This window comes from Protopterus annectens, chromosome 13.part0 (genome assembly GCF_019279795.1).
Source record: "Protopterus annectens isolate FY-2018-M chromosome 13.part0, PAN1.0, whole genome shotgun sequence".
NCBI lineage: Eukaryota > Metazoa > Chordata > Ceratodontiformes > Protopteridae > Protopterus > Protopterus annectens.
In genome coordinates, this window is record NC_056747.1 from 1,188,446,189 (window position 1) to 1,188,518,277 (window position 72,089).

Here is a 72,089-nt window from a genome sequence, read left to right on the forward strand (position 1 = left end):
TATATATAGTTTAAAACTAACTAACATATAGGCAATCATGTGTACAGCCTATATATAAATCTATATACAGATGAAAACTATTAATATATACATTATTAAACACACTTAAATAATTAATGCATATGAATAACATTATTAAAATCAACATGAACTCTGCTTATCTAAAACATATGAAACTATGGTAAAATATGTATGTATATGCATTAAAAATGTATACATATGTACAAAATGTATATAAAAATGTACATAAATAGTTATGTACGCTAAATAACTATGCATAAAGACAAATGTATATATATATCTATCTACAAGAAACTGTACAGTCAGTACAAATCTAAATTCAACCTAGAACATGGTCTTGGGCTATAACAAATGTTATCTACGTGAAGCAAGATGTGACCTCAGGGAGACATATTTATTTAAACCTGGGGGGTGATGCCCCCTCAGCTTAAAAATCCAATACAATTCTTTTGTTTCTAAGAGGCTCATATAATCTCCGCCTCTACTACTCTGCTCTACAACTTGTAGCACCCTAAAAACAAAAGAGTGATTAGGATATGACAAGACATGTCTAGCCAATGCATTTAGTTCATTCTTATTTTTAATATCGTATTGATGGTTATAGATCCTGTTTTTTAGTTTTCTCTTGGTGAGTCCAACGTAGAAGGCAGGGCAGAGTTCACATGTTGCTAAATATATTAAACCTACTGTCTCACAGGTGGCCTCATACCTGGGGGCAAAAGAAAAATTAATAGTAGGATGTATAAACAACTGTTCCCTGGAGATATATTTACAGTAGTTACAACGATTGCATGGGTAGGTGCCATACCTAATGTGCTGTAATTGGCTTACTAACGATTCAGCAGGTAATCTATCACACAGAAGTCTTTTTAGACTTTTGTTGTTTTTGTATGTAAACAGTGGCCTTTTACCTACAAATTTTAAGGTTGGTGGATCTATAATCAAAATTTTCCAATTATTTAAAATAATATCTCTTATGTAAAGAAAGTCATTAGTATAGGTAGTTAAAAAATGCAACCTTTCAGATATTTCCTTAGAATACTTCTTGATGCAGGTACCTGCATGAACTCCAGTTTTAATTTCTCACCTCTATCTAACTTTCACCTCTTTCTAAAATCCTGTAAAAGTGTATCTATTCACAACTGCTTAAACATCTCACTGACAATAACTTGCTATCACCTGCCCAATACAGTTTTTGCCCTGCACACAGCACTACTACAGCCTTATTGTCCTTTACCAACGTTGTATACAGAGCTATTGACAATGGTCTACTAACTTCAGTCATACTACTAGATCTATCTAAAGCTTTCGATACAGCGTCCCACCCGAAACTACTATCACAACTTATATCCATTCACTGCTCCCCACATACTTTAACCTGGTTCCAAAACTACCTACACAACAGAAAACAATCCATTAGGTTGCAAGACAAACAATCTGATTACCTTATCAAAAATACAGGCGTCCCTCAAGGGCCTATTCTTGGGCCCTTGCTTTTTAATATATTTATTAATAATCTCCACAAGGCCTCCCATTAAAGTACACTCATTCAGTATGGAGATGATTCGAATATTATTACCTCTTCTAACAACTTCTCAGATATACTAGAGTTAACACAAAAAGCATTTGCATCAATAGAATCCTGGCTTAATGAAGCTCAATTGTGACTTAATCCCAAACTATTCACACCCAAACCTCTAACTGTAGACTTTAAAATAGTCTCTCAAAATAATACCGAAATCGAAATCGCAAAAACATCCAAACTTCTTGGCATTACAATTGATAACAAACTCTCATTCGAAAATCACATACTTAGCACAATCATAAAGACCCATTTTAAGCTAGGTAAACTGTATAGGCAGAAACTATATCTGGACATGTCCACCAAGTTAAAATTAGCAAACATTCTTCTTCTCCCTTCCCTCCTCTATGCTAGCCCCATTTTCACCAACCTACACTCACATCTCTTAAATAAGTTACAATCTTATTATTATAAAATAGCAAAATTTGTATCCAATATGCCAACTCGCACACACCACTACCTGGCCATTAAACCTCTAAATTGGTTTAAAATGCCCTCATTACCTACAATACAACCAGCTAACCCTTACCCATAAATTACTTTACAACCCAAATTACTGCCCTTCTCTTCAAACTATAATACAAATACATACCCAAACTCGGATTCTAAGGTCTTCAAATAAACAACTCCTGGCCGTTACCAAACCCAGGAGAAGAGCTGGTCAATGTCTATATTCCCATGCTGTTGCCAAATTATGGAATGCTCTCCCTCCATCTATCACCCAATTAGACTCTGTAAGAACATTCAAAACAGGTCTGAAAGACCACTTTCTAACATCCATATCTGCTCCCATAATCAGATAACTAAACCGCCATAAGCTTATTCCTAAGCCTACATTCTTCTTATTTTACTTTTATTAGCCTGGTAACGGTTAACTAATTTTGTTAACCGCTATGTTACTACTGTATCTTTTGTTCATGAGAGTGAATGTATTCTATTACTGTTTTCTATTATCAGTACTGTACATCTGTTTTCCTCTGCTTAACATTTATACTTTATGTTTTTATATTACTATTGTAATTGTTTTTGTGGAGCTTTTCTTCCCGGGTCTCCACTGAAAATGGGTCCTTGGCCCAGTGGACTTTCCCGGTCAACAAATGTCAATAAATAAATGATAAATAATTATCTTACTCCACCCTTTCTTGTTGAAGCATAATCATATCCATCGACTTTCTGTCTTTGCCTTTCTGCCCATGTACTACCTTCATCATCCCCAATTTGCTGCATTCTTATTCCTTCTCTTTCACTATTTCACTCCAGAGCTAGTTAAAATATTCTACATCATCATCATCATCATCATCTTTCGGCTTTTCCCATTAGGGGTCGCCACAGCGGATCATCTCTTTCCATTTCTTCCTATCCTCTGCATCTTCCTCTGTCACACCAACCGCCTGCAAGTCCTCTCTCACCACGTCCATAAACCTTATCTTAGGCCTTCCTCTTTTCCTCTTACCTGGCAGCTCCATCCTTAGCATCTTTTTCTCAATATACCCATCATCCCTCCTCAGCACATGTCCAAACCAACGCAATCTCGTCTCTCTTGCTTTGTCTCCAAACTGTCCAACATGAGCTGACTCTCTAATATACTGATTCCTAATCCTATCCATCCTAGTCACACCGAGTGCAAATCTTAACATCTTTAACTCTGCCACATCCAGCTCTGACTCCTGCCTTTTTGTCAATGCCACTGTCTCCAACCCATATAACATAGCTGGTCTCACTACCCTCTTGTAGACTTTCTCTTTCACTCTTACTGGTACCTGTCTGTCACAAATCACTCCTGACACTCTTCTCCACCCATTCCACCCTGCCTGTACTCTCTTCTTCACCTCTCTTCCACATTCACCATTACTCTGAACTATTGATCCCAAGTACTTAAACTCGTCCACCTTTACTAACTCTACTGCCTGCATCCTCACCATTCCTCTGCCCTCCCTCTCATTTACACACATATATTCTGTCCTAGCCCTGCTGACCTTCATTCCTCTGCTCTCTAGAGCATATCTCCACCTCTCCAGAGTCTCCTCAACCTGATTCCTACTCTCACTACAGATCACAATGTCATCTGCAAACATCATAGTCCACGGGGCCTCCTGTCTGATCTCATCTGTCAACCTGTCCATCACCACTGCAAATAAGAAAGGACTCAGAGCTGATCCTTCTACGATGTGCTGAAAACGTTATTATATCCTTAGTATATTTACTATTACATGATAATCTTTGTACCTTTGGTAAAGGCAATATGTCTTCTTGTTACATCCTTATATATCTGCATTATGTTTGTGATCCTAATGTAACCCACATTCTCCAATGTTTCAAACATTATTTACTTGAAACTTCTGTTCTTAATGTGATGTCTGCTTTGACAATTCCTGTATGGTGCTTTTCTCTGCTGAAAAGGGGTCCTGGCCCAGTCAAACTAAGCCGGTCACCAAATGTCAAAATAAATAAAAAAAATAGTAATTACTTCAAATCAGTGGTTACTAATGTATTATCCATATCATCTTACACATATGCACTTGTGTAAATTTTCACAAAAAACATTTTTTTCCTGAAACTACAGAGAACTAGCTGTAATAACATTTTAAAGGCAGTTTTCATGCTCAGTTTTTTTCTGCATGAATTTAATAGTGTTTTATTTTTAATTCTGAAATTATTTTGAAAAAAATGTAAGTAAAATGGAACTAATTAATTAGTTAATTAATGGACTGATTATCTGGGGACAAAGGGAGAAAGGGTAACCTAGTTGCAAAAGGTTAGGGAGAACAGTGGAAAATGCATTGGAAATCATGAGACAGAAGGTAGCAGGACTACTTGTGATGCATCAGATAGCATAAGAGATATTTTTCTGTCCATACATCAGGAGGATAGTTCAAAAGTATGAAACACTTTTAGTGGTTGTAGTTTTATTTTATAGTTACACTAATAAAGGGATGAATTAGTTTATTAAAACAGAGCTAATTGCTTTCTTCTCTTGAAGAAAAAGGTACCAGCACTAGTTTTTTAAGTTGCCACAGAAGGTTAAGACTGTGGATTGCAGTTCCACTGGTACAGGGTTTGATTTATTCAGTTTTCATTTGCCTACTGTGTGACCTTGAACAAGTCATTTAACCGGACATTCTTTTCAGATTACTTCTGAGAAGGAGGTCCAGTGAACCTACCCGGTCAACAAATGGGTGTATTAGAGCACAACAACATTTTGTTAGAATTCTTTTAATAAGAAATAGAGCAAATTCATATTTATATTTACCAGGCAGTTTTCACAATATACACAGTAGGTGCATATGATTTCCATGATATGTACAGTATATGTTTTTTACAATATGCACAGAATGTATATGTAATTTCTAGGACATGCAGAAGATGTGCATATGATTTTTATGATGTACACAGCATTGGTATCTGGTCAAATAGCTTTATAGCTGACAGTATTCAAACATCAGTTTGAAGGGTAAGGTGACGTTCATTGTAACTTGTTGGTTAAAATGTGTTATTGCTACCTCAGTAAACAAGTAGTTAATGGGTTATTAAATGAGAATCAGAATATTACAGATCAGACTTTAATGGCTAGGATATCATGGAATATGTAAAATAAAACAATACTAACAGGATGTTACATATTTTGCTTAAAAGACAACAAGGTACAAGAAGACATGGGATTGGATTCGATAAACCCTACACAGTTTGCTAAAACTGTGTGCACATTGTGCCATGACATGCACATGATAACACGCCAATTTGTATTCATTAAGCATCTCTACACGGTATTTAGAGTTGTTTAAACCTGGTAAACATTGTGGTATGCTAATTGCAGCATAAGCAGCTGAATTATATGCTAATTAACCAATCCAGGATTGAAGAGCTATTCAACAAGCTATAACGCAATCATATATACTAAGTGCAGGTTTTGGATTTGAATTCCAAAACCTATGGAGCACAACCACAGAGACTACTCTACACAGAAAGAATGTTCTGGGCTGCTGCTGCTTTTCTGCATGTGTATGTGCAACAGACCCAAATCTATGCTGCTGGTGCTGATAATAGACCTCAGCCAAGAAGGTGAAGGGTGTTTACATCCTGTTTAACTGTTCATGGTCTGCATAAGCTTTAAATAGTAGAACACTACTGGGGTGAATAGTGATACACTACAGGAACTCTGCAAACTCTGTTGTCCTCAACTGAGACAAGGGCAAACTGAAGTGAACCAATACCTGTGGAGACTAAGGTATGTGTAGATTTTAGAATATTAGCTGTAAGATCCTATCAGAGACCAACAGAGGACATGATGGGGATGTCACAAGCATCAGTATCCAGGATCCTATATCAATTCCTGAATGTTATGTTACAACATGCCACTGACTGCATACATTTTCCCCGTACCCCAGAGGACAGAGCTATAACTATGCATGATTTCTACCCTGTAGCTCACTTGCCTGAAGTCCTGGGTGCCATAGACAGCACACACAACTGAGATCAAAGAACCATCCAGGTAACAAGGAAGGGTGTACATAAACAGAAAGGGCTTCCACTCCATTAACTGCCAGGTCATGTGTAATGCTACGGGAATCATCCTTAATGTGTGTGCTGACAGCCCTGGCAGTTACCATGACTCCCATATCTGGCACAACTCTCTAGCTCTACCAGAGGTTTTCTAGGAGGGATATCCCACAAGGTCATTTATTTGGTGATGTAGGGTATGTACTTAAATAATGGCTGATGATGCCCATCAGAAATGGACACACACCCACTGAAGAATGCCATAATAAGGCACACTCTCAAACAAGAAATATCATACAGCATGTGTTTGGGCTCCTGAAGTCAGAGTTCTGGTGCCTAAATACATCAGGGGAGCCCTGTAGAACTATCTTAGCACTTTTGCTTAAATTTTCACTGTCTGTGCTGTCCTTCACAATATTATCCTGAGATAACAGCTTCAACAGGAACACCAGGGAGAAGGGGCACACATCCCACCACCCTAGCAAGGTCACCACAGCCACATGCAGGTGAGGACTCAAAGAGGGAACCACCAGCCACTGTGGAGTAGGTAGACATAGGCATGCACAATATGCCCTTGCCCTTGCTAAGAGGCAACAGACAGCACACATGATGATTACCTAAAGAGAACAACTTTCATCCTGTGCACATACATACAGTAACATTGATGCAAGGCACTGTTCTTAGCTATTACTTGCCCATGTAATGGCTGTGTACTGCTAGCATCACACAGAGTTAGCCCCGAATTAAAACACTTGTAACTGCAGGACTGTTAAGGTAAGTGTTGAACAAGGAACAGGAAAATAAATGGTTAACAACACAACTGAATGGCAGATCCTGGACACCGCTAATGTACTTAAGTAGAAGGTGTGTGTAAGTTTTACAGCAATGGCATCAATATGTGACAGGACTAACTTATGTTAGTAGATGTCTGCGCTTTATTAACGTATAGGCCTCATGCATCAAAGATGCACACAATACACAAACCTGTAGGAAAGCAGTACAATTTTTAAAAGAGCATCACAACCACATATATACTAAGAACTCATTCTTCTATGCACCCTGTCCATCAGAAAAAAGACTTATGCATTCCTGAATCCAAAAAATAGAAACAAGGAGATGGGACAGCTATCATCATTTGCACAGGGTGTTGTTTGGGGGGGGGGGGCATGAGACCAAGGCTGAGAAAAAAGGTAGTGAGTGTGTGTGAGTAAGAAAGACAAGCAGGCACGTAGAAACTGTGATAATCATTCAATGACTAATGAGAGAGAATGAGCTGTAAGCTTCACGAATGACCCATGAACCTGTTATGGCACATAACACACACTCTTACATAAGATATATCACACACCTAAAACATTTCAAAAAAGGGCTAAAACACTACCTACTAAATACATGGTCCTACCCCTGTCATGACCCTACCTAACCCCCTCATCCCCATCTTCCACTTAATTATATCTTCATTTCTTCTTAATGTACAACTCCTATAACTCTTTTTCTCTTTTGTACTGCTGTCATACCCCACTTTCAGTGCTGCAACAATCAATGTAAATATGTATATTTTATTTTTCTACTTTAGTAGCCACTCTTTAAATATCTTGTACATTAATACTTAACTGCCTTGTTATAACCACTGTGTACATATTTTAACTACCCTACATATTTTTGTCTATTTTTTGCTTTGTGTCTTTTAATAATGTATGTTTCTTGTAATTATAATTTTTTAATTTATATTATAATGGAGCTTTTTTCCTCAGGTCTCCACTGAAAATGAGCTTCTGGCTCAGTTGGACCAACCCAGTTAGCAAATGTCAAATAAATAAATAAATAAATAAATAAATAAATAAATAAGTTGTGTGTGTTTGTGTGTGTGTGTGTGTGTGTGTGTGTGTGTGTGTGTGTGTGTGTGTGTGTGTGTGTGTCTGTATGGGCACTTGAGGTAAAATGTGTGTGCGAGTATCTGTAAGAACGCAGCCAAGCTCTGTGCTAGCTGTATGCACTGGCATGTCGGACAAGTGTGAGTCATGTATGGTAGACTTAACAGTTCATTGTAGTCACCCCAACCATAAGAACTGGCTCTGCCAGGAGTTGCACTAGCACATCCATGCCCATGGTCAGATGTGCTGGTGCTACCTGAACATGATTAATGCCTGCTGGATGAGCTCCCCTCACGAGTAGACCCAAGACCATGACCCCATGGCATACCATGTCTGGGTGTAGACATCTCAACCACTGATGGATTAGTGGAAGTATTGCTGCTATGGAAGTTGATCAGGTATGGCCACATTGCTTAACAGCAGATGCTGCTGCTGGCCTATGTCCACTTGGATGCTGTCTCCCTTACAGCAGATGTTTCTTCACAGACACTGCCTGTTCCATCATGCCATTTATCTGATTCATTAACTCAGCCATACAGCAGAGGAAGTCACACACATCAGCTTGTGTCACATTTACAACCCTAAGCATGTCCTCAAAGGCCCTAGTGGAACATGCCTGTGCTTTCATGATGGCCGTAAACATAGATCGAAGGGTACCTAATGACACACTCGTATCAGGTGGAGAGTGGATAGTAGGCCTTCTACAAGTACCCCTAACAACCCTCCTGTGTAGTACCTTGCCCACACTTTGGATACAGCCAGCGTCAACGACACTGAAGCTGCAGTAACCATACTACCCTGATCAAGTGTCTCTCCCTCCACCTGTCCAATGTCTGAGGGTTCAGTGGAATAGGTATGCACAGGCATACTGACTGCGTCTGATAGAAATACAGGGAATGGCTGAATGTCAACCACAGTGTCAGACTCAACCTCTGCACCCCCAACTGTGCCTCTGTTTGGCTACCATCATCATTAGAGACTACCGATACTCTGACATCATGTGGTAAGACACCCCCAACTGTGCCTCTGTTTGGCTACCATCATCATTAGAGACTACCGATACTCTGACATCATGTGGTAAGAGTCCTGTCATTAGAGACTACCGATACTCTGACATCATGTGGTAAGAGCCCTGTCATTAGGGACTACCGATACTCTGACATCATGTGGTAAGAGTCCTGTCATTAGAGACTACCGATACTCTGACATCATGTGGTAAGAGTCCTGTCATTAGAGACTACCGATACTCTGACATCATGTGGTAAGAGTCCTGTCATTAGAGACTACCGATACTCTGACATCATGTGGTAAGAGTCCTGCACTTCCACTGTCAGGATCACCTGTAATAATGAGCAACAAACACACAAATGAAATGAATACTACACTAAATCTGAAAACAATTTATATGTTAACCAACTAACACGGGTCCCACTATTGCAAATGGTACAGCAGTACAGACACTCTTCGCACCCACCTTACACATGCAGATAGATGAATATATCTGACGAATTGTCAACAGTAAGGCAAAAAACATTTTTTGATTACCATGTGCAGATGACTCCACATTTTTTAGGTAGGATGATCCTGGAAGAAATGAAGCAAGGGAAGGACACAAATTAAAATCACAATGGAATAACACAGGGTGTGAATACACAACTGCCTGTATGTCTGGTAAGATTACTTTTAACTGAAACTTGGCTGACACATCCACTCACACCCCATGTGTAATCAACAACTGTTTCGTATACATCTATTAAGTTATCAATAGGTACAGTAAAAAAAGAATCCCCCCATGAGGTATTAGTCACATTTATATTTTAGTACAGAAACAAATCTAGAACTTGCCATGTGTAAGCTTACCTGTAAGCTGCTCCTGGGACACAGATGTCCTCCCAGACACATTAGCACTGACATCAAGCACTTATTGGTGTGCAGTTTCCAAAAAGCTGTTTAGATCTATGACAATGGACAGGAACTCTTCATTTGGTGTCAGTGGGGGCTCAGAAGCAGCTCCCCTGTAGCCAGCTGTTCATGGGCAACTGCAGATGCTCTCTTTCAGGCTGATGAAATCATGTCAGTGGCCCGGTGACACACCTGATCTTAAGTCCTTCTGCAACCCTCTACTCCATTGATATCATTCACTAACTGGTTCCAAATCCACATTCTGTCAGCCATATCCACACATCCTGTCTCAAGCAGAAAGGTGCCATGGTGCCTAAATTCTTGCACAATCACATCATTGTTTGAGTCAGTGAAAGGGGGTTTACATGGATTTGTACACTTGTGTACCATAATCCTATGTGAAATAAAACAAAGATGGATACAACACATAAATATCACCTAGCTAAAGTCTTGCTTATGTACACATTTGTCAACATTAATCACTGAAAATACATGTTTCAGTTATTAAAACTGAAGGTTATGTACTTGTCCCACCTCACCCTCACACACAAACAAATGTTTGTCCAAACCAAGGAATATCACTTTACTAATGTATTATGTTTCCCACTGAAATATCAGGATGCCTGCACATTTTCAAGAGAAAAGCATTTTAAACGCACTTTTGTTCTGGTAACACACAAATGGTAGGTGGTTCCCCCATCCCCCAAAAAACAAACAAATGAAGGTTTGTACAAAAAAAGGAATACCACAGAATTAAATTGCTGTATATGCTTTCAACACATTTATCAGTATGTGTACACATTTACAAAAGTAAAGTCAATTTATGATTGCCAGTCACCTCTCACTGTGCCCACCACTCCCCTGGAGGTGTCTCTGTGCCACCTCAGAAGCATGAAACCTGTGCCAGTGACATGCACATTACATTTCTCTGCAATAACATAAAATATTGTAAAATAATTTTAACAATGACACTTGTGATGAAAGTTAATGACCTGTCTATCTGAGGAATGTAAGTGCCTGCCAAAAATTCCTATGCCAACAGTGAACTATAAAAAGTGCAAACAGATAAAGGTTCTATTTTCTACTCTCTCTCTATACATACATATATATATATATATATATATATATATATATATATATATATATATATATATTGCTTTGTAACATGTTACAAAATCTAGAATGCACTTGTAAAATATAAGCACACCTTAACAAAATTAAAAGCCTTTTGTGCAGATAAATAAAAATAGCAATCTTATGTTTTGTCCAAATACACAAGTCTCCTCACCTCCAAGTTCCTTAGCTACATGGTTACATTTTTATAATGCAGATTCAGTCCTCTGAACACTATGAAGATGCAAATAAGGTGTGAACTCAATAAAACTGTTGAATACCAAATGTTTGACTTTGTGTAGCAGATGTAAACATAGTGTAGGATCTACAACACTGTTAATTGTTAATAGATTATAACTGCGAATGATTAGTGGGACAGAGAAGGAAGACACAACAGCAATTTGGACTACCTTCCCTGCAGTGGGTGTCACTCAGGATATAAAGAGTAGAAGTATATTTGGAAAGCTTTTAAATGGAACTAAACAGCACAAATGTATCATTTATGTTCAGTAGTAGACAAACTCTCCTGCCTGTGCTGATAACTGTTTTTCGCTTTCATGTGCTTTTTATCATAAAGTTAAATCAAAATGATACAAAATGCAATATAAAATGCATGTCTGACATTACAACAGAGAAAATAGAACAATGAACACAATATAAAGAGAAGAAAGCTGCATTTATGCAAAGATATTCATAAATGGTTGTGTGATCACTCATTTCACTAAATACTTAAGCAACACTTGTACAACCAACTGAGAATGTACAAGTGTATGTCCTGTTTATACTGTAGAGGAAATGGGAACTTATTGTATGCACATGATTTGCTGTCCTGCTGCAAAACTGTCTGTGGCAAGAACAGATAACACACTCCCACCGTGTTTTGTAGTTTCATTAGTATGATAGTTCAAATCCACAACTGTGTAAAATTTTGAAACTTGTTAAATTTATTTTTAATTTTTAATATTTGCACAGTATGTGGATGACTGCACACATGGTGAAACACACCAGTATTTAAAATTTAATCTCAGCTTGGATGATATGGACAGCATAACTTACAGCTATCTCTCAAATATGTATAGCACATTTTGTAAACATGTTGAGGCACACAGGACATAAGATAGTTAGGTCACCGTTCAAGTCCCAATAATTTTTTTACAAAGAATATGTATTTTCACCTTTGCGTGTCTCTTCTGCACATTGCTCACCTGTACCCAAACACACCTTATGGCTGTAGACATAAAAAAATGCATTGTAACTTGCAAAAAAGTACATTGTTACTTCTTTCACCTTTCTTCGCGCAAAACATGCTAAGTGACATTGCATAGCAGTCAGCACTCATACACAATACCTGCAGATCCACAACACCTTCAAGCAAAAAAGATACATTGTTACTTGTTTCACCTTTCTGAGTGTAAACACAGTAAGTAGCATTGCTCTGGACAGGAGTGAGTGTAAAAATACAACTAATCCCTAGCTTTCCCTGTGGCAACAGGTGTAAGTCTCTGACCACAATACAGGGGAGCCAGGGTTCTAATCTAGCACACTCCAAAATTTTTAAATGCTGTTCCACTTAATTTTACATAAAAATTAACAGTATAAAGATCATTATACATAACAATAACTATATATAGCAGTTGATATCATATGAATTATATATACGACTGGGGATATCCTGACAATTTATGTTTCTGTAATTAAAAGTTTATTTTCTGCCCTGAGATGTTCTTCATACTTTACTGATAGTCATCTTCACAACTCACATAATACAAGTATAGTCGAAAAACAGAATCTATTGTGTGTTCTGACCCAGAACACACAAATCTTTCCTGAAAGTAATACCAGCATATGCATTTATTTCTAGTATATTGTCACACATTGCTTTTGCATCATACATGAGAATGCATAAACCAGGACCTTGTCATGTCACACACAAACATGGTTAACTGAATTGTAGCACCACTCATTCTTTAATGTGCCTGTATAATTAATGAGAATGTCTGGCAAACCTTTCTTCTGGAGCAATGAGGAAAAAAACACCTATGTAGAAGAATATATATTCTCTGTTTACATAGGTTCAAATCCCACATTGAACACATTACTTTTATCAGTGTGTAAGGCCCCACAAAATATGTGTCAAGTCATAAAATTTATACCGCCCAATTCATGTCTTAAAAGGCAAGTCTCTTAACAGATATAGCAGCAGACAAGCCATTAACTTAACATGTGTAGCATCAGACAAGCCATATATTAATATCGATTGTCACATTACCCTTTCTATTTCGTAAACTGACTTCCTGTCTGTTTGTCAGTGTTGCTCTGCCACACCATAGAGCAAACATGTTAGTGTGGTTATACAGGTTTGTGCACTGCCCATAAAATATGATCTCAGGAACTGGTGAGAAAGGACTTTGACTGTAGTTGGATGACCTCCACAGACATGGCAGAAGCTGGTAGGGATTGTGCCCAATTCAGGGCTCAAAGACTGGGTGTAAAGGAGTCAAGAATATCCATTGTTCTCCTCATAAAGCACCACAGCTGTAGGCTGCTGCAGGGGGACTATATCTGGTCTCAATACAGATCGGAGGCTTGGAACGGTCTAGCCAAGGCTGTCTCCAGTGAGATTGACATTTCACATGTATGCATAATTACAATAACCTAAAAATGTGCAAGCAGGAACAACTGAACTAGTGGCTGGATGAGGTTATGACTGCTGACATCCCACAGTTGTGTAAGTATACAGATAAAGATAATTTAACTGACTTAAAAAGCTGTAGCTAGCTAAGACTGACATGCATAATGTTTCTCCCTTTTTCTCTTCTTATTTATTGTTCAGCTGCTCAGGAGATTTCACTGACTGGGGAGGACCATGCTGAATACCCAGAAAGACTCAGAGAAGCAAGGGTTAAGTATGCAACACAAATTAACATTAGCTTATTAAAATTATTGCTCTTCCACACATTACTAGCAAATTAAGCATGCATATCTTAACTGTAAGAGCAACCATGCATACTTGATTCTGTAGCTCAAGGTAATTGTAGGAGTCAAATATAATAGTGTATTCAGATGCTGTGGGTTCAAATTCCACCAGTAACAAATACATGCTAAAAATATTTAATATTAATTTCAACAAAATTGGCATGAATGTCATGTTGTTAATTTAATCTGTATTATTTTTAAAAGCATATGTGCAATTTATGCATATTGCAAGGAGTATTTATAACAATTCTCACTCCTAGTTTAGATTTTTAAAATAGTACAGTTATGTAAAAGTAAAATATATTTGTATTGTACTAAATATTTTATTGTGCTAAGTTATTGTATGTGACATACAATGGTTCAAATTATCTTTTTCCTTTTTCTCTCACCCTACTCCTTATCTGTCTTTTTTATATTTATATGTGTGACCACACCATTCTGATGTCATAATTTTCTGAAAACCAGTGCAATGGTACCCCTTGGCACTATTGGAGCAGGTGGGGATTTTGTCACCCTCCAGGAGTTGACAGGGGTGGTGCTTGTGGTCTTAGAATGTAGAATTGGTGCATGCCTCAGCTATCTGGAGAAGTTGCTTGTGGGAATGTAGAGAAAACCTAAATGTCAAGCAATCAAACAAGAAGCTGAGGAAGGGGACAGTGATGACAGTTCTGAGGGTAATAAGTAGATTATCACTGCCACCATGCTTGATGGGCATGTGCCTCTCATGTCCTCTCCCTATCTTCAATCATGGTGTCATCCCAACCTTCTGTATCACCTCACCATCATGTCTCTGTCTTGTTTGTCATGCCTGTACCTACTTCCTCACCTACCCTACTTACCTGACCTTGGCATTCCTGTGTCCCTTCCCCAACATTCCTCCCTTTTTAAAATAAATCATAAAGATGGGCACTTGACACACACAAACAAAAAAATTTGTCCCACACATAGCACTCCACTTCACACATGTATTCCCAACACTTGATTCAGTCTAGTTTGCTATACAACATGATTGCATTTTTTCACTCACCTGTGTTGTGGTGACAGTCCAAATTCATCCAATTTTCTATACATGCTCATATTACACTGTTGAAGAAGTGGAGAGGTGTGGTACTTTTCTAATTCCCTTCTGCACATTCCTATATTGCTTTCCCTTTGTTCTTCCTCCTGCTTGGCCCCCATTTCACCCCTTTCCTATCTGCCCCATTTTCACACCATTAATTTGGTCAAAAATAGAATTACACACCACACACATGGCAGAAATGCCCCATAATAAAGCCCTTCACTTTTCACCATCTGCATTTGCACAGAGTTTGGCATTGTGCACCAATGCTGAGCGATGGTGAATAGCTGTTCATGTCCTATCAGCTGCAATAATCTGGTTACCTCCATGCAATGTTGTTTAAACTCACTGTGCCAAAGGAGCACAGAGTTAAAGCAGAGTAAAGGCAGTACTTTGACTTTTTTATACAGTATTTCATTGTTCTCACTGCTTCTTACATTTGCAGGAATTATTACATTTACTTATGTAAGTTTCATTTTATTTTATTTTACATTTGTTTACTGGGAAAGTCCAACTGGACAAAATTTCATTTTACAGAGGAGGCCCAGAGAGAAAAGCTCCACATTTATAAATAACCATAAGATACATATACAATGTACAAATACAAATATTGATTACCTTTCCTTTGGTTGTGTTTTTACATGGATTTTGATGGGATAAAGAATAAATGGGCAATAAACATCAGACCGATACCATGTGTAAAAAAAATTGGATTGACCTGGATTCAAACCCTGTGTCATCTGTGCTCTGAAAATTAGCTTACTGTTCCTACACCTGCTGCCACAGGGAAAGCTAGGCACCAGGTGTATTTCTTACACTCAGTACTGTCCAAACTGCTGACATCTGAGCCTAGCCACTTAGCCTGTTTGCTTGAAAGAAGGTGAACCAATAGACATATCAGTATTTCCCATTTAAGCAGAGAATCAAGTTTGCTTGTCACTTAACTCTGCACAAATGGGGACGGCAAAAGCAATAGTTCTTAGTGTCATAAAAGGTATGATACAACATTTTCAATGTAAACTACAGCATGAACACTATAGTATATGTCAGCTATTTCTTCCATAGCAAATATGCATAACTACTTCTGAAGTTCAAGTTGTATTCATTAAATGTGAATCTTGCATGCACAAACACTTTGCCATCATTTGTGCAAACTAGTTGCTCAGCAATGCACTATGTAAAGAGGTGTTTGGTATGTATTACTATGTTTATTGCTCATTTATTCTTTATCCCATCAAAATCCATGTAAAAACATAACCAAAGGGAAGGGACTTGTTAGTCACTAAACACATATTTACTCATTCTCATGTGTGCCCTGCACACATGCACTTAAAATGGATATATCAGTAACAGGTCAAATGTCAATTACACTACAAAAATAAATAGCACAAGTGTGTTGGTACATTATTTAAAGCTTTATACTGACAATAGACATTGAGTTTGTCTTATACATGTCTTACTGTGGACATCAGTTCATCACAGTATGAACACACAAGTACATTAACACTTCCATGCTGATCACAAAATATGTGTGTGTGTGCATGCATGTTGTTAGTGTGTGTGTGTGTGTGTGTGTGTGTGTGTGTGTGTGTGTGTGTGTGTGTGTAATTGAAAGTGTGCAATGTGCACAACATATTGTAAAACATGTGCATGTAAGTCTCAGGTCTGCAACATGCATTCCTGACACCTTATTGCATATAGTTTAAGAAGCTGTCTTTTAAAGTATATCTGCAATTGGAACTCAAACAGAAAATCCAAAATCCACACTTTACACATCACTCTCATAACAGGATATGTTACTTGCATCATAGAATGATGATGTCATCATCTATAAAGACCACTATGACAAGGAAAAATCAGACTTCAGTGATGGCACATATATTACCTAATATGTTCTGCGGATGGGAACAAAATAGGTAGAGAAAGAAAGGTTTTCAGGATGGTTATTCAGTGGAATAGCTGGGACAAAGTAAAAGAGGAGTGCTTATATAAATAGCAAGAGGAGCTCCAATAGTGATAGCAGAAGGTACAAAAGACAATAATGGCAGATTTATTGTGCTAAGGAGCTACTGGCAAGGGAATAGGATTACACTGGCATGTATTCACATTCCACCTAAAACTGCTGTAATGGAGCTTAAAAATACTGGGAGAAATAATCAGTTTTCAGCAAGGAATATTACTTGTAGGTGGGGAATTGGAATTTGATTTGCAGCAGTGAAGATGTGTCTGGGGGGCCCAGAAGGCAAAATATAACAAAAGAGGGTAGATTTTTGAAGTAATTTACGAAAATATTTGGCATGGAAGATGTGAATTCAGTAATAGGAGTTTGCAGTGAATTTACATATTATTCTCCAAGATATAAAAAACTGGGCTAGGCTAGACAGAATTTACATTTCACAGGAACATTGCATTTAATTGAAGGTCTTGATACCTACCCAATAACTATTTCAGATAATAATAATAATAATAATAATAATAATAATAATAATAATAATACCAATAATAGCTAAAATAAAAATACAGGGTAATGAAATAAAAATGAGGCATTGGTACTTTCAGACATATCTGTTGAAAAGAGAGGAATTTAAGTAATTTCTAGTGGAGATTATACAGGAGCTGTTAGAGAGGATAGAAATTTCATCTGAAAATGTAGCTAGGGAGTGTGATAAAATTAAGGTGGAATTTTAAAAATAGGGTGGAAATAAAAGAAAGGGAGCTATGGTTAAGAACTAAGATTTATTTAGAGGGACTGATAAATAGAATAGAACAAGAATCAACTGCAGAATGCTAGGCAGAAAATAAGTGATTACCTCGATAATATGCACAAGCCTAGAAAGACTGCTGTTAAGCAACTGTTTTTTGATAATAACGCTAGAGCACAGAAACTTTTAGCACAACGACTCAGGCAACAGAAAGTACAAAGGGCTGTCACCAAACTTAGGGAGCCTATAACAAAGGAAACAAGAGATGCTGTAGAGGTATTAGAAATATTTTGGAAATGCTATGAGAGTCTCTATAAAGCCGAGACATATGAAAATCAAGAAAAGATACAAATGGAAATGTTTATGAAAGAATTAAATATGCCAATGTTAGAGGCAGATGAGGCTCAATTACTAACAGTTAATGTGGGAGGAGATGAGATAATTGTGATGTATAGATAGATGGTATTCCTGCAGAAGTTTGGAAGATAGGATGAAAAAAAATTATTTATTTTTTATTTTATTTATTTTATTTGCAGTTGGTTTACCATGATAGTCCACTGGGCCAAATAATCCATTTTCAATGGAGTCCTGGAGAGAAAAGCTCCAAAAACAATTAGCAAGGTTACAATAAGGTATTTAGTTTCAGTTATACAATTACTACGGACTTGGAAATACAGTAGACTAGTGTAGAAATATATACAAATATTACAATCTTGTAAAGCTGCAAACAATTTACAATATAGAAACTGAGAAGCTTTTACAACTTTGGGTGGGTTACACTGGAGGTATCTTTCATACATTTAGGATGAGTAGCTTAATACAAGCAAGAGAAAGGTATATGAGCTGACATAGAACTTTTTCAATATAGAAACAGAGAACCTTTTCCATCTTAGGGTTTATTTACACTTAGGTACTTTTAAGTATTCAGAAAAAGCTTAATACAAGCAAGATCAAGATCTATGAGTTTAGGAGAGTAAGTAGAAATTCCCATTATGAATAGGAGAGGAGAAGTGGAAATTCCCAGTATGAGGAGATTATGTTGGGTGGGAGCAGGAGCATTCCCACTGGGAAATTAGGTGTGAGTGAAGGGATTTTTTGAATGAGAGGTGATTTGTGATGGTACGAATGGATGGGGGTAAGGAGTTCCAGAGACGAGCAAGACTGTAAGATAAGAGATTTTTTCCCAGGGGGATGAATTGGTTTGTACAGTTCAATAGGGTTTTGGTTGTTAGATCATAGAATTCTATCAGGGAGGTGCATTTTGAAGGTAGAGGAGAGGGATGGACAGAGGCAGGGATTGAAGATGAGTTTGTGTGCAAGAGTCAGTTGGATGTAGGTGAGGTGATTGGGTAGTTCTAACCATTTTAGTTTGTGGAGAGCCGAACAGTGGTGTGAGGAGGACTTATGGGAGGTAGCAAACTTGGCAATTTTGTTATAGCAAGAGGAAAGTTGTGTTTTGAGAGAAGATTGTAGGTTAGTTAGAAGTGGAGCTCCATAGAGGAGGGATGGGATGAGAAATGTGGTAGATAGAGTGAGTTTGGTGGAGGGTGTAAGAAAATGATTCTGTCTGTAGAGCATGCCAAGTTTTTGGTGTTTTTTTTATATTTAGTTGAATATGGGAATTGAATTTAAGCTGACTATCAATTTGGACCACAAGTAATTTGGCCTCAGGTACCAGTTCTAGGGGTGTATTGCTCTGACTAGTAATATTGAAATTGCTTGGATTGAAAAAGGTAGCTTTAGAGGGGGTGAATACAATTACTTTGGTTTTGGAAGGATTGAGTACAAGGCGATTTGTTTTCATCCATTGTTTGGTGGTTGAGAATGCATCTTGAGTAAGCTTTATCAGTGTGGGGATGGAGGTAGCAGAGCAGATAATAGTTGAATCATCTGCGTATTGGATAATTTTAGTTAAAGGGATAGAGTTGTGGAAATCGTTTATGAATATATTGAAAAGAAGGGGACCCAGTATAGATCCTTGGGGAACACAGGTTGGGGTGTTGATGAAAGGGGAGGTGGCTTTTTTCCATTTTACTGCCTGATATCTATTGAATAAGTAGCTAGTGAACCAGTTCAGAGAAGAGGGTGACAAGTTAAGCTTGGAGAGTTTAGTTAGTAATAAATTGTGGGAGATAGTATCAAAGGCTTTAGAGAGGTCTAGTAGGAGGGTGGAGACAATTTGTCTTGAGTGCCGGGCTTTGTTTACAGCTTCCAGGAAAGAGAGTAGGGCAGTCATAGTACCGTGTCTTGGTCTGAAACCATGTTGTGTTGGAGTTAGTAGGTTATTGTCTAAGACGTATGGTAGGAGTTGTAGGTGAATACACTTTTCTAGAAGTTTAGAGATAGGAGATAGGATAGTGATGGGACGGAAATTAGTAATATAGTTGTTGCTGCCGCCTTTGTGCAATGGAACAACAAAAGCCTTTTTCCAGATTTGGGGTACTGGGCTTTCTTGAATGGAACGGTTGATTAGAATGCTGATGGGGTAGGCAATGGCTTCAGCAGCTATGCTGAGAAAGTATGAAGGAATGTTATCAGGGGCATTAGAGCATGGTTTTAGTTTCTGAAGTAGTTTTTTTATGGTGGATATGAGTATAGGTTTTAGTGAGAATGGTGGGGGAAGGGGGTGAGAATTTGGGAATGTTGATGATGGAGTGGAGATAGGGGGAGGAGCAGTGGTAAGGGGTGAAAAGTTGATAGGGGAGGGTTGGGGTGTAGTGGGGAGTGTGGTGGGGTTTGATGAAGAAAAGGATGAGGTTAGTTTGGAGACAGAATCAATGAAGAAGGTGTTGAATTGAGTGGCCAAGTCTATGTCAGAAGTGTTGGGGTCTGGGCTAGGGTTATCTGGTTTGTTGGGATTAAGAAGGGTAGAGATGCATTTCCAAAATTTTTGAGGGTTTGTTTTGTTGTTGTTTTGGATTATGGAGAAGTAATTTTGTCTATCGGAAATGATGAGCTTTTTTACTTTGTTTCTGAGTGTTTTGTATTCATTATGGGCTAGGGGAGTCCTATGTTTCTGATATGATGACAATGCCTTATCTCTAAGGTGCATAGTTACTAGTGTGTTTTTGTTAGCCAAGGGGCAGTTTTGTTTTTTATTCTTTTTGTTTTTATAGGGGCTTGTTGCTCTAAGAGGTTTTGGAAAGTTGCATTAAAGTGGGTGACAGCTTGTTCCAGGGGTAGAGTTTTTAGGGTGTGCCAGTTGATTGCTTTTAGAGAGTTGGAAAAGGTAGTGGGGTTAAAGTTTTTTTGGCAGCGAGTGGTAATAAAATTGTGAGTAAGATGTAGGGGTGAAGTTAGTCGGTGTGTGAATGTGGGTAAGTGGTCACTAAGGGAGTCAGTCAGGGTGTCACTATTTGAGAAGTAATGAGGGTGGGAGACTAATATCCAGTCTAGGGTACTATCACTGGTGAGGTTTTTTCAGGGCCGAGTTATGGAGTTGATCAGTTGAGAGAAGTTGTAAAGATTAATGTTAAGTGGATTTGTGGGAGACTGTATTGCAGACCAATTAATATTCATGTCACCCATAAGTATAGTTTTGTTGTTAATGTTATTGGAAAGCCAGGAGAGGATATCTTCTAGTGTAGATATATTGTTGCCTGGGGGGATGTAGAGGGAGGCTATGCATATGTGTTTGTGTTTATTTACTTGAAGCAGTGCCAAGAGTAATTCTGCATTATTGAATTGGGGAGTTGGTTTGTTATAAGGGGTAACTGTTAAGGAAGATAGGTATAGAAGTGCTACTCCACCTCCTTTTTTGTTTATTCTATCTTTTCTGATTATAGAGTAGTTGGGTGGAATTATTTCAGAATCTTTTATATGAGGTTTTAACCAAGTTTCAGAGATGGACAAGATGTCTGGTTTGTTATATGTAAGCCAGGCATGCAGATTAGGGATTTTGTTAACTATACTTTGGGCATTTAAGGAGGTGAGTAGTACGGATTTATCTGTCGGAGGGGATGAGGATGGGCCTGGGTTGGGGTGTATGTCTCCTGATAATTGAATAGAAGTCAGATATAGCATTAGGTTGGGGAGGTACTTTGTCTGCTTAGAGACAGGATTGAGTTTAGCTAGATTTATGAGGGATATGTTTGTTATTGTAGGGTTAGGATATTTGTGAAGAGTAATAAGTTTATAAGAGAAGAAAATATGGTGTTTTATGGGGTATAGGCATGGAGAAATTGGGAAGTGTGAATGTAAGACAGGTAGGTTAAGATGGCTTGTAGTATGAAAGTTGACAAGAGGCTCCTCTCCACACCAGGTTTAATAACAGCAAATAACAAAGTATAGACCACAGACTTTTAAGCGCTTTTCGTTTGATACATCAAACTTCATCAGAAAGTAATACAAATAAACAGACACCCAGCATTTAAACACAAAAGTGCGGGAAATCAAGACTCTTAATTAAGTTTTAAAGACATATTAGTTCAATAAGTAAAATAACATATACACATCCTAAGAAGTTCAAAAGCAACACTAGATCAACATTCTAAATGTAAAACATTTAAAAAATCAACTATGCCAGTAGAAAAAATGATAAAGTATATACAATAAAGGAATAGTTAAAAATTATTAAAAATAATTTCACCAAATAGAACCTATCTTTGCAAACTCCTAAGTTTCAGTAAACAAGAAATCGAACAGGCCTCATTCAATCCAGGATAGTTAAAGGCATTAAGCCTAATCTGCCACAAGAGTTCCGATAGGTTCTATTTGGTGAAATTATTTTTAATAATTTTTAACTATTCCTTTATTGTATATACTTTATCATTTTTTCTACTGGCATAGTTGATTTTTTAAATGTTTTACATTTAGAATGTTGATCTAGTGTTACTTTTGAACTTCTTAGGATGTGTATATGTTATTTTACTTATTGAACTAATATGTCTTTAAAACTTAATTAAGAGTCTTGATTTCCCGCACTTTTGTGTTTAAATGCTGGGTGTCTGTTTATTTGTACTACTTTCTGATGAAGTTTGATGTATCAAACGAAAAGCGCTTAAAAGTCTGTGGTCTATACTTTGTTATTTGCTGTTATTAAACCTGGTGTGGAGAGGAACCTCTTGTCAACTTGTTTATTTTAAAGTTTTTTGTGCCGTGTTGCAGTTTTGTAGTATGAAAGGATAGAGTGTGGTTATAGTTAGTCGGCTGGGTGAGGTAGTATGTATAGGATATGGTGAGGAGGAGTACTAGATGAGTACAGAAGGATATGGCTTTTGAGAGCATAGTGGATTAGGTTATTGAGGGGAGGTAAGTTGTGGATGGCTAGTTTACTAGGGTATGAGAGTTATAAGTTTAGGGAGGAGACTGAGAGGGGAGGTATGGTTGAGTATTGGTGAAATGAGGGGAGGAGTAAGAAGTGGGTGTGGAAGGGAGGAGGTTACTAGTTGGTTGGGATGGGGTAATGGGAGTGGTTAAAGGGTATAAATGTAGAGGTGCTGGGGTGTGTGGGAATTAGGGGCAGGGAGGGGAGCGGAGTGAGCCTGCAGGGTGAACGGAGCGGGTAGACACAGAGACTGGAGCAGTTGTAGAGGGAAAAACAATCAGCAGGACTAAAGTGTGAAGATAAGCTTTAAAAGTTAGATGAGATGAAGGCTAGAGAGAAGTGTTTGTAAGAAGGTAGTAGTAGATGAGAAATAGAAAAAGAGTAAGGTGGGAGAGCAGGATAGCAATGCAGGTACAAAAGGAGAAATAGGTAAGAAGCTATGTAGTAGATAGGATGAAAAGGGGGTGAGGCTAGGTAAAGGGAACCACCTAGTGGACGGGCCTAAAAATGCAGGCAGATGTAAGAGGGAGACAGATGGAGAACCAAGGGAAAAGGTGGGTGCTAAGTCAAAAGGAGGGATGTTGCAGAGGATGGGAGAGAGGGAGAAAGAGTGATTTATGTATAGTATGGAGGGGAAGGCTGCTGATAAAGATCTGCAAGGTTTTGTTTAACAGTATCTTAAGAGGAGGAGAAGTATCACCATCCTGGAAGAAAGCTGTGGTAACAGTAATACCTAAAGAGGGTAAGGATCCCTCAGATCCAGCTTCATACAGGCCCATTTCAATACTAAACCATTATTATAAAGTTAACCTTATCAAAGGCACAGTAGCGATGCAAGGCAGGCAATATATAGAGGATCCAATGCTCATAAAAAACCTAAAGTCCACTTAAAACAAAGTTAAAACAGCAATTTATTGTAGCACAAAGTAAACTTGGTAAGCGCTTTCACCTAAAGACGGACAGGAGGCTGAACGACAGGATTAGGGAACACTTTTACCAGATTAGGGTTCACTCCGTTGTAAATGCCTTATCTAAACATGTTTTATCCACTGATCTCACACATGTGTTTTCTTTTAAAGTTCTAGATGTTATGCATTATAGTTTTTGGGGGGGTGATGTGAGGGGTAAGACAGAGAGTGCAGAGTCTAGGTGGATTGTTAGGCTTAGGGCTGATGTGTTCCCTGGACTCAATGAGAAGGTGACTTTGAGACCCTTCTCGAGATCCAGGAAACTAAAATGAACACTTGTTATTATGTTGAACATGTTTTATATATATATATATATATATATATATATATATATATATGTATATGTATATATATATATATATATATATATATATATATATATATTTTTTTTTTTTTTTTATATATATATTTTTAGTACGTATTTTTAGTAGATACATTTATACAGATTTTATATGTATTATATTTTTACGTACATATTGTATGTTATTTTTGTCTGTTATTGTAGGCTGGTTTAGATCTATTGTGGTTTCAGCATTTCCTGTATTGTGATGTGCCTTTAAATGTTGATTGATTTTTTTGGCGCACATTTTGTATACTTTGGTATATTAAGAGTGTTGAAGACTGGTTTGTAAGGTCTGAAGAAGCCTATTTAGGTGAAAGCGCTTACCAAGTTCGTTTTGTGCTACAATAAATTGCTGTTTTAACTTTGTTTTAAGTGGACTTTACATTTTTTATGAGCATTGGATCCTCTATACATTGCCTGCCTTGCATCGCTACTATGCCTTTGATGTGGTTAGCTTTATTCGGATTGTGTTTGGCACAAGTAGCATTTACCTGGTGGGGCGTGATTCTTTTTGGATATCTGATTATTATAAAGTGTTCATTTCTATAATGGCTAAAAGCATGGCAAAAGTAATGCCAAAACTGATAGATATGGATCAATGTGGTTTTGTGGAGGGGTGGCAAACATTTGACAACATTAACAAAACATTGATGATCCAGAGGGAAGCAAAAATGTAAGAAAATACGATTGTTGTTTGTGGGTCTTAATGCAGAGAAAGCATTCAACACAGCATGCTAGGATTTTATGAGCAGGGCAATGGAAACATTTGCATTTCCTGAAAAACTATAAGGTTGATTAGGAGAATGTATGAGGGATCGGAGGTGAAAGTTAAAGTGGATGGGGTCCCCTCTGATAATTTCTGCTTGAGCAGTGGAACCAGGCAGAGGTGTCCTCTCTCACCTTTATTATTTGCATTGTATTTAGAACCATTGGTAAAGAAAATAAAGGACTCAGAAATTCAGAGATTTAATTAGTATGATAGTCAAGAAAAGCTGGCTTTATTTGCAAATTATATTATTTTGTACCTGTGAAAACCAGAAAAAGACATTACAGTGTTGTGGAACATTTTGAGAGTTTCAGATCTTTTCTGAATACAAAATTAATGAAGCTAAAACAAAGACAATAGTGGTAAATTATGTACCCACTCATAAACTGGTTCAGGCATGCCCATATTTATGGGGGCATGAAAAATGAAATATTTAGGAGTATGGATTAAAATTGATTCTATAGTGGCAGATAAGGATATGTAGGAAGAGACAGAATCAGTATGTAATACAATCAAACACATACACACTTACACACATACCCTTGCTATCTTCCATCATATAGAAATTGGTGTTCAAATGACATTATAATGGCCAGAGTTTTATGTGATGTTGGCTGTTAGCCTAGTAATGTTCTATGACCCTATGAAGATTGCACCTATTAATTTTGCTGTCATCCACATGTGCTATGTCGAGGTGTGGATGTATGGTAACCCTACTGCAGTGTATTCCAATCTGTGGTTTGAGGTAATGTATTGATGGCCGCTGCTGCAATTTGATTACATGTTTCTTACATAATAGCTGTAGTAATATGCCTCCAGAGGACTGTTAAGATGGGATGATGCTATGTATATTGTTGCCTTACTGAGGCATGTGTTTTTGTAGTGGAGTATACCAACATTCTAGCCAGTTCTTATTCAACCATCACAGTGACACTTGCAGTTTGGCACAGGTGTGCATGTGTATAAATGCTCTGTGATACATCACTATAATGTCATACTGATTACATAGGCACATATGTCTTGTTTCATCGACATGTAATGCTGTTACATACGCAAGCATACAAGTAGTCTGGATTCAATTGCAACCTTTGTGAATTCATTGTATGCACAATTGTTGTTGTTATTCACAAGGATTATTGAGGTGGTCCCCAGCAGCATTGTGTGACTGACAGCATTTGTAGCAGTAGCTGCTCTGCATGAACCACATTCACCTCTTTTGTAATGTGTCCATATATGGTATCAGGGTACTCACACACAGCTTTACGGTGTAAAACATATGCATACGATGTGCAATTGTAGTTACGTGACATAGAGTTGTATGGCTGTGTGAAGACTTCCACTGTGTAGCATATGATGCATACCCAAGGTTGCATTTGGAGATGTCACAACACTTTATTAGAATACAAACATTAACCCAGGAAGGATAATAAGGACACCTTGAGAATGGTCACCACATTTGGTCGAAACACAGCACATCTTATTGATGTTATTGACAAACATTGGAATATTTTGAAGACCAATGAACTATTGGATGACCTTTTGGGGGACAAATGCCCATTTTCTTACAGGCGGGCAAAACTTTGGGTTCCCATTTCTCTCATTACAAAAAAATGATGCATCAGGATGCCATTTATCATCAAACAACATTAACAGGAGAGAGATTGGTTGGTTCTTACCTATGCAGACATTGCACTTTCTGTAAACATGTTTTCAAAACAAAAACCTTTACCAGTAAAATCACTGGACAGTTGTACAACATTAACTGCTTTGCCAATTGCGGAATAGATTGAGTTATATATTTAGCCACTTGCACTTGTCAAGCTTTCTATGTGGGCCAAACTTCTAGACAATTTAGATTTCGAATGTCAGAACATCTAGGGGATATTATCTTTATAGACATTCACTGATTCATCATACAGTGAAATTTACTTTCACAGTCATTGACAAAATATCAGTTAATAGATCTTTCAAAACAGGGTGGCATAATATATTAAACATGAAGGAAAGGAAATGGATTGTAAAATTGGGTGGTCTATTCCCACCAGGATTAAATGACAAATTGTAGTGCTTTCCTTTCCTATCATAGGTTGGATACCATTGAGTAGGATTTATTACTCTGTGGTGGATACCAAGAGTACAACAGTTCTTAAAACAAAAAACAGAATACCAAAACATCAAGCAAAAGAATAAAGGGGAACAAAGCAGTAATTCTATGTTGACTTTTATTGTGTTCTGCATTCTTTTTTCTGCCTATTATTTGGTATCAGAAAAGTTTTGTCTTGGACAGGAAACGATGTAATGGATACCTAATTAGATCGAGCATTTATTGCAGGGTTATCACTGCTTTTTGAGATGTACCACTGATGAAAGCTATACACTGAAACCAGTTTGGTTCTTACAATAAATCTTCATGCTTCCAAGGTGCTGGCTTTCTTTTTTTCATGTTTGCTACAGTTTGTCTGGCCCTTTCACCTACCGTACTTGCTAGCCTGCCTCTCTTTGAATACACAGCTAAGCAGTGAGCTGTTTGTGAATGGCACCAGGCATACTTAACCATACTGAATAGACAGTCTATTAGCTGACAGATCTGGATCAAAATAAAACCCTTGTCCACACTGGAGATCACCCAAAGTATACATGCAAAAATTTCTCAGCTTATTTTTCCAAGAGAGCAGCTCAGATGTGTGCTCTGTAAGGCTAAAACACAACATCAATGGACCCTGACAACATCCCAGGTTGCCTTTTCAATAATTTGCAACCTGACCTAGAGGACACAGTTGTATCCCTACTTCACCACAGCCTCCAGGCAGGCTGTGTTTTGGCAGAGTGGTGTACAGCATCAGTCATCCATTAGAACAAGAGGGGACCATTGACCATTGACCTGACTCACTTCATCTATAAGGCAATCAAGGAATCATAATGGACCTTATCAAAAAGGACACAGGCAATCTCCTGACTGTGCACACAACCCATTTTTGATTTGTTAAGGATACATCATGTCTGTTAAATCTGTTTGACTTCTTCAAGAAAGTCACCAAGGGCATGGATGAGGGAAAGACTATGCATCCTGCCTAACTAGACCTGGCCAAAGCAGTTGACACAAATCCACACTCATGTATTACAGATAAACTGTCTCAACTGCCCATAAGCAGATACATCACCAGATGGGTAGCTAAATCACCGACAGGACACATACTGTTGAACTGTGTGAATTCACCATGAGCAAGAAGCCAATGACCAGAGGCATACCACAGGGTTCTGTACTACTTCCTTTCCTGTTCAGTATTTACTTCCCAGAAGTCATGACAAACTTAGACATACATTGTCTTACTAACTTTTTGGATGACTGCAAAATATGGACAATCATTGAATCCATGAACACTTCTGATATACTGCAGAAACTATTAAAGCACAAAAATGATTTGTGCCAGAGCCACAGAAACACACTAAATGAACACAAAAGCATAATTATTCCATTTTGAAAAGCAAATTCCCAAGCTAATTAAAATATAGACAGTATACTTAGTTATATAGTAATTAAAACGTCGACCACCATGTGTCCACAGTGGTGACAAATCCCTTGCATGTGGTACGACTCATAAGTATGGGCAGGCCATCCACAGCAAAGGACATTATAATGCCATTATACTCAGCCGTAATCACACCAATAATTGAGTACAATGCACCATTTTGCATGTACTCAACACACATCTGCAACAGTTGGACCAACATAAGAGGTTTTGCACAATGATACATGGTGTAAAAAAGAAGTCATATGCGGAAAGGTTTAAAGCCCTATCACTGTACTGTATTTACAACAGACTACTAAGGGTTGATCTGTGTCCATCCTACAGGGCACCCTCCAATCTGTTCTTTATGGCAATGTTACACATTAACGCAAACTACATAAGGGTCACTTGTTCCAAGGATGTTAACCTAGCTTCTGACAAAATAAATCATGTTGAGGTGATAGATACAGCTCTCAGACAATACCTCTTCTCTGGAATATGCTTGCTATTCCTGTAAAACAGAGACCTTTCCTGACCCTCTTCAAGTGCAACATAGATCAATGGATGGTTAACCATGATTGTACTCCTGGTGTTGTACCCATGTCCCTCAATGATAGAGGCAGTTGGTATTGGATAACATAGCATAGGCACATCCCTGTGTGAACATTGTTCACATAGCTATTGAAAATTGTGTAACTCATGTTAAATATGGTTAGACTTTTATGGGACCTTGGGACTTTAGCCTAGTACTCTGCTATGCACCTATAAACCTGTGAAGTTCCATTGCATCTTAGGTACAGCTATAGTGTGACTGTACAGCATCATGGATGCACCAGTACATCACATCAGTATTACCAATTGATAGTTTGCATGAACACTTATGTATGCATGTCAGGATTTCATTGTAGTATAACATTTTCCATGGCAATGTCAGGGTGACAGTGATCGTGTGGCACATCTTGGGTTTGACATGTGCTGACAGAAAGTGTGCTGCATGAGAAACAGCTTCCTCGCTCATTGAAGCTAGACTTTGCAGTGCTGTAGTTTATGTGCACATGAGCATAACTGATGGATTGCCATGAGTCTCACATAGTGCAGTGCCATTCACTATGATGGATCACTTCTGAATTCACACATCAATTGCAGGTGATACAGACAATATCCATTGCTATTACACTTGGAAGATGCATGCAATACACAGCTGCGTGTAGGGAATCCACTCATACTAGTGTGTTGTTTTTAAGTGTAGCTATGTATATGGCCTGTACCTATATCATCCAGGGATGCTTTACTCAAGTGTATCACTTTTCCCATAGTGATCTCCCACACATCCTGTCATCCATACATAAGTATTCTTTGTGATGCATAACCATTAGGAGTTGGTAGTACAGACTTCCCTTCAAGGTGTTCTACAAGGCGCACGTATGATACCTCTTTCAGTGATGCACACAGTAAATACACAGCTCATTGAGAATATTGCTGGCATGAATTACATACTTGAAGGTGTGGATTTTGACTTAAGAGTCATGCAAACCTCTCAACTAGCCATGATTGTCCCTAAGTTAAACTACAGGTGTAACACTGTCCCTCTTAACACCTCCAAAAATGTTTATTTTTGAGGAAGTTGTATTGGATTCCCCTTATATATTACAGTTTTATGAGTGTATTCCTGCAGAACATGTATAATGACTTACGGTCACATATTTTATGTCAATGTCACAGATTAATATTGGCATTATTTTAAAATTCATTATTTTAAAATTGCCAATGATTATGCCTGTTTCTGTCTAATGTTATCCATGACCCATTTGCTATGTGTTCTTAATTGATTGAGAGCTATACTGGCATTTCAGTCATGATTCAATTAACTTATTTTGCACACCTTCACAATATGCACATACCCCTATTGTATATACCATCCTTGCTAAATGTCCTCTCCAGTGATCATGTCAGGATATTTATGTCATAATCAATCAATTCCATTGTTATGTAACCTTGTGTGATCGTCACATAATATACTATAATGTGTGATGATATAAATATACTCACATAGGAGGTGTAACCAGCATTAAGTACTGTGCCATGTACATATGTGATTAATGTTATGCTACTGACTTGTCTTTGGAGTGTACATACATTGACATGCCCTTATTTGGTGACAGTATTCTACTGAATCACTGCTTTATTTGTGCTCTCTGTTACTGTTCTGATTTGTGAGTTACTGTTTCAAAGCAGTCTACTGATTAACTCTATTTCATTGCTATCTACTGCAATTCATTACTGTTTAACTGCATTTTACTGCTGTTTAACTGTATTTTTCATACTGTGCGTTATGTTCTTTTGACTATAAGTGATTAATTTGTGCTTCATTGTGATTTTTTTTCTTGCTGAGTTCTTAACCTAAAAATTAAGTTGCATAGTCTAGATACAGGTCTGTGGCATCCAGAGCTTCAGCTGTATGGTTTTTAACCTTTTCTGAGGTATTCCAGCTACAAGTTTTCTCTTAGTAGCACTTGTGTTATCATCTAGTAGTACTACTCGTAGACCTTCCTCCCTTTACCCTCTTAGCTCTTTCAGTTTCTGACAAATATGGATGGACAATTTCCTACATCTTCTCCTGTCAGTGTGGTAGATATGGGCATCTTGAGACAGTGTAGCAACTGCCTCGTACATGGACAACCTTCTACTACTACTATCTAGGAACACAATTTGTGAGAGATGCAGTTATATTAAGCACCTAGTGTCATTGCTGTCTCCCCCACAAACCAGTATATCTGGCACTGAGAAGACTGACAACATGAACACCACACCTCAAACACCACCCAGACCTACGCAACACTCTCCCACATATGCAGAGGTCCTCAACAAAAGCATACCCAAACAAAAGAGATCTCTGAGGCATAAACACATGCAAACTCCACTGCCTACCAGGCCACATACCACACATAGTCCACACACCTGTGTCAAACAGCCACTAAGGCCTAAACATAAACCCAACATATTTGTCATAGGAGACTCCATAGGGAGACATACAGATGTGCCCCTCACCAGGCTGGATAAGGAGTAAGACACAGCCAGTTATTTGTCAGGTGCCAGAATCCGCCATATCACCAATGCACTCAAGTCTCTCAACAGGTACTGTTGTGACTCTGTCATAGTCCATGTTGGAGTGAATGACTTGAGATGCACCTCCCTGGGCTATATGAAGAGAGACATGATCAAGCTCGCTGAGTATGTGTCCCAGGCAGGTATGTCCCTAGCCTTAAGCAGCAGTCTACTGTCACCCAGAATGATGCCTCAATACAAACAGAAAATGATTGACTTTAACAACTGGCTTAGTTTCTGGTGACATTCAATGGGGATCCAGTACCTGACAGCCTGGGATGACATGATTGACAAGTCACAATGCTTTGCCAGGGATGGCCTGCATCTGTCTCTCTTGGGCTTCAGGCTCCTGGCAAAGGCTCTTGCCTCCCCCATATTGCCTTTTTTAGGCAATGCCATGAGGTCAAAACTACCAACATGAAAATTTTCATCAAAATGTAAATTAAAGGTCATGCTGCTAAATGCTAGGAGTCTAAACATGAAACTGCATTCATTGCAAGCATTCTTAACCCTGGAAGAAGCTGACATTTGTGCAGTCACAGAAACCTGGTTCAAAGTTGTGGAGAGCACATCAGCCATACTGGGTTATCCTAGCATTCATTCAGACCCCAAGCCGTAGGCAGCAAAACAAAAGGAGGTAGAGCTGCAATATATATAAACGACATACACAGCTCTAGGATGGTCAGACAGTATGATGCACAGGAAATACTCCAGGTGCAGTTAACAATTGACAAGACCTCTATTCAAATCATAGCTACAGGCCTCCATCTCTGACTCAAGATGCCCACTCCACCTAGCTGGACCTCTTCGAATCTATCAAGATTCAACCCTTTACCCTGATCCTGGGCAACTTTAACTATCCAACCATAGATTGGAAGAAATACTCATGTCAAAACACAAATGTCTAGAGATTCCTTGATTTTTTCAGTGCAAATGCCTTGGAAAAGTTGGTTGACACCCCCACAAGAGGTGAAAATATCTTGGACCTGGTATTAACCAACATGAATAACCACTGCAGCATCCCTACAGTGTCATCACCCCTGGTAAGATCCGACCACAAAGCAGTCACTTTCAAAGTCACCATCTCCATTGACCCCCCCCCCCCCCCCCAGCTAGGGTCAAACAAAAAAAGTCTCCAAAGCTGATTACATCCTCCTGAGGGAAGGTATAAACAGCTTCGCAGCCCCCACACTCTCCAAAGAAACTGGCACATATGTTCAAACTTACACTAAAGTACTATATGAGCATTTATATAGCTGCATGGAATCAGGAATACCAGACATGAGGAAATCCTCCTCCTCAAGGAAGAGTAAACATGTCTGCTGGATATCTACAATAAATACACTCTACAATAAAAAATGTGCTGTCCAGGACCAAGAAGGAGCAGGTGTCTAATTAGAAGCAATCTCTCTATAGCCTGAACAAGCAAATAAGAGCACTAGTGAAATCCTCCAAAGCAAACTTCGAGTCCAAACTGGCCACATCTACTAAAGACAGTCATAAGGCTTTCTTCACATATGTCTGCAATCTCAAGGGAAGCACTCAGATCTGTTCAGAACTGGTGGTCAAGGACACCACATACACAAACCCTGTAGATGTAGCCAACCTGCTGGCAGACAGGTTCAGTGAAAACTTCACTCCTCTGTCCCCCCATCAGTAAAACAGGACATCCCCAGTACCTGACCCCCCCCCTTATTTCTAGGGAGCAGGTCATCACTGCCCTCTCAAAGGCAAAAAATACAGCCTCCATGGGACCCAATAACATCTCAGGCTGCATCCTACATGAACTCAGGCAGGAACCTGCAGCACCATTAGGCACCCTATTCAACCAAAGCCTTTGTCACAGCCTAGTTGAGGACAGCTACTGTCATCCCTTTGCACAAAGGTGGAGCATCCACCGATCCAGGAAATTATAGACCCATCAGCCTAACTAGCCTGATCTGCAAGACCATGGAGCAGATTATCATGGACCTTATAAACAAGGACATTGGCAACCTCCAGACACTTGATCCCACACAGTTTGGTTTTGTCAAGGGGAGGTCATGCCTGTTAAATTTGGTCAGCTTCTTTGAGACAGTCACCAAGGCCATAGACTTATGGGAAGATGGTGCACATCACCTACGTTGACTTGGCCAAGGCCTTCGATACTATTCCCCACTCAGGTGTAATAGATAAACTCTCTCAACTAGGCATTAATCCATATGTTACCAGATGGGTAGCAAACTGACTCACTGATAGAACCCACCTAGTCAAAATAGGGGATGCCACCTCAAGCAGTCGACTCATAACAAGCAGTGTACCCCAGGGATCGGTCTTGGGGCCTCTGCTGTTTGGGATACACTTCTCAGAGGTGCAGGCCAAATCTAGTTAGCTGTAGCTGACCAAGTCTGCAAACTGGTTGCTGTCATCAATTCTCCTAGTTATGTAGACATCGTCCAAGAGAGTCTCACCCAAACAGATGACTAGTGGCAGAAACATGGCCTTAAACTGAATGCCAAAAAATGCATCATCATCCCTTTTGGGGAGAATGATGTCCCCACAAATTATCACATTGATAACAGAGCACTAAGCACGCAATCAGTTGTGAGGAACTTGGGAACCCAGGTTGATAGCAAACTGACTTTTGACCATCATATTGCCTCCATTGTATGGAAAGCTTTCTACATGGCCCACATCATTAGTAAGGGTATCTCATCCAGGATCAAGGTGGTCATAACATCCCTGTATATTTCCCTTATAAGGCCATTATTGAATACAATGCTCCTTTCGGCATGTCCCTCACAAAGCACATGCAGCAACTGGAGAGACAACAGAGATTCCTCACCCGGAGAATCCAGGGCCTCAGACATCTACCCTACACAGATAGGCTAAATGCCGGTCCCTCTACTCAGTCTCCTACAGACTCCTGGCATACAAAGCAATCTTAGACCCCGCCCTGATAGGACTGCTGCAAATCTGCAACTCAAGCTCCACTCGAGTAACCCACACGTGCGACCTCAGCCTGGCATGTGACATCAACAGGACTTGTTGGCAAGACAAATTTGTGTCCCAGAGACTCCCCCTTTTGTGGAATAGACTCCCTCTCCACATAAAGCAGAGTACCTTTAAGTGCAACCTGGATAACTGGATGGGGAACAGAAAATACACCCCTGGGATTCCACCTATGTCCCTGCTGGACAGTGGCATAGGGCGCTGACTTGTTGGAACATGGGCTAAATTCTTGGCTAGGTTTGTAAGGGCCCCAGGGCCAATAGCCTAGTAACTTCCTATGATTCTATGATTACCATGTTTCACATGTCCTCTTCCTCTTTCTTCTTTCCTAGTATTCATGTCTGTGGCTGTTTTCAATATGTACACTTCCTCAGACTAGTGTATTTGTACAGCATTCTATATACCCCTGATAATCACTACAAATCCCTTATTTCAGTATGCCAAAAACATGTTGTACACTTTTCTGTAACGTGTTACTGCTTCATTCATTGCATTCATTTTAGCCCTGGTGATCATTATGGCTGTCTGCACAATTCCACAGAACACGTTTGTCTGTAGGTAAACTTGTCTGCACACAGTTTTCTGGCTGGCAACACTGTTGCTGGCCATGAAACCTCACTTGTATTCTTGTATGCTCAATGCGTGGCATGCTGCGTATGCAATTAGCACTGCTGCTCATTACGCAAACATGTAAACTCCATATAGGCCTAGAGCAAAGCCTACACAGAGTTTATTAAGTCCCCAGGATGATTTTAATACATATGAGAATAAAAGGAAAATGTAGATTGCAAATTGATTTCTGGACATGAACAAATGTGGGGTGAATGCTAAATGGCTGTTTTATGTAGCTGGATTCACAGAGGTCAAGTTTTGACCTTTGTGAAATGAAGTCAAACAGCCAGGTATTTCTGGAATTGGCACAGGTAAATGAAATGTAGTATCTCTCACTAAGAAATGGGATAATAATGTAAAATACTGCACAGTCATTGCAGGCAGTGAAAAGAGATTTAAAGATCAAATGGGTACATCTTAAAGTTTTAAATGTTCTGTATTCCAAAGGAGTTCATGGCTCACAATAACATGGCTAACTAATATGTTTCCAAGTTGGGGAGTAAGATTTTTTAAAAGGTTTTTAGTTGGAGTGTTTATGATTCTAGTCTTGCTATGCTTCATGTGTAGGACAATAATAAAATAGCACAAAATAGGTACTAACAAATTGATAATTATGTTTGTAAATGCATAGGGTGAGTTCCACTATTTGAGCACTCCAACTGTAGTTTTGTTTCTAACCTAGAGTGTTAATTTTTCTGCTCCTTATGTCTATCCTACCGAGTGATTTCTCAGTGCAAATCTAAAAATAAAATAATCAGATGGTCATCTGAAGTAGCTTAGACTCTTGTTATGGAAGGTTATTAAGTCTCATGTTTATTCTTCACAAAATGCATATTAACTTGGAGTTTCATCGCAGATGAGTCAAATAAAATGTTTATAATATGTTTATGTTAAAATCAAAATGAAAAATAGATGCATGATTGCGAAAGATATAGTTTCATATAAGTAGTAGCTTTATATTTTAATTATATTCTCTCTGTACTGACGGTTGAAGGCAAAGTAAGTGCTGAAGGAGTTAAGGGATGTTATGTTTGAAAGTGTCAGGTATTTGAAAACCACATTAATCAACAGTATGCTCTGGCCTTCTCAGGCTGGGCGATGAGTCTTTGCAAGGATGTATTTGAAATAGTCTGTACTGGTACCAAATGTTAAAAGGTTGCTAGCCAATAAATCTTAAGCACAGGTAGTCTATGTTTTAAAAGGCATATTGTCAAGTGTTCACATGAAGCTAAGAGAGGATCACGAGGGCATAAAATAATTAAACGTGTTATTATTTGTTAAAAACTATGTTACATTAAAGTTCTGCATGCATGAAATTTATAAAAAAGTATAAAAATGAAATATTTACCTTTATTCTTTGAGAGTGATCTAAAAATATAATAGGCAGTCTCCCAGTGGTGTTTATGGAATAAACAAGTACTTTGTACATCCTAAAGTGTTATTCTTGACTCAAGACTAAAAGGTAAAATTCTTTGTTATTTATTTCTGAACTTTAACAACACAGATCTTGTATACCCTCTTTTTAAGTTGATTTATTAGTAAAAGATAAATCAAAGGGAGAACTGTTGGACTTATGTTGAAATATCAAAATATATGTCTCAGGATGGATTTTCCCTAGCAGAATTATTTCAGACATTACAACTGACAAAATAGATTTCTGTATTACAGACTGAAAACATTTTATGCTAAATCTAGATATGCTACATAATGTTGCTTTGTTCTGAGGCAAAGCAACATTGAGTGAAGTAGTTGGAAACATAATGTGCCTTTGTAGTATGGCCTTGGTGTGTTCTCTAATGCAGCTTTTTTCGTGTAACTGTGCAAATTAAGTCCTAAGAAAGTACAGAGTATGTGGCAATATGCTGACCAACAGTCTCTGAATAATAATTGCATATTTCTGCTGCCAATCAAGGATGTGAATTTTGATTGGAAGGAATATTCCAGAACCTGTCTGTTCTTTGTTTTATTGAGCTAAAAGTTTGCAATTCTGCTGTGTTAGGGTTAGTGTAAGCTTGTAATTAATATAGTTTAGACATGCTGCTATCTATTCAGACAATACATTTTTTTCAAACTGCTTTTAAGGTCATAACACTCTGTATATATCTTTACAAGGCATTACAAACCTGATTATTTCGGTGTACTCAGGGCTAGCTTTAGAAGGATCATTTTCCAATGACTCCTGGATCCATATCCACCCTCCTTCCAGGTTGGATAGGCTTTGGTAGTCAACCCATATAGCCTAAAGACTACTGTAGCAGTGAAAATGATGAACATAATACAGTTGTGTTAGTTGCACTTGCCTATAACAGTAGATGTTCAAATTCCTCACTGCTGCAGTAGCTGCACCCACACTCCATCACTATAATATCACTTATATTTTGTTGGGAAATAGCTTTATCATTGTTTCTTGTTTGCCTAGTTCAGAATGAGTATGTTACTTCTTAACTTTTAGGCACGAAAGTCCTGAAGATTTTCCACTCTTACTGCTGATTTTTCCTTCTCAATGCTTACCAGTCAGCAGTCAGAATGGAACTGTAGGTGGGAGCCAGAGCTTTCGGAAGCTGGCCGGTCATTGTGTCTTGGGCAAGACATAGCCCACATAGCTTAAAGGCTACTGCAGCAGTGTGGAATTTGAACATCTAAATGTAACTTATACAACCGCACTTTATGTGTGTGTACAACTTACTCAGCTGTACTTTATGCATGTATATACGACAGTTGTTACAGTGCCTGAGGCTACCAAGTGCTGTAAGGTTGGCAACAAAAGGAGGACAAGCAGGCTAACTCTCCATTTTAGTCCAAGAACTAGGAGAATTTAACTAATATTTTAGTAACTTGTTAAACTGATAAGGTGCACTTGAAGTTAATTTTCTTATCTGGCCTAAATGAGACTTTTAACATACTTTTGGATATTTGGGCTAAATTAAGTTTTTAACCAAAATTTGCATTTAATGGGGGAATATATTGTTGATACATAGCAATCTAATTAGGTTATATAGAGCAATTTTAGGCTTTTGGGGATAACATTGTGCAGCTGTGAGCGACTTTTTTGCTGTTTAGCAGCAATGGACTACTACAGCCAACAGGGGATCTAGGAAATGCACAGTGTGGCTCTTCACATAACACACTGTTGGATAGTACTATTTCTACTACAACAGGAATTGGAGAAATAGTTAGTATAGGGAAGATCATGGTTCAAAATGCCTGCATTTGTACAGCGCATGACTGACAGCATCATGCCTTATTTAAAACACAGGTAATAAGCAGCAAACAGCTCAATAGAAATCACCAAATAATAGTAGGACACTTGAATTTAGAATGAGTAGTAAGCAACACCCACAAAAATCTGGGAGACCTTCTTCTTCCAAAAGAAGGAACCTATAAACTAATTAAAGAAAAAAAAACTCCCGAAATTCAGCAGTAACAACAGTGCAAGCTTTTTCATTTCACTCAATATCAAGCATTTTTAACAAGTCACTTAGCCTGATGTTACTGGCTTGTGGAAGGGTAGTCAATCCTATTTTATTTGGTCTCAAAATGGAGCACTTATCTCAGAGTTAAGCTTTGCATCGATACGTTCTTTTAGTCAGATATGGGAAACCTAAAAATTAGTTGCATGTGCCTTTTCATGTCCTCAGAGGAATAATCTATGGGCTTCCTTAATGTGAAGTTCACTGGCTGAGATCCCTGTACAGTTCTTCAGTAGTTTCTGTGCTAATTCACCAGCAACTTATATTTTCCATCTATCATCATCTCACAGATCTATTACTTTTGCCTCTAGTTACTTAAACTGCACATGACTGTTGATCAAGCTGGTTTTAGAGTACTTTGCTTCTTCTTGAAACTCAGTGTGACAGAGTGCATAGGGCATGGAAGCGAGGATGGTAAATTTGATGAAATCAGTTTATGATGTACAAAGCTAACAGTTATGGTGAAAAGGCAGTTAGGAAAGAGGGTCATTGTAGGTAAAGGTGTAAAAAGAGGATGTCCAATAATTGGGATGATGTTTTATTTTTAATGAATGCAGTATTGCAAAAGTATCAGAAAATTTTATTGGAGAGTAGTTGTGAAATTGATAAAGGGGTGTGATGACAAATAACTATTTCTTATGTGGATGAATTGATTTTGTTTGCAAAAAACAAACATCATATAAAAGAAGGTATGAACGAAGTAGAGTGATATTTGTGGATAGTGGGTTTAACAATGAATGATAAGAAAAGTAAAGGTTTTGGTTTGGAGAGTATTAAATATGGATGCATTTATTTTATTCAGGAGAATAGGAAGCATTGTTAGAAGAAATAAGACAAATAGCTACTTTATGAAAAACATTTAGGTTAAGTTTTTGAAAAAAAAATTTTTTCTAAATTTGGTTAAAATAAATTAAGTTAACATAATTGGGGAGTGTATATGCATGTGTGTATATATATATATATATATATATATATATATATATATATATATATATATATATATATATATATATATATATATATATATATATATATAGGTTCCGTTCAGAAGCTCGAAATACTGAAATCTTGAATTTCAGTATTTCGAGCCCAAGAAGCCGAATCCACATAATAGAGAAAGTTTAGAAGCGCAAAATTTAAAACCTCGATTACCGGAGGCTTTGAATTTCGCGCTTCTAAAGTTCTGCTATGGTCATGTATTCAGGTAAGTGTGTGTGTGTGTGTGTGTGTGTGTGTGTGTGTGTGTGTGTGTGTGTGTGTGTGTGTGTGTGTGTGTTAAGGGGTTTGGGGAAGGGCTGTGGTGTGTGTCAGTGTGTTTTGTTGCTGTGATGTGTGTATGTCGAAGAGAAAGTAGCATACATATATATATGTATACCCACACATACAGATATATGGGTTTACTTCGAAATCCTGATGCCCAGAAGACTGAAGTTTAAACACCAGAGATGAAAATCATGAAACTGCAGAAACTCAAATGTTGGATTTTTACTAGGGTAGGTAAACACTTGGCCAAATGGAAACAAAACCCATGCTGAGGTAAGTAAAACCCACCTAGCTGGGGGGTGAGGTCTCCCCACCCCCAGTCTGGGGGCTGCACCCACCACACCCCCCAACTATATATACCAACTTCACGATCGCACTACAGTGGAGAAAAGGGCATGTTGGGCAAGTGTTAGATTTGGAAAGATTTTGAGAAAAAATTGGAATTAAAGGATTTTGTTTATAAAAGGAAGACAGATTCAAGAGTTATTATTAATTACTAAGGAGGTAGTGGGTAATAACATGTATTTAGATGAAGGGTATGAATTGTGGGATGTGCAGTTGTGAAGGCATGTGATAATATAATGCATAATCAGGTGTGGCACATTTTGAAAGCATACAAAATAAATGAGGGTATTATAAATGTAATAAGATCAGTTTACAAAAATAGTAGTACTGGTGTCATAGTTAACAGATAGATTACAGGAAGATAAAGATTAAAAGGGGGTGAGGCAGGGATGCCCATTAAGTAGTACTTCGTTTTCCTTGATAATGAATGCAGCTTTAAAGAGTATGAAAACATAAATTCAGGAAGGAAAATATGAATATAAGAGCATGATACTGACTTTCCTTGAATAATTATATTATGGGAAAACTTAAAACACATAAAAGGTTAGAGAGGTTAGAAACAATATGAAAAACACGATTTATGAGGAAGGTGAAAGATAGTAAGCAAGATGTTGTTGTTTGTCTTTCGGCTTTTTCCCAGTAAGGGGTCGCCACAGCGGAACTCCGGTCCGCTAATGATTGGCAGTAGATTTTTACGAAACACCGAGGTGCCAGCTTGATGCTCAACCTTCAGCAAAGGCACACCCATTTACGCATGCATGTCTTTCGAATGCTACCCAACTGCAGGGAGAACATGCAGACTCCACACAGAAGGCACTCCCAAGCCAAGCCGAGAATCGTATGGGAGAACCTCTTTCTGTGAGGTAACAATGCTACCGCCGTACCACCGTGGCATTAAAGATAGTAAGCAAGATAAAAGTGAAAAAATATGTATGAGAATTATATATGTTTGGCAAGGAATAATAAAATAAATTGTATGTAATAGAAGTGGGATTTAGATGAAATTTTAAGATTATAAAGATTTTGGTTATGGCAAAAAGAGTGGGGGGAGGAAATTGTGTGATGACTGAAAAATATGTAATTTATAACTTTAGAGCTTGTGTTCTTAATTTAATTTAATTTAATTTTAGTTTATTTTTGATATCTTGTATTTTATAATATTGGAAGTTTGAAATCTGATAAATAAAAGATCCCTTCTCTTTTGTTAGTAAGTACCATAGGATTTTTAACATTCACCTCAGCTGTCATGAAATCCAGCAGATGGTTATATGGATTTACTTTGAAATCCCAACATGAGAAGATCAACATTTAAAATCCTAAGACGAAAATCACGAAACCGAGGAATCTCACATGTTGGATTTTTACTAGGGTAAGTAAACACTTGGCCAAATGGAAATGAAACATATGCTGAAGTAAGTAGGTAAGTAAAACCCACCTAGGTGGAGGGCTACAATCCCAACCCCCCCTCAGTCCCAACTATATATATCAACTCCAAGATCACACTACAGTGGAGAAAAGGGCATGTTGGGCAAGTGTTTACTTAGAATAGATTTAAAAAGGTTTTGTGACAAATTTGGAATGAAAGGATTTTGGGGACAAAAGGAAGACAGATTCAAGAGTGATTAATTACTAAGGAGGTAGTATGTAATGTCATGTATTCTGATGAAGGGTAGGAATTGTGGGATGTGCAGTTGTGAAGGCATGTGATAATATAATGCATAATCAGATGTGGCACATTTTGAAAGCATACAAAATAAATGAGGGTATTATAAATGTAATAAGATCAGTTTACAAAAATAGTAGTACTGTTGTCATAGTTAATGGCTAGATTACAGGAAGATAAAGATTAAAAGGGGGTAAGGCAGAGATGCCCACTAAGTCGTACTTAATTTTCCTAAAATGAATGCAGTTTTAAAGAGTGTGTGAACTGAAATGCAGGAAGGAATATATGAATATAATAGCATGATATTGAATGACCTTGAATAATTACATTATGAGAACATTTAAAACATATAAAAGGATAGAGAGGTTAGAAAAAATTAATATGAAAAAATACTAAGTTTTTATGGGGAAGGTGAAAGACAGTAAAGAAGATAAAAATGAAATAAATGTATGAACATTATATATGTTTGGCAAGCAAGAATAAAATAAATTTTATGAAATAAAAGTGGGATTTAGATGAAATTATAAGATTATTAAGATTTTGGTTATGGCAAAAAAGTGGGGGGAGGAAATTGTGATTCTGAAAAATATGTAATTTATAATTTTAGGGCTTGTGTTTTAATTTAATTTAATTTTAGTTTATTTTAATTTATGTTTGATATCTTGTATTTTATAATATTGGTGGTTTGAAATCTTTTAAATAAAATACCCCTTTTCTTTTGTTAGTAAGTACCATAGGATCTTTAACATTCATCTCAGCAACCATGAAATCCAGCAGATGGTTTCTTTGTTTATGTTGCATCTGAAGGAAAACATCTTAGGAGTGTCACATCACCCGTATCTTTAGCTACAGTGTAGTACTGGAACCTGAATCCAATCTTGTGGTGTGGTGATATAACCTACAACATCTTGACCTCTCTGCATCAGAGTAAGCCTCCTGCTGAGATGCTAATGCATGATTTCCTCCATTTTTTTCTGACCTTTCCCCACTTAATGCATTCATCAATTTATACATAAGGCATATTTCATGTTTTCAGATTTGTATATTTTCAATATTTCATTTTTGTGGTGTTTCTTATAGTCCTTTAGTTTAACTCCCACATGGCCTTGTGAAATACTCTGCCACACTAAAAATGCTTGTTAGATTAATTATTAGAAGTCTGTTTGGATCTCCAATTTGGCTCTCAGCTGGGTTGCATTCTGTGTAGAGTTTGCATGTCCTCCATTTCTCCACAAGGGTATTTGCCAGGTGATCATGCTTCTTTCCACATTACAAAGACATATCATAAGTAAACTAAAGTTCAGCTAAATAGCCTGGTGTCCTAACTAAGATAAGATTCTCTGTCTAGCAACCAGTCATGCAAACGATTCACTTACATTGCTGTCACTTCCAGGTACCCCAATTGTACTACATGTGTTGTTTTGGAATACAAATATTTGTTTCTTTTTTGTATTCACAACATACCTCTCAACCTTTTAGCACAAGAAAGCTGTACAAAACAAAATTAATAGGGGACAAAGGCCACAAAATAGGGACATATTTTAAATATTGCTCTTATAAACTTAGAAAGTTATAGGTTTGCATTGGCATGCATTTTCTGAAGGATATGAAGTCTGAAACTCAAATTAATGTCATTATTTAGTGACTTCAATCCTCAACGACTTTCTAAAAAATCATAAATTTTATGAGGAACAGGCATAAGTTAACAATCTGGACATTCTGCAAAACTTTGGGCAGTTGAGAGGTATGATTCACAATTACCATTAATTCCTTTTATTGGTATTTTACTCAAATAATCATCTAGTTTGTTACCTTTGTCAGCAATGGTTTTCTTCTGAATTGTTACATCATTTTTGCCTGCTTTTTACTAATTTCTTTAATTTTTGCTGTTGATAGCACTTATACACGTAAGTTACTCTTAATGCCATTTGTTGTTTATTTTTTGAACATGCATTCACTGTAAATCATTATTAAACACCCAGAGAACAGGGCTTCAGTTCAGTATGTTTTTACTCACCATAGCTTCTATTCAACTCATGTATGCTGTTGGTATGTATGTACACATTTTATTTATTTTATTTATTTATTTTACATTTGTTAACCAGGTGGAGTCCAACTGGGCAAGTAGCCTGTTTTCAGCAGAGACCCAGGGAGAAAAGCTCCATAACAGTAGTACAAAAAAGATTATAAAAAGTTTAGAAAGATTTACAAAGAATATACAAAAAGTTTAACAGTTGCCTACAATCACAATTTACAAAAAGAGAATGTAAACAGAAAACATTACATTTCCTAAGCCTTACTACAGACAGTAATATGAAACTCATTAGATACATAACTAAAATAAACCATTGTGGTATTTTCATTTGGTAGAGGTAAGAAGGAGACGATATCAGAAAAGAAACATTTGATTGATTGGATGAGAAACTAGCCAGGAGCATTACAGGAGCATAGCCATTGTTGATCTTTAGCAGTTGTTTGAAGCTATGACTACCTGTGTTTTTTAGGATATTCTGAGGTATTAGGTTCCACTGTTTGGCTACTTTATAGGAGAAGAGAGAGTCAGAGTAGTTATGGGACTTATTTACTTTGAGTATAAGTTTATCAAATGATCTAAGGGTCCTGGGGTTGGTATTTTAGTTGCACTAGGTTGGAGAGTGCAGGGTAGTTTTCGGGTTTGTGGATAATGGAGTGGGCAGTTGTGACTGAGTGATAACAGACTGGGAAGTTCAAGCCGGTGTAGTTTTTGAAGAGCAAGGCAATGATGGGTCCTGTTGGGTATATTAGCAGCAATTTTTGCTATTTTATTATCGCAGGAATCAAGTAGATGTAAATTAGACGTAGAGGTTAGTGACAATGTGAGAAGAGTAAAGGAGAGTAGATAGGAGGGGGGATCTGGCTGTGTCTAGTCTGGCATTTTGAGTGAGGTAAGGCCCTATATAGTGCACCAAGTTTGATATGAACTTTTTAAACTGTGAGTGACATGTGTTTATCAAATGTTAGGTTGTTGTCTATTGTGACATCAAGTAGTTTTGTTTGCTTAACTGGTTTTATTATAGTGCCATTAGTGGAGTAGGTGGAGAGAGGAGATGGGCTTGCTTTGGATTTCCTGTTGGAAAAGATCATTAATTTTGTTTTGTTTGGGTTTAGGATGAGTTGAAGTTCATTTGGGTAATTTTCAATATGTAGAAATTATTTTTGCAGTTTATCCTGGAGTTCTTGGGGTGTGGGAGCATAGCAAATAAGAGTAGCATTGTCAGCATATTGAATGATAGAAGCAGATTTAGAGGCAGTGTTTAGACTATTTATGAATATAATAAAAAGGAGAGGGCCAAGGATGGAAACATGAGGAACCCCAACAGAGACTGGGAAGAGTGTGAAGAGTGTATTGTCCCATTTAGTTGCCTGTTGTCGATTAGTAAGGTAGCTAAAAAAACAGTTGAGAGCTGTAGAGTTGAGGCTGAAGGAGGCTAAAGTGTTGAGTAGTAGTTGGTGGGATACCGTATCAAAAGCTTTGGACATATCAAGGAATATAGTAGAGACTAGTTGCCCATTGTTATTGAGGAGGTTGATGTAGTTAGTGACACTTAGGAAGGCTATGGAGGTACTGTGTTTTGGACAGAAGCCATGCTGTGAACTAGATAAGAAGTTATTTGCAGTGAGGTAGTGTAGGAGCTGCTTATGGATACATTTCTCTAAGATTTTGGCTAGGAGTGAGAGAATGGCAATGGGCCGATAATTAGAGAGATCTTTAGATTGGCCTCCTTGTGGAGGGGGGTGATATGGGATATTTTCCAGAGTATGAGGACATGTTGTTCTGTGATGGATCAGTTGATTATGATAGATATGGGATGGGTGATGGAGCTGTCAGCAGTTTTTAAGAAGTCACTAGGGAGTTGGTCAACTGCTAGACAGGTAGGTTTTAGTTTTGATAGGAGTTTTTTGATATAAGAGGTTTGTATGGGTTTAAAAGAAAAGTAGTTGGGTTTAGAGTTAGTGGAGGTAGGCACTGTAAGTGGTTGGTAGATTTGTTATTGTTTAAAGGTGAGGTGATAGTTGTGATGAAATGAGAGTTAATTTGGGATGCTAAGCATTTGGTGCTATTTGTTGTAGATGATGCACGGATAGAGGTTTTGCCAGGGCTGAGGAGGCAATTAATGCTTTGCCAAAATTTTATGGGTTATTTATGTGTTTTTGCTGACAGGTTAGAAAGTAAGATTTTTTTTTTGTCAGATAATATTTGCTTCGTAGTTAGGTTTTTTAGTTGTTTGTAGGAGGTGAGACTTTCTGAGGTTTTGGAGGCTTGATAAGCAGTCCAGGCTCTATCCCTTTGTTAAATGAGAGATTTAGCATATTTGGTTATCCAAGGTAGGTTTTTGGCATTTGAGTGTATTTTTCTTGTTGGAGTGAGATTATTAAGGATGTTGAGGAAGGTAACATTAAAATATTGTACAGCTTGGTCTAGCTGGAGCAATTTTAGAGGTGACTAGTTGCAGTTTTGAAGTAGGGAATTTAAGATGGTAGGGGAAAAGGTTCTTTTGTTGCATATGTGTTTGAAAATGACATTACAGGGGCAGTGAACATGTTTCCTTAGTAGAAAAGTAGGGGAGTGATCACTGAGAGAATCGAGGAGGCACCCATCATGGTGGGCAAGGTTGGGGCTTATTGGTTAGTATCCAGTCTAGAAAAGATTCTTTCTTAGTGTGTTTATAGATGCTAGTGGGGGAGTTTATAGTTTGGGTGAAATTGAATAGTTTGATAAAACTGGAAGGGGTTATCAGATGAGCAGGATAGCCAGTCCAAGTTGAAATCGCCTAGCACTATAGGTTGAAAGTACAGGATGCCCAGGATAGGAGACTTTCAATGGTAGGTAGATTATTTCCTGGTGGTAGGTAGAAGGCAATAATTATGATGGTTTTATATGGATTTACTTCAAATCGGGTGGTTAGAATTTCTGATTCAGATAGATCTGGGGGGAATACAGATTCATTTTTCAGTTTTGAGGAAATTTTTATACATGATGGCAATGCCTCCACCACGCTTGTTCAGCCTATCTTGTCTAATAACATCATAATCACTAGTAAGTTTTTCCTCATCTTTAATGTGGGGTTTTAGCCATGTCTCGGTAATAGTTACTATATCAGGAGTGTAGGTAGCTAGGGCCGTATGAAATTCACTAAATAAATAAATGACATTCTGCATTTCTGAACTAGCACATGTGCAAAAGGTTAGAAGTTTATGTATTTTAGTAAAATAAAAAGCCAAAAATGCTTAAAGCTTCATTACAGAGTAAATGTATATAAGCTAGATATAAATATTTAAAATGTAAAAGGTGAGGACTTTTATGCCATTGCTTGTCATGAGAGAACTATACAATATGAATAATCCCTGCTCTTTAACAAAGCTTTAATTCATAAAAATGTCATTTATTTATTTATTTACTGTTTGGTAACTGAAAATTGAGAGTTATCCAGAGACCCTTTTCAGACATGACTTGGACTCAAAGGCAATAAACATTGCAATTAAATATACATTATACATTTGAAATGTGATAGATTGTTAGGTTTACATTGTTGAAAAACTTTAGAAAGTTCATATCCACTTATTACATAGTTTGTTGTAGAATGTTATAAAGTTGTTATACATTTCTAATAAAGTAACATGTTCACATAAGATTTTATCAGTTTGCATGGGTTGCATTACATTCTGGCTGCATGAATTTGTTTCTTAAACTTTTAAAATTGAATTTTATAGAAAATTAAAAAAAAAACTCAAATAGAATTGAGTAAAAAATAAAGATTATAGATTGGCCTATAGACTAAGAAGAGAACACAGGAGTAAGAAGAATTAAATGGAAAAAGAACAGTTGAAAGACTGCAAACATTTTTAGAATTTTAAGCCTTTAAACAAGTTCAAAACAGGGAATACTAGTATAATTCAGCTTTACATGCAGATGGCATTCAGACTTTTTGAATCTGTTATCGTAGTGTGCATCCCCCACCCGAATATATGGGGATAACATTCATCCAACCATCCATTCAGTCATCTATTTTTGAAAAGCCACAGTATCTTTTACAGGGTTTTGGGAATACCGGAGACTGTCCTGCCAATTAATGGGAATAAGGCTTTGAAACCCATTCTGGACAGAGCACCAGTCTCTCACAGGGCACGCCCTCTCACCTGCTCACACAATATATGCACAGCTATGGACAATTTAGAGTGCACTAATTCACCTATTGCATATGTTTAGGAGGCGGGAGCAAACCACAACATTGGGAGAAAATTCTGTATAGACACAGAAAGGACATGCAGAGAATCCAACAGACAGCCTGCTGCTATCAGGCAGTAACATTAATCACTTTAATAAAAGAATGTACAAGATTTTTTTTTTATTGAAGTCTGTAACCCTCAACCCAGCCACTGGGGATGCACAAGCCAGTGCATTTCTTTGTGCCGGTCCCAAGCCCAGATAAATGGGGAGGTTTGCATCAGGAAGGGCATCCGGAATAAAACCTTGTCAAATAATTCATGTGGACACCAGTAAATATTTATATACTGGATCGGTCAAGGCCCAGGTTAACAACGACTGCCACCATTACTGTTAGCCAACAGGGTGCTGGCGGAAATTGGGCTACTGTTGGCTGAAGGAGGAGAAGAGGTGGAAGGCATGGCCAATGGCAGGAAGAGAGGAGAAAGGCTAGGACTGTGGTAGTGAGGGACGGGACTTTGAATGTTGGCAGTATGACTGGTATAGGGAGAGAGCTAGCTGATATGATGGACAGACGGAAGGTTGGTATATTGTGTCTGCAAGAGACCAGATGGAAGGGGAGTAAGGCTAGGTGTATCGGAGGTGGGTTCAAATTGTTTTATCATGGTGTGGATGGGAGGAGAAATGGCATAGGAGTTATCCTTAAGGAACAGCATGCTAGGAGTGTTTTGGAGGTGAAAAGAGTGTCAGACAGAGTGATGTTTATGAAGCTGGAAATTGATGGTGTAATGATGAATGTTGTTAGTGCATATGCTCCAGAAGTTGGGTGCGCGATGGGTGAGAAAGAAAAATTTTGGAGTGAATTGGATGAAATGGTGATGACTGTACCCAAGGGTGAGAGAGTGGTGATTGGAGCAGATTTCAATGGCATGCTGGTGAAGGGAACAGAGGGGATGAGGAAGTGATGGATAGGTATGGTGTTAAACAAAGGAATGCAGAAGGTCAGATGGTAGTGGATTTTGCGAAAAGGATGGACATGGCTGTGGTGAATACGTATTTTAACAAGAGGGAGGAGCATAGGGTGACATACAAGAGTGGAGGAAGATGCACACAGGTGGATTATATCTTATGTAGGAGGGCCAGTTTGAAGGAGATTGGAGACTGTAAAGTGGTGACCGGGGAAAGTGTAGTTAGACAGCATAGGATGGTGGTTTGTAGGATGACATTGGTGATCAAGAAGAGGAAGAGGAGTGTGAGGGCAGCACCAAGGATCAAATGGTGGAAATTGAAAAAGGGTAATTGTGAGGTGGAGTTCAGGGATTAGTTAAGACAGGCACTGGGTGGCAGTGAAGAGTTACCAAATAGCTGGGTAACTACAGCAGAGCTAGTAAGGGAGATGGCTAGAAAGGTATTTGGTATGACATCTGGACAGAGGAAGGATGACAAGGCGACATGGGGGTGGAATGAGGAAGTACAGGAGAGTATACAGAGAAAGAGGTTGGCAAAGAAGAAGTGAGATTGTCAGAGGGATGAAGAAAGTAGACAGGGAGTATAAGGAGATGAAGTGCATGGCAAAGAGAGAGGTGGCGAAGGCTAAGGATAAGGCACATGAAGAGTTGTATGAAAGGTTGGACACTAACGAGGGAGAAAAGGACCTGTACCAATTGGCTAGACAGAGGGACCAAGCTAGGAAAGATGTGCAAAAGGTAAAGGTGATAAAGGATAATGAGGGAAACATACTCACAAGTGAAGAGAGTGTGTTGAGGAGATAGAAAGAGTACTTTGAGGGGTTGATGAATGAAGAGAATGAGAGGGAGAGAAGGTTGGATGATGTGGGGATAGTGAATCATGAAGTACAATGGATTTGCAAGGAGGAAGTAAGGATAGCTATGAAGAGGATGAAGAATGGAAAGTCTGTTGGTCCAGATGACATACCTGTGGAAGCATGGAGGTGTTTAGGTGAAATGTCAGTGGAGTTTTTAACCAGATTGTTTAATGAAATCTTGTAAAGTGAGAGGATGCCTGAGGAATGGAAAAAAAGTGTTTTGGTACAGATTTTTAAGAATAAGGGTGATGTGCAGAGCTGTAGTAACTACAGAGGGATTAAATTGATCAGTCACAGCATCAAGTTATGGGAAAGAGTAGTGGAAGCCAGGTTAAGAAGGGACGTGATGATTAGTGATCAGCAGTATGGTTTCATGCTGGGAAAGAGCACTACAGATGCAATGTTTGCTCTGAGAGTGCTGATGGAGAAGTACAGAGAAGGTCAGAAGGAGTTGCATTGTGTTTTTGTAGACATAGAGAAAGCATATGACAGGGTGCCTAGACAGGAGTTGTGGTATTGTATGAGAAAGTCGGGAGTGTCAGAGAAGTATGTAAGAGTGGTACAGGATATGTACAGGGGTAGTGTGACAGAGGTGAGGTCTGCGGTGGGAGTGACGGATGCGTTTAAGGTGGAGATGGGATTACATCAAGGACCAGCTCTGAGCCCTTTCTTATTTGTAATGGTGATGGACAGATTGACAGACAAGATCAGACAGGAGCCCCGTGGACTATGATGTTTGCAGATGACATTGTGATCTGTAGTGGGAGTAGGGAACAGGTGGAGGAGACCCTGGAGAGATGGTGATATGCTCTAGAGAGAAGAGGAATGAAGGTCAGCAGGACTAAGACAGAAAATATGTGTGTGAATGAGAGGGAGGATAGAGGAATAGTGAGGATGCAAGGAGTAGAGGTGGCAAAGGTGGATAAGTTAAAATAATTGGGATCAATAGTTTAGAGTAATGGTGAGTGTGGAAGAGAGGTGAAGAAGAGAGCACAGGCATGATGGAGTGGGTGGAGAAGAGTTTCAGGAATGATTTGTGACAGACAGGTACCAGTAAGAGTGAAAAGGAAGGTCTACAAAAGGGTAGTGAGACCAGCTATGTTATATGGGTTGGAGACGGTGGCATTGACAAAAAGGCAGGAGTTTGAGCTGGATGTGGTAGAGTTAAAGATGTTAAGATTTGCACTGGGTGTGATGAGGGTGGACTGGATTAGGAATAAGTATATTAGAGGGTCAGCCCAGGTTGGAAGGTTTGGAGACAAAGCCAGAGAGGCACGATTACATTGGTTTGGACATGTGCTGAGAAGGGATGCTGAGTATATTGGGAAAAGGATGCTAAGGATGGAGTTACCAATTAACAGGAAAAGAGGAAGGCCTAAGATAAGGTTTATGGATGTGGTGAGAGAGGACATGCAGGTAGTTGGTGTGACAGAGCAAGATGCAGAGGATAGTAAGAAATGGAACAGATGATCTGCTGCGGTGACCCCTAATGGGAACAGCTGAAAGAAGATGATTCTAGCCTACATTATTTGCACTATATAGCTTCCATCTTTTTGCACTAGTTATTTAAATGTATACACTGAGTGTCACTTTTGGACAATAAATGAATTCAAGATATAACACTGAATAATCAGCAGTTTACCTCACAGGTTAAAAAGTGAAGAAAATTTAGCAAGGTGACAATTGTACTCTTTAAACAGCTGCAGCTTCCAGAATTATGTTCGATATGGTGTACATCCTTTTTTCATATCTAAGGAAATTCTAAGCTCATCTCTAAACATGGGACAATGATGGATAGCAACCTGCTGTAGGTAATGGTCATTAAAAGCATGCTAAAGCTGACACAACATATCATTGTATGGGAAGCATCCATGCTTAGGCGTACTGCAATTCATTCTCCCAGCTAGCACTATCAAACAGTAAGGAAAACATTACGGTACTAGAAGAATGAAAATGACCACATGATGAGATGCAAATGCAGATGTTCAGTTTAAGGAGTACACCATGAGATACAAATGAGTAGCTTTGAAAGCCAATTACAATTCCTGGACATAAGAATCCAAAAATACATAAGAACTTACATAACCCCCCAGGTCGACCCATTATTTCAGCCTGCAACTATTTCCTACATAACACTGGTTTGATTTTTACATAGAATATTTTTAACATATGTAGTTAAATCTCCAGTTTACATCAAAGATAGTATGGAATTTTTAAACAAAATATCCTCTATTTCTTGGAACAACAAAATGTATTGGTTGGTTATGGATGTTAAAAGTCTATATACCTCTATTAGACATGATGATGGTCTCAATGCAGTGAGATCTTCTTTAAAAGACAACCCTTCTGTTAATTTCATAGTAGATTTGTTGGATTTTTGTTTAAAGAATAATTATTTTATTTTTAATGATGTTTTGTATCGGCAGAAACAAGGTACAGCAATGGGGGCAGCTTTTGCCCTCATGTATGCCAATTTGTTTATGAATTTTTTTAAAAGGAAATTTCTATTTGAGTTAAATTTTATGAAATGTAATGTGTTATTTTATTTTTGTTACATAGATGACTTGATTTTTATTTGTGATGGTGGTTTTGATTCAGTTAATGAATTTTTGACAGACTTACATGGTAACCCATTTGGGTTAGAATTTGATGGAATACAGAAGGGAAACAAAGTAATATTCTTGGATCTTGTTTTGGAGGGTACAGAACATGGTAAAATTATATCAAATATTCATAGGAAGTTTATAGATGGTAATCAATACCTTCATGCATCTAGTTGCCATCCTGTACATACTTTGGAAGCTCTCCCTTATGGGGAATTGGCAAGGGTATCTAGATTATGTAACACACAAGAAAATCTACAAAGGGAATGGGATATCACATATAATATGTTTTTGAAAAGAGGGTACAGTGTGAATATTTTAGAAAATGCCCTTATGAAGGTAAAAAGGAGAATAATATGGTAAGGAATAAATGTAATAAGGGTGAATATCACCATTATAAGAAATATCATCTGGCAACCAGTGATAAAACTTGTAAGGATATTTATTTTGTCTCTACATATAATGTAAAAAGTGGAGACATAAAAAATGTAGTGGAACATTTTGGAAATTTTTAGTGAAAGACAAGGTGTTGATGCACATTTTGCCACAAAACCTTTATTCTCCTATAAAGGGGAAGAAATTTGAAAGATATGGTGGTACATGGTAAATTTGTAATGCCAAAATTTTGTTTACCAAGACCATTAAGTGAATTTGGTACAAGATGTTGCAGTAGATGCAGTGTTTGTAGGAATATAGTTAGAACATTTAATTATATTAACAACATTAGGTTCACAGTAAGAGATAGTTTTACCTGTAGAAGTAAGGGAGTTGTGTATGCTTTACACTGTCCCTGTGGATTATATTATATAGGTGAAACTAAAAGAGAGTTTCGTATTAGGTTAGGTGAGCACATTAGAGACATAAGACATAAAAGGGAAAATAAATTTATTATAGGTTCATAGGTTCATAGGTTCATACTAGGCTATCTGCCCGAGGGCATTTATAAGCCTAGCCCATTGTTTGTTGCTTTCCCTTAGTATGGGGAAATATTGCCACACATTTTAGTGTTTATCATAATAGTGATGCTTCATTTTTAACAGGAACAGTTTTAGAAAGTGTGAAATGTTTTTGTAATGATGAAAATGCTTTGAAATATAACTTACAATATAAGGAAAGTATTTTTATTTTGAAATACAATACAATGACACCCTGTGGACTGAATAATGAAATAAACTGGAGGTGTCTGCTTTAAAACTTTTTTTGAACATAATTGTTTAATTAATTGCTTAATTAATTGCTATGAGTATATATATATCCATTCTTTCAGTGAGAATGTATACTCTTGAAAGGTGGTTACACCGAGGCGCTGGAGAATAAAGAATTTGCTTTTGGATTTGACTTTGGTTCCTGTTTTTCGATTCCTGACTTCTGAAGATTTTGCTGTTTTGGTATTGTTTTGGATCAGAGTTGTTTCTATCTGAAGGTGTGTGGAGTGGAGTTTGTGTAATAAGAATCCAACTGGCATGCAGTAAATTGCTCGTCAATATAAGAACAAAAAAAAAAACCTCACAGAAAATTTTGGAGTTGAAACATGTAAAGATGCTCTGAGCAGTAGGAGTATTCAAGTTGTGAAATTTGTTATGTATAAGTGCCAGTCCCTCAGACATGGCAGCATGATATGGTGGAAGGGGGTGAGATTAAAAATAATATCAGCAACATAACCCCATTCAATCATTTATCTGACCATCAGCTGAATGACCATTTTTGAGGTTGACAATGGTATTATATGGTCATCAGTTGACATGTCCTACCTACAATCAGAATTAGGACAAATGCATGGAATTTCTATATTGGTGGACACTAAGTTATGTGTAGCACTTAATATTCTAGCTACAGAAATGTTCCAGAGATAAAAAAGGGACAAACTGGCCATATGGCAATCACTTCCCTGCAAAATACTCAATATGGTTCTCAATATGCTACATCCATATATGGATGAGCATATGTATTTCCCCAGCACACCAAAGAAGAGGGCCACCACCATGTCATTGCCTACATCCCTGAAGTACTGTGTACTAAAGATCACACACATCTGGTATCTGAGGGCATATGTGATATGTCAATGGTAAGGACTATTATTTCAGTGACTGCCAAGTACTGTGCAGTGTACAGAAGTTAATAACTAAGTATAATCGATACCAGTGCATCTGCAAAGCACCCTGGTACTGCCCATGATTCCCACATCTAGCATACAAATCATCCATATTTCCACTGTCAGTATAGAGAAAATCCACTAGTCCAGCTCTAGTCCACCTAGCTGGCTGGTGTCAATGCTGTGGATATATGCAGAGCCAAAGACAGTGTGTGCACGTCTCACCCCCTTATGTTGCCCCACTGAATTTCAGGTGATCCAGGATACTTACTGTAGCCCTTTTTGATGATGCCCATATGGAACCCACACAGAATGACAAAACTGGAGAGTAACACCAGTCACATGCACACAAAGTACACCACAGAGTATATGCTCAGTGTGCTGAAGGCCCAATTCATCTGCCTAGATATCTCTCGGGTTCACTTCAGAACACTCTGGCAACAGCCTGCAAGACATTTGTAGCATGTTGTGTCCTACATAATATGATAACTAAGGAAGCATGCAGTGCATGAAGCCTTTAGATCTGTCATAGCCAACACATTAACATCAAACATCATCCAGAAATGGCAATGAAGAAGAGAGATAGAAAGCAACAGCTGTAGCTCCCCCAACAGCAACAGTTACAGTATACAGCAACACAGGGGAAGTGACTGTTGAAACCCATGACAAGCACACAATGATAGTATTGTGCCACACAAAGCAAACATGATGAATGCAGTGTTAGTTAAAGGCTGTGTGGTTGAGTGCATCAGACATCTCCACATATGCCACAAACGAGAGATGGTGAAATGGGTCACACCTGTCATCATTATTACAGGTGCCAAGGGATATAAAGACAAATGTCTGGCATCACATTCTGATTGTGTGGTCATATCACCAGAGGTGGAGATAGCGGCTTTGCTGCAAGGGTTATTGTGTTCAAGACAATGTCCCCTAGTTTTAGGGAGAGGCATGGAACTACAAGCCTGTGACTGAGAGGAGTGCCACTGTGTGACTGTGTTCTAGGTCCACTGTGTTTGCTTGATACTGTAGGGCTAGAGGCCCACTGTGACAAAGACATTGCACTGCTTGTGGTAACAGGACCTGTACAGAGTCCACTGCTGAGGTTTCTTGTCCCCTAGAGATTGGTAGGATGTTCCAGCATTCATGTGGGGTTGTGGAGTGAAATACTTCTAGACCTGTAGGAGGGTACAGTGTCCATTGAATTGGCCTCCCAAAGTGACTGCAACATACATGCCCCCACCCCTGACCATGGATGACACTAATGGACATGGCAGTGATGAAGACACTTGATATCCTCTTGTCTTCTTGCCTTCTTCCTGTCTTTCTGTCCCAAATCTGCTTTATCAAATTGTCTTGTGTTTTCATGCACATGAAACCGACCCACTGTAACCAGTACTTTATGACCTTCTCTGTAATTGGGGTTATGTTGGCTTCTGCTGTGATGACCTCATTTCTTCAAATGCCCTCAGAGTGATACACCTCATGCACTTGATCTCCATCACCTCAAGCGTTCCCAGCTGCTCTGTCTTCATTGCCCATGTTTCTGTGCCATACAGAACACTGTTTTCACCACTGCTTTGATACCTTACCTTTCAGGTTCTTTTGCCTTCTTCTGTCAGACACTACCCCTGAAACTTTGTGCCAGTTCACTGTAGCACCTCTGATTTGAGCTTTGACCCTGCCATTAAGACTCCCTTTCCCCCTCAAACACACCTCACATATACTTGAAGCAGTTAACTTGTTCCACTATTATTCCTTCATTCTTAATTTTAAGGTTCTTTTGATTTCCCTCATCTGCTACAATTACTGCTGCCTTGTCTGTACTCAGTGTGGAGGACATTAAACAATCCATCATCAACCCCTTTTCCCATTTTTTTCATTTTTGCACATGTGATTAGATAAGGTTTACACTGTTGGGTGGCTAGGTCTGACGTGGTAGTTCATCCGTACAACTCACTTGCACACACACTCGCACCTACAGCCAATTTAGAGTGTCCAGTACATCTACTGCATATTTTTGGAATGTGGAAGGAAACCTGAACACCCAAAGGAAACTCACGTAACTGCAGGGAGGACGTGCAGACTCCACAAAGAAGGCACTCCAGCCGAGAATCGAATTGGAAAACCTCTTGCTGTGAGATGACAACGCTTACCGCTGCACCACCGCAGCTGCCATTAATGCCAGCATACAAAGATAGTGTTTACTGAAAAGGACAATATATGTAATTTCTAAGTAAATGTATAGCATTTTGAAATGGAGTTTTAGGGATTGTTAGATTTTCAGATAACAGCAGATTAATAGGCCAAGCCAAACTTCTTAAATAGGTATTCAACAGAGAGTTCTGACATGAAAGGAGACCACCATTATTCAAAGCAACTTCTAAGGCATATGAAATTATTCATGTTTAAATTCAGTGACACTTATCAATTTTCAAATATGTGTCAACCTGATAATTCTTCAGACGATGTTAACAAACCTAGTAAAACTATTCAGTTAAATATCAAGCTAATGCCAATTAACAAGTTCTTTTACACTCAATAGATCATTAACAATAATGCCGTTATGACACCCTCAAAAATAACATCATTCAGTTCTGTGTATTCACTGCATTGTTCATCATGTTAAGAGACCAACTCTGACTTACTCCATATTTTTATATTGTTCTTTTTCCTGCAACCTTTAGGAAGTTTTACATAGTAAGTTGTCTACAAATAGGAAATTCACCCCAGGGATCACCTCTGTGGCTCTGCTCGACAGTGGCACAGGAAAATAATTTTCTTGGGTGGCAAAAACCTTTTTGGCTGGGCTTGTATAGGTCCCAGGGCCGATAGCCTAGTACCTACCTATGAACCTATGAACCTACAACTGGTTTCAATAATTTCCCATGAAACTGGCAATTTGTAATATTGGATATCTCTCCTTCAGGCATAAGCATTTCTGACTTAAGTTTACTAATAACTGCTTTTATAGTACTGAAATATTATATCTGTATAAACAGGTTGGACAGACAGTCACTGTTTCATTATTTACAACAATAATACCAAAAAACTGCACTCAGCAGAATGTTTGAAGAAATTACTGTCCGTCTTTCTTTGTTATTGGCCTCTGACAGCTCAGATTTAACATTAAATGAGTTCTTTCATGTATACCTGATTTCTATGACTAAATGAAAAAGTTATAATTTATTACATAATTTCTGAGATTTTCGTAGTGAGCTTAGTCCATTTGTTTTTGTTTTCTAAATGTATCCAGCGTTTTAACTTTATATCCCTAACTCTCCATGCATGCCCAGTTTACATTCTTCAAGAGGCTGTGCAGTGGACGTAGTTCTAAACTGCCACTCGTTGTGAGTGATATAAGCTCAAAAACAACCCCACCTCATAGAATGAGCACACTGCAGATGTTTCTCTGGTCTCCATTTGGAAAATTTGTGCATTTTGTCTGCCTTGCACATGTGCCCCCCCACACACACACACCTCCTGTTACAGGTGATTAGGATCAGCCACTTCACTGTTCTTTCACTCCAGTCAGCTCCAGCAGGTGCTTGAGATGCTAGTTGAACTGGAGTGTCCCAGGTTGTAGACAGGGCTTTGTACCTGGATGTCAGTGGAGGTGGCTTAACATGCTTGCATTGTTAATGAGTCACACAGATAATTACACCCTAGCCAGCTGAATCTGTAATATTACTGGTGACAGTTGGGAGCACTGTAGTGGTGTTTCTTCCTCTTTTAACACTGACATTTTTTGGACAATAACAAATCATGCCAACAGGAAATTCATTTAGCTATACGAAGACTATTGTTTCAGGGGGTTTTCCCCAAGGCAGAAATGATAGAAATGCATTTGCAATTTACAGTACTTTTAGGATCTCCACAAAAAGCAGAACTTCATTGGGAGCTATAAGTAAAGTAATAGCTTCATGACATGATAGAAAACTGTGGCAATAACTGAATCTGTTGATCAGAGTAGACTCTATTCAGGGTTGTCTTCTTCACACAAGAATACATTCTGACATGGTTTGATATAACTCTAAATTGAAATATTCGGAATATAAAAAAGACCACACTTTCAATGTGGGCATTAAGAATTGGAGATGAGAATGACGGGGAAAACAAAGCTATTGTGATACGACAGGGAGAAAGAGAGAGAAAGAGAAAAGTGAGACAGAGAGAGAGAGATTACTGAAATGATCCTTGAATACATTAGCAATAGTGATAGTGTGGTATACTATTCTAACTTTACCAAATTATGTTCTCTGTAAATAAAACTGTCTAAAACATTTGGTGAAAGAAAAGAATGTATCATAATACCAAGTGGATAGTTTCAGGTGTGACTCAGTAAAACAGAATACATAAGAAAACAGCATTTCAAAAAGTCAGGATCATTGCTGAAATAAAATACTAGTACATAAACTTAAGCAAGATGCAAACATACTAAGAAACCAATAGGTACAGGTTAAAGATCGACAGCACACAGTTACAAGTGTTGGCTACAGCATGCATTCTGGGGTGATAACATTTTTGAAACTGCACAGTGGTTTGTGTGTTTGGTTGATTCTACAATTAACAATTTTAGCTTTCAATAGGTAGTGATTGTTAAAGCATGATTAAGTGAAGCAAGCTCTAACAATTTGTACTGGGAGCACGATAGCTTCTTAATATGACCATCCTTAATGGATCTTTATAAAAATGAGCAATAAATTTATATAACTTTATTATCATGTTTGAAGTTAAAGTTTTTGCCACCTGTTTTACATTTCAAGCTGGAAGCTATTCTGTCTGTGAGGTCTCTTGCATACTTACAACATACTGAATTTAGGTGCTGTGATCTACTTTATACTTTTTATGTGACAACAAATACTAAATCAGGCAATGAAGATGAAAAACTTACTGCTGGCACAGCTTACCTGAACATGCAACCTAACTTGTAATTATTAACAGCTTTGAAGTATCAACAAGGGGACTAGTGATATTACTGACATTTTGAATGAGAAGACAGAAGTAATTTATACTGTTACTGAGTGGAGGAAATGATTGTGATTATGTATGGGTGCATGAGCTATAAAGATGGTGGACAGGACTTGATACATTCTAGAATGAATAGGGTGTACACTGAGGTAAGAATGGTTTAGGACATAGGACACTTTCAAGAAGATTTGCATATGCGATATGATGCAAATCAAAGATAATTTTGAAGCAAAGATTTCATTGGTTAAATTGACCTTAACAGTGTATTTCAAAACACCCAATCAAACTACTTTAGCACAGACTGTAACTGTCACATGATCAGTCTTGTGCCTGACATAAAGCTCACTTTAAAAAAAAAAATATTTCACCACAAAATAAGGCTTACTTTGCTTGTTTGTGTCTTTCGGCTTTTCCCAGTTAGGGGTCGCCACAGTAGAACTCCGGTCCGCTAATGATTGGCAGTTGATTTTTACATACCGGCTTGCCAGGCCTGATGCACAACCTTCAACGAAGGAACACCCATTCACGCATGTCTCAACGCAGAAGATGCTCTAGCTGAGAATCAAACCGGACAGCGTCTTACTGTGAGGTGACAACGCTACCGCAGCACCACCACCACGTTTACTTTAGATTTCATTATTTTCATACAGTACACTTTATTTCTGTCACAGCCCAACAGTGCATGTACAGCCACGAGTCAGAACTTTCCCTGCGCTGGTGTCATACTTAATGCTATTCACCAATGTGTTTACATAATTATTATAATAGATTGAAACAGCCATTTCTATACATAGAATATTATTGGTCAAGAATATTTGGCCACACTACAGCTGCAAAATAAATGTAACAAAAGTTGCATTTGGCAAAAAAGCTGGTCCCTGTTATAAATGGTAACTTCCTTAGACAGAGACAGCAAAAAGAGACATAAGTACTTATGTAGACAGCTTTCTCTGTCTTAGTTGATGTTCATGTTTCCACCATAGTCAGGAACTCCTTTTATCTATCTCAGTTAATTTCCAAGGGAATTTCCTTAAGATCCAAATAGGTCATTCTATCTTTGCACTCTTCACTAATCAGAGTCAGATCCATCACTGAATACAATGCTCCCTTTGGAGTCTCAACTGGAAAGGTCCCAAGGATTTATAGCAAAATAAAATTAAAGGCCTTAAATCCAATAAAGTAGCATGACTCTCTTTAAAATGAGTAGCCTTCCATCTGCTCTGAAGTGACCTAAGCCCTGTTTTTTTTGATTCATGAAAGACCAAGTCCTATTTATTTATTTATTGACAAACTGGTTAGAAGCCCATTTTCAGCAGAAGCCCCGGGAGCAAAGCTTCAAATTATTATAAAACATTTTAAGAACAATAATTTTACAGTCTTCAAAAATAAAACAAAAACATCTGCAGTTTAAATAATTATAACAAATTAGTGCTAATATAAAAATATTGGTTAAGAATCGATACAAGTTAATATTTATAGAAATTTTAGTTTGTAGAGAAATTAAAGGTAAGTTAGTCTAATACAAACAGGAATTGCAATAAGAAGTGTGGGAAAAACAGGCTTATGGTATATTTAAAGAGAAAGCCAGGGAAGAGAATTTGATAGAAGTAAGGAAGCAAGTGAAGACAGGAGAGTAAGAAGGTATAAAGATCGAAAAGGTACTTGGTCACATTTAAGGATATAGATTATCCTGGTTTTGAGCAAGAACAGAGCCAGAATTTAGTTAGGAAGTCTTTCAGAGTGGTTTTGAAAGATGGAAAGGAGGGTATTGACCTGATGGATACAGGCAAGGAATTCCAGGCCTTAGAAACCTTGTATGAGTATAGACAATCCATCCATCCTCAACTCCTTTTCCCATTTTGCACATGGGGTTGGAGTGTCACTTCTGCAGTGACAATCATCTTGAACCAAGGTTTACACCACAGGGTGGCTAGCCCTGCCGCGGTAATTCATTGGCACCACTCATTCATGCACACACACTCACCAATGGCCAATTTAGAGTGCCCAATCCACCTACTACATGTCTTTTGGAATGTGGGAGGAAAAAGGAGCACAAATAACGAATTAATGAGATAGGAAAACTCACTTTATTTAAAACACAAAACAAAGCTTTCGGGTATAACCCTTCCTCAGTGTTTGTTTGAGCACCCGGAGGAAACCCACGTGACCTCAGGGAGGACATGCAGACTCCACACAGAAGGCACCCCGGCCGGAAATCAAACTGGATAACCTCTTGCTGTGAGGTGACAATGCTAACTGCTGCAATGCCCAGCAGATCTGATAGGTTTGTAGACAAACAGGAGTTTTTGGTCAGTGGATGACAATGACAGACTGAAAACATAGTTGTGTGGAATGTTTTTTAGTACTAGACAGTCAGATGGATTCTGGATAATTTTATAGATGGTAAGAAGCTGTGTATATGTTAGCTGATGAGGCAGTTCTAACCAGTGTAGGCTTTTTAGTGCTATACAGTGGTAGGTTCTGATAGGGGAATTTGCTGCAAATTTAACAACTTTGTTATAACATTGTTCATTTTTGTGAAGCCTGGAGGTTAGTAAGGAAGGGAGCACCATAAAGAAATGTGGGGAGGCTATAAGTAGTGGCAAATGTAGTTTTAGTTGTGTCAGTGAGAATTTATTTATTTATTTATTTATTGCAGTTGGTTTACCAGGATAGTCCATTGGGCCACAAGGAACCCGTTTTCAATGTCCTGGGGGGAAAAGAAAAAAAAAATACATTTTTTCTTCTTAAACATATATATACACATACATTTAAAAGTTTAACAATAGGTAAAAAAAAAAAGAAAAAAAAATGTAACAGCTAAATACAATGTGCAGAAAGTACATAATAATAATATTAGCTAAGAAATATCCATTTAATACAGAGTAGTTAGTTATTAAAAATTAGTTACTGGAAAGAGGGAGGGAGGTTCAGTGACATGATGAAGAAGGAGAAAGAGAAGAATATATGGGTTTATCTAATAACTTCTATAGAAATCTGGAAGGATTAAGATAGAGCACTGGGGGATGAGAGAGAAGAAGAAGAGAAGCAGAATGGGTGGGGGAGCAGGAGCATTCCCACTGAGATACTAGGGGTGTAGAGAAGAGTGTTTGGATGGAGATTGGGGGGAGGGTGAGGATGGAGAGGGAGTGGAGGAGTTCCAGAGGAAAAAGTAGGTTGAAAGAGCCTGGGGTTTTTGCCTGGGGGATTGTTTTAGGTTGGAGGAGGTTTTGATTGATACTTTGATAATACTATCTTTAATAGGGATACAGGTAGATGCAAGAGAATGAAGAGGAAAGGAGGGGTTGAAGGGGTTTAGTGAGGGGAGTGGGCTAGAGAGTAGTGAGTGTAAGTGAGTTTTGGTATAAGTGGGAGACATTGGAGAATCTCTGGGGAGTGGAAGAATTGGTGGACTTGTGGCTGGTGGCAAATTTGTTTTTTTGTTGTAACAAGAGGAAAGTTGGAGGGGAGGAGGGATGGAGGATAGAAGGGAGTAGGATTAAGGAGTGGGTTAGGATGAAGGAAGGGATAAGCAAGTGAGAAAAGAGCAGCAGAGGTAAAAGCATTTTGGTAGGTATTGTTTTTGTTTTTTTGGTGGGATTTTGGTGATTTAGTTTTTGGCTCTGCAAAGCATCCCTAATTTTTGAGGAGTTTTTTCTTATGCAATTTTATATATACAGGTTGAATGTAAGCTTATCATCCACTATCACACAATAATTTGCTTTGAGCGGTCACTTCAATCGTTTTATTATCAAGAGAGAAGACTTTATTTTTTTTTTCTGGGAGAGAGGGATTTGTGGAAAAAATGTAGTATTTTGGTCTTTTTGAGTTGAGCATGAGTTGCGAGTTACAAAGCCATGTTTCAGTGACTGTTAAAGCTTCCTGAGTAATTTTTTTGGAGGTGTACCATGTTGTCAGATGTGCAAATGAGAGTGGAATCATCTGTGTATTGCATTAGGGTGGCCCATTGTGTGGATGTATCGAGGGTGTTGGTGAAAATGTTAAACAGGACGGGACCAAAGATGGAGCCTTCTTGTACACCAGTGGTGACTGGGAGGTAAGGAGAGAGCATGGAGTGCCATTTTACTGACTGACTGATACCTATTAGATAGCTACCACAGAAGGGTGGGCTATGCACAGTCATTGAAGGGAAAAATCGATGAATGGCATTACATCAAAAATGCCGTTTAGTGAAACCCCTCATGTGGGGGGCTGTGACCCCCCCACACACTAATTATATATACCAACTCCAAGATCAGACTACAGTGGGAAAAGGGCAAATTTCCTGATCCCTAATATAATGTGATCTTACTTGAATGGCTTGATGAACGCATGTTCAATGAAACATGCCATTCAGTGCTTTTTCCATTTGATGACTGAACGTTGACCTGGGTTGAGGGAGACCTAGTGAGGACATTTGAAGTAGAAGTTTGCTATGATAAACTGTGTTGAAGGCTTTATACAAGTCTAGAAATAAGGAAGAGACTAGTTTGCTGTTATCTCTAGGTTTATTGACAGTATTTATATAAGTTAGAAGGGCATTACAAGTACTATGGGAAGGATGGAAGCCATGTTGTGTAGGGGATAGGAGTTCTTCCTCCAGGAGGTAGTCTAGCAACTGTTTTTGAATAAATTTTTCAAGTATTTTGGCAAGGGGAGATAAGATTGCTATAGCTTTAAAGTAACTAATTTCTGTTGAATTTCCTCCTTTGTGCAGAGGGATAATGTGTGACTTTTTCCAGAGAGAGGGAACATGGGATTCCTGGACTGACCTATTTTAAGGATTGAGACAGGTCAGGCAATGCTATTGGCTGCTATTTTTAGGTATTTGCTTAGAAGGTCATCAGCTGAAGAAAAGCATGGTTTAAGTTTGTTTAATAATAGCAATACACAAAATCAGATAGGGTGGAAAACAGGTCCACAAAATGAAAACGCAAAAATGCAGCACAAACGTAGCGGACCAACAAATGGCTGTAAATGTAGAAAAAACACAAAATCCAGTAGAAAGATCAGAAAACATTTAATATGTGAGTGCTTTCGCAGTTCAACAGAATACTGCTTCATCAGACAAAACATTACAGAAACAGTGAGTTTAAATACAAACAGTGACCAATAAAATCACTCAACCAATTAAGAAATATAAATGCCTTAAAAACATATACCTACAAAATTGTGTATAAAAAGTATAATAAAAAGAACACATAACCTTCTATAAAAATCAACACTAAACCATATGCAAAATATAAACCTATATTTAGGGCTGGTTTAATGGATACACGATCATTCAGCCCCTTACCCATATACGCTCTAAACCTAATTATCCATCTCATCTTTGATGTTTCTGTTAGGTTCCTAACATCTCCCCGTCATCTATCAACATTGACAGTCTCTATCACCATAAAACTTAAAATGTGTGTCTCATCTGTGGCTTTCACATGTCTAGCTAACGCATTAGTATCAGATCTGGTACTGATGGCATACAAATGCTCCCTAACCCGATCCCTTCATCTCCTGTCATCCTTGCCCACATAATAGGAGCAACACACTTTGCAGTGGGCTAAATAAACAAGATAATAAGTATTACAAGTTGCATACACTTTAAATCTCCACTCTCTACCTGTATCCGGGTGAATGAAGCTACCACCAGAATCAATATATGGACAATACTTGCATTTCTTGCAAGGAAATGTCTCATTTAAGCAGCCCATTGTATCCTTATCATTGTCTATTCTCGTTTAGCACAACAACTACTTTAAGGATTTCTTGTTTTGTACAAGAAGCTCGGTTTATCCCCTATGATAGACCTCACATCGGGGCCTACCAGCAAGACTTGCCAATGTTTCTACAAAATATCGGTGATCTGTCTTACATTACGAGAGTAGGCAACCGGTAACCTAACAGTGGAATGATGATTTTGTTCCTCCACCAGTGTACCATTCTGAGAGCACATTTTCTCAGAGAAATATGGTCTAGCCCTAGTTGTACATAAGGCTGTAATGGGTTGTAGTGCTCTGTCAACTTCTGGCTCACTATATCCTCTTTCCATAAACCTACCCCTTAAAGAGGCTAATTCTTCCTGGAACCCCACTTCACAGGCATTTAGTTTGGATTCCAGCATGCCCTGTCCCTTCATCACATTCTTAAACATGTGTGTTGGGTGCATGCTCTGACGATGGAGGTAAGAATTCCTATATATCCAGGTATCGAATGTGTTATCAGATTGTTTGGCTACTAGCACATCCAAAAATGCAATTTCACTAAGAGAACTATTAATACTAAACTTCACAAATAATGTAGAGTTATTTAGGTACTCAAAAAGCTGTTGTAGCTGGTCATCAGTACCTCTCCATAAAATGAAGAGGTCATCATCAAATCACCTGTAACAGTGGATGCTTCCACAAAACATAGATCGTAAAATGACCTCTATGTCCCACAAAATCATAACTATGTTGGCGTAGCTATTGGTACTAGAAGTGCCCATAGCTATGCCATCTCTTTGTAGGAATATTTAATTCCCAAACATCATCACATTGTTCTCCATTATGACCTCCATAAATAAACATAAAAGATCCTTGAAGCCATTGTCATAATTACTATTTTTATCCAAAAAACATCTCAACATCTCTACACCTTCTCGATTAGGTATGGTGGTGAAAAGACATTTCACATCCAACATTACTAAGATGAGATCTGAAAGATGTAGAATGTTGCTCACAGAAACATACAAGTGATTTAAAAAGTGTTGGGTGTCCCTTAGGACAAACTCATTTTTGTCCACCAATGGTTTTAAATGTTTTTCAATGGCATACGTTCTGTGTACCACCCCTTCCCAGCAACAATGGGTCTAAAGGGAGGTTGCCTAGAATCCTTATGGACCTTGGGTAGGCCCTGAATTCTATGTATTTTCGGCTCATCTATCAAAAAGTATTCATATAAATCAAAATGTATAGCACCTTCTAATAAACATTCATATTATTCACATTATTCACTCTCTTTATGAATACATCCACCTCATTCATGTTGACCTTCCTGTAAGTGACTATGTGACTTACTTACTAATAAGTGTAAGCAGGGGCTTGGGAGATGAAACATTTACAAACCGGGGTCTGGGAGATGAACCATTTATAGTTCGCCTGTGTCCATTAGAAACATAGATGCCAAACCAGGGAAGAATGTCCTGTTTCCAATCCAATTGTCCAGGTTATACTTGAATTGGGTTAGGGAAGAACTCTGCTTCATGTGGATGGGGAGCCTGTCCTAGAGAAGAGGTAGTCTCTGGGATACATAACTGTGTCTCCAGCAGCTCCTTTTTATATCACAGCTAAGGTTTAAGTCTTTAGAGTGGGTAGTTCTGGTGTTTTTTGATTTGTGGACATGCAGGAGGTCCATCAGGGTGGGGTCTGACAATGCCTTGTATGCAAGGCATAGATCTCCTCTCAACAGCCTGTAGGAGACAAAATACAGGGATAGGGCCTTGAGGCGGTCTGAGTAGGACATATTGCTTGCTTGCTGTATCCTTTTAGTGAGGAATCCCTGTAGCTATTCCAATTGTTTTATATCCCTGGTTATGTACATACCAAAGGGGGCATTGTACGCAATGATAAGTCTGATGAATGCCAAATACAGTGGAACAATAATTTCCTTGGACCTGGATGCCATACCTTTGTTTATAAGTCACAGAACATAGAATTATTTCCTCACTACTGTAGACACGTGATGGTCAAAGGTTAGATTACTGTCTATGTACATCCCTAAGTCCCTGACTACTGGGTCAACTCTAAGGGGTGTGTTATCACTATGATAGTTATCAGAGATGGATGACAAAGGATACTATTATCCATTTCTTGGCATTTAGTTTTAGTCCTTGGCTCTGACACCGGTTGTTTATCTGTGTCAGCCATTTCTGGAGAACACTTGTATTGGTGGGGGATTTAATGGCAGCTCCTAAATTGCAGTTATCTGCATATTTAGTCATCCAGAGGCCATTGACATTGTCCTTGACTTCAGAGAGGCAAATGCCAAAAAAGAGCGGTCCCAGGACTTCACGTCAAACAAAGTACTACTTTGGTTACAAGGGCTAGTCTTCAAGAATGGATGGGTAGATACAGATTTACGCCATGGTTTTCATGTATGTCCCTGCTCAATTTGGAAGGTGAGTACTACTACATGATCAAAAAGGGTAATAAAACCTTTTAAGTGTGTCTACTTAAAGGGGTATATGGCTAGGCACATTATGGTCCCCATGATAGCTTATGTTCCCATGATGTGATGTATTTCTGATCCATTCCTCAACCTTTGGGTTTCAGCCACTTCTCAGACTTTGGATCTATAGCTCAGGCTCCTCCCCTTACCCATAATCCTCTTCCAAGCCTCAGATTATCTCAGATCTCTTTTGCCATTATAGCAATAAGATGTGGTTGACATAGCTCAAGTTTTTTTGGAGATTAGTACTTGCCTTTTGTTGACTTGATTCACTTTTTTTTCTGTGTCTTTGACCTCCTCTCTGCTTTTCCTTTCTACTAGTTCCCTTCTAGTAGTCTCTTCTACAACTGCTGGTAGTTCCTCTCCCTTCTTGGGAGTTTTGTCATTACATTGCTGGTATTTATTCTAAGCTAGATATTTTTTCTCTTAGCGTTTCTATGTGTTTTTTTCTTTCCTTGCTGTTTTTTTAGACTTTGAGTTGGCTTGTAAAATGTCTGACAAACCTACTGGTTTCAAGAAATGTTCTTCTTGTGGACATAAGATACCTAACTCAGATGCCCACTCAAAGTGTGTCTGTACTGTCTTGAGGCCACACATTTGGAAGTAAAGTGTGAACTTTGTGCGGACTTCAACCAGAGGGCCTTGGTTAAGCAGAGGAACAAATTAGTTCTTAAGGGTCTGTTGCCTTGCTCTTCTTCTTCTGTATCTGGAACTTCCCCCTTTTGCTCAGAAACTGTCAGAGAAACATCAAAGTGAAAAGAGAGAGAAAGCCAATGATAAGCCAAGGGCATCAAGGAAATGTTCCACTAACCATTCTTATCACTCAGCTCCAGCTTTGGCTCCTCCAGCCAAAATATCTTAAGACATTGGATCCATGTAAACCTTCAGATCTGAAGATTTTGGCTCCTAAGTCACCATCACTTTGACACCCTCATTTCTCTCTGGAGCTGATCTCATCTGGGATTCTCTCTCCTTTTCTGCAAGAGACTCCATGTACAGTATTGAGACCCCTGTATACTTCTTCATCCTTCAGGTCTACAAGGAGTCTATCCAAAACAGATGTGAACAAGATGATGAGAAAATTTCATAGAATCCAAATTTAGTTGGAAGTACTCCCATTTCCATCTCCCATTGGACCTGTGAACTTTGGCCCAGCCCAAACAGCTTTACTAGCTCCTACTACTTTCCATCCCTTGGTTTTGGAGGTACCATATCCAAGAATCCTGGGATTGTCTGGGTCAGATCTGAAGGTTTGGCCTTCAACTCGAACACCTTTTCTAACCCATCAAGTGTTGACTTTCATGGAGTTGGAGGGGTCTCAGAGATGGATCTGGTGGTAGGGGTTTAACTCTGAGTTGTTTGGAGCAGTCCCTTTCCCTTGAGGTCTCACTGTTAGATAGCTCAGCTCCAACTTCTGCGTCGAGGCAGGGTCATTTGGAAGTCTTGGACTTCTCCAGGAAGGTGGCTTTGGCTCCTACTTGAGTGGTCCTGAGCTCACCTTTGACTACTGCCCTTGAGACAGGTGAGAGAGCTCTCCACATGACTGGAGATAGGACATCCTTGCCCCACTTGGGTGCCTCCCCTCCACAACTGTCTGCCCTGGGTCCTGAGTCTGCTCATTCTGTCTCATTGGGGCAGCGGGTCCATTCTAACATTGAGACAGTCCTTTTACAGGACTCTTCACATGCTGCTGGGTCCTTATTGGATCACCACCATGAGGAAGGTCCAAAAGGAGGCACATTGATTCACCACAGGAGTCTTTGACAGAAGGCACTAACTTTGATGAAGGGGAGAAGTCCCCCAGGTCACCCCTTGAGGAAGTCTCATTCAGTGAAATTCTCAAACTTCTGAGACAAAAAGGTGGCCGGTCTTCCAAAGACCCCCCTCAGGAACAGTATCTGCTTCTTTAGGTCTTTGGAACCAGTTCAGTTACGTCCTGGGTGGTACCACCAACAGATGAAATAGTAGACTCATTTCCTGTTGGGATTGGAAGGATTCAGATATAATGGAGCCCATTCCTAAGAAACCAAACAGGTAGTTGCACCTAAGGACCATGCCCATTGGAGGAGGGGTTCTTCTGTTGATGCCATGGTGGTTGCCGCAGCCACCAAAAAAGGAATTACTGAGGAAAGTCCCACTGTTCACCCATCTAACAGAGAGCCAAGGGCACTGGACAGATTGAGGAAGCAACATTTTTACTTCAATGACCTTTGCCCTGTGGTCACTGAATTACTTAGCACATTTCACAAGGTTTCAGAAGGCTCTGACAAAAGAGTTCACCAAATCCCTGTCAGGGTCCATGTTGGTAGAGGAAAATAAAATCTTCTGTTTCTAAATGGCCACACTTTAGTTCTCAAACAGCTTTAAGCATTTGGTTGCACATGGTACAAAAGGAGTTTCAAGAGCAGCAGGTTCAGGCATTACTGTTAGAAAGCATGCCTGGGTGCACTTTGCCGAGCCCTTCAAGACATCTTTAATCAATGCACCCTTTGATGGCTCTACCTTATTTGGACCCAAAGTTAAAGAGACACTCTCTAGGAGTGAGGAAGATGGGAAAATCCTATCTGCCATAGGGATACATTTTTCTACCCCTCAGAGGACCTATGAAGATAGAGTCCCCCCCTCACGGTACGGGGAACTTTAATGGTAGATGTTGCTGGAGGGGCCTGCAAAATCTAGGTTTCAGAGGTCCCTTTACCGAGAAGCATTTTTAATGCCCATGAACAGTTGCCCGACTACTGCACTCTGGAGGCAGTCAGGGAGCACTTATCTCTGCACCAAGAAGCCTAGGTATCCATTACCAAAGAAGTCTGGGTGCAGAGAATAATTACCAGTGGCTATTATATTCCCTTTTACTTTCTCTCACCTGTTCAGCCATGAAAAAAATCTCGACGTACTACCCCATCAGATTAAAAAAGCAGCCTCAAAGATAGAAAAGATGCGAAGAAAAAGAGTCACCCAAGAGGTTCCACCAGACCAGCGAGGATTCTGAACTTATTCAAAATTCTTTTTGGTGCCAAAGAAGATGGGAGACTTAATGCCAGTATTAGAACCAAGTCCCTTCAACCAGTTTGTCAAACACTTAAAGTTCTGAATGGTCATGATTCAGTTAATTCTCCCTGTTTTGAGGAAGGATGATTGGGTGTGCTCAGTAGAGCTCCAGGATGTGTACTATCACATAAAAATGGACCAATGAGCAAGGAGATGCCTTTGCTTCCAGCTGGGATCCAGCCACTTTCAGTTCAGATCCCTGCCCTTTGGACTGACCACTGCCCCCCCAAGTGTTCATCAAATGCATGACAGTGGTTGCAGCTCACCTTAGATTGTTGGGATTCTAGGTGTTTCCATATCTTGATAACTGGCTCCGCGTGGCTCTCACCATGTATCTATTGACATGCATCATACCTGCTCTATTTATGTGTTCAGCTGGGTGTCATAGTCAACTATGACAAGTCTCACCTCCTTCCCACCAAAACACTAGAGTTCACAGGGTTCATCTGGACACAGTTTCTCAAATAGCTCGGCTTCCTCAATCCAGGTTGTCCAAATTACATTTTTAAGTGAAAGGTCTACTATCTCTTCAGTTACCACCAGCCAGTTTAGTCCTTCAGCTTCTAGGGTTAATGGCTGCCTCCATAACCCTTCTAACTTTAGTGAGATACTACATGAGAGTGCAACAATGGACACTAGCAGTCCCATGGTCTGTGAATCAATACCCATTACATCTCCCATTTGAATCACAAAGATCTGCCAGAAGCATGTGTCCTAGTAGATTCATGCATCAGATGTTTCACAGGGATCCCCTTTTGTTCTACCAATGTCCAAGGCCACAGTGACTATGGATGCTTCCCAGTTGGGTGTGGTATTACCTGCGACAGACAGTCCAAAGGACATGGTTTCCCTTGGAGGTCAAGGTCCTAGAGGTGAGGGCAGTCCTTCAACTGTTGCTGACATTTCAAGACATCCTACCTCAGGGGACTATTGCTAATCAGATGGACAACATGTCAGTGGTCTGGTACATCAACAAATGGGGGGAACCCACTCTTACCCTTTGTGTCAGGAGGTAATGAGAGTGTGGCAATGGGGGATCTCTTCCAAATACTTTGTTTTAGTAATGCACATTCTGAGAAAGTCCAATATTTTAGTGTACAGACTGAGCAGAT